This window comes from Vanellus vanellus, assembly GCF_965231255.1.
Source record: "Vanellus vanellus genome assembly, chromosome: 12".
NCBI lineage: Eukaryota > Metazoa > Chordata > Aves > Charadriiformes > Charadriidae > Vanellus > Vanellus vanellus.
This window is the reverse complement of record NC_138917.1, coordinates 8,080,413-8,152,501: the sequence shown is the minus strand read 5'-3', so window position 1 is coordinate 8,152,501 and position 72,089 is coordinate 8,080,413. Positions and strand designations below refer to the sequence as shown.

Genomic DNA, 72,089 nt, shown 5'->3' with positions numbered 1-72,089 from the left:
AATATTCTTAAAGTTAGTCCTACCCTAATGTATCTGCTTTTCAAACTAATGCTCCTCTGCTTCTCGCAGGTTCCTTCATCACCCTACACAGCCAGCACAGGGGGTCTGCCTGTGACCTTCATCTCTGAGTACAACATGGGAGCAGCTGATAGGGACACATTGAAACAGGCATACAAAAAACCAACAAAGGTGGCAAACACGCTGTGGTGCCATGAAGAGTCCTAATTATGTCCTTTTTCATCTGCAATTAACCTTAGAGATGAAACAAGAAGGTGGCTAGTCCAAAACTGCTGATGAAAGAGAAAGTTGAAACACAGCTAGAAAAATCTCCTTCGTTGCAGTGCTACCGTGAGCAAAGTGGAAAATCAAGAAACCAAATTTGATACGCACTGTATCTGCCCTGTTAGCCCGACACATCATGCGAGTTGTCACTAATGGAAAACTCAGCCTATACCCACAGGCAGGCATTTGGGCACACATTTGTTAACCCACACTGCAGTTTCAAAGCAAAGTTTAGCAGCTTAGGGCAGAGAAATGAGAAGTGGAAAATATGTTGCTTTAGAAAGTGAGCACTTAGAGAACTTCTGTTTGCAACAAAGTGCAGAAATAAACAACTTCTTGTAGATACTGCCCTCATGCTGCCTTTTAATTGAACTACATAGATCAAGGAGTGCTACAGGGAAGAGAAAAACAAACCAGTGAGGAATCTAAATGAGTTTTAGGAAGGAATTAGGAAAGTTGCAATCAAGCCAGGACGCAGTTTTAAATATCACAGATCTGAGCACAACAATATAATGGATTTTCACATATATTGCTTGCAGCAGCTCTTAGAGATGCCTGCGCAGATCATCCCCCTCAAGCCAGACCCCACATTCATTATTCCTTTCTTGTATGTGTTATGGATGTCATTACAGATCCCTCTTGTGCGAGCCCTCATTCCTGTCGCAACATCCGTATGTGTGGATAACACCTACAGATGTAACTCCAGCCCGGATTGCCCAGGATGTCTGGCTCTTATAGGAACCACTGAGCCCTTCTTATTTGGGACTGATAATTCTCCTCGTTAGACCCAAACATACGTTCTTAAAAAACTCTGTTTTCAAAGAGGGCTGGCTGGCTGGCCCCAGGAATAAATAATTTGGTTACAAGCAGGCACTTCTGAATGTTTTACCCACTACCTTATGTTTTCTAATAAAGCATTCACTGTTATGACAACTTTGTTAGTCTCAAGGTCTGCTCCCTCTCCCCCCCTCTTTCCACCTTGCCCAGCTGTTTCATTCAACAGTGTAATGATCTGAAAAACAAATAGTCACTTTACCTGCTCAGAGCCACAAGGTCTGAGCTTTAGCTGGAGATCCCAGACGCTACCAGATAATAAATACTTATAAAGATCATCTTCAGAAGAGTCCAAAACCCAAAAAGCAAAATTTGAGTTCCACTGAAATCAGTGGGAGTTTTGCCAGAAACTTCAACGCTGGCAGGATTTCATCCAACATTTCTTTCACATTAGATTTAATTAGTGGTCGGTAATGAGGCCCTCTTAAAATTCTCCACATCTGGGCAAAGAGAAACATGATTAGATTAGAGTGTACAGTTATAATTCACAAATTGGATTGTTAGAACTAGTTTTCCTATGCTTTTTTTCCCCTTCTTTGCCAGGAATAACACAATTAAACTCAGCGTCTCCACACATAATTCAGTCAGGAATGACTAAAGTACGGTGGTGTTGAAGAAACCTGCTGCAGACTACTGAAATGGAGGCCTGATTTAGGGTCCTCATTTCAGATTTCAGATTTCATGAAAGTCAGATTACTTCCCATATGGTGCTTTACCGAAGATTACAAATTAACCACAAATCATCCAAGAACGTGCCTTCAGATGGGAAACACGTCAAGAAGAAATTAGTCAAAAAAGTAAACACTTTTTTTCTTCCATCAGGTTAATGAACACAGACGATTTTTCTCACCAACAGTGTCCTCAACTGAATCAAATGAGGTTGTGCTCCCGGGAAATGAACGTCCCTCAGAAAATCTGAGCTGTGAGTACGCCTGAAATGTGTCTCTGGTCTTAAGACAGGACCCATAGAAGCCAAGGGGGCGACACACACTCTGCAATGCCACGCCACTGCCTGCCCAGTCCAACTCATGGACTGGTTCAGCCCTAACAGCAAGGCTAGTTGAGCCTTATATTCAGTTCTCACAACACTGAATTCCCACTTGATTTACTGAGTCTGCCAGACCTCTCCTCTGAGGACCTCCGGGTATTAGAAATGGAGTAGAAGACAGCATCGCACTTATTTTCTGACACTGAGCTGCAATAAAAATGTATAAATACACACCCAGAAGTAGATGTTGCACTGGAGTTACAGCAGTGGTTGTTCCAGAAAAGGCCTTCTGGTGAGAATCCACCTAGTGGCCTCACAGGTCCATGCAGGATGTCCACGCACCGGGGAAGGAATAAATAATAGCAGAGTGGGGTGGCATGGCTGGTACAAAAGATGCTCATGGGATAAGCCCGACAAGAAGGTTGCACACAGTCGAAGTCGTCGAAGAAGAGGAAAAATGGGGTGATAAACAGAGGGATTTTAGAAACCTGGCACGTAATTTTCCTCTTTCTTGGAAAGAAAATACAAATAAAGCAAGTTTGTTTATATTTGAGGAAGCTGTTTCTTTGATTTTCTAAGCAAAATTTTTCTTGGTCAGAAAAGGACAAATCCTGGAAGCTGAGCTTGACATAATACTGCAACATAAACCCAAAGTCAGACACTAGCTGTAATAATGGCTGGAAATGTGGATTTTATTTCCATTTGCTTTCCCGAGTAAGTGCTCCCTGGTTTTCATTAACATTCAGAAGAAAGCATGCCGACTCCAAACCGATTAGAAGGGGAAGCTAGTAAATGTAACATGGATTATGGGATCACTGTCCGGATTAAGCTGACCAGAGAATGGCTACAACCTTCACTTTCACCAAATACAATAGTTTCCATTTGTGAATGCAAACGAGTGAACAGCATAGTTACAGCTATATTATTTTATCTAGGACTATGTTTTCTTTCACTTCCCAGAGGATTACAACTTTTGCTTAGAATAATAAGCAATAAAAATGAGTAGGCTGTAAACCCAGTGATCTGGATGGAGTTACCCCCAACCTGCTTCAAAACAGCTAATATTCATGATCCCTGGTCAAGAATGACAGAGATAACGGACCACGACCAGAAGTCTGCTGCGGTCCCAGGAAAGATAGGCACTCGCAGACTTCCGCACTCACAGGATGCAGAAGGATGACAGTATAGGCAGTCTTCCTCAGAGAAAATGCACATATTAAGAGTGTTACTGCCCTTCAAATATCCTTTGCTATATCTGGGGGTGTGTGGAAAGACGGCATTCATTTCACTATACAGCCCAGAACAAGAAGTATTGAGTTTCTAACCTGCTTTTGCTCAGTTAAAACCAAAATGAGCAATGACACTCAGCATAACTGTAAGATCAAATGTCATAAATAGCCTGGTGCCTTAATTCTGCCCTGAAGCTATCATATTTCCCTCCTCATCAAGGTATAATTGTGCATACCTACCAATGTCACATCCAGGGGGGAAAAAGTCAACTTTGCATTGTACACACAATCTGAGATGCTGTCAGTGATGCTAAAGAAAACTGTGTAGGCTGTTTAACACAACCAGCTCCCACACAATTTACACGAGCCTGTTACTGGCATCAGCTGCCATCTCCCTACAACCACAGAACAGGGGTTGACCTTGCATAAGCCTTTTTCTGCTTAAGAAGTACTTATCAAGAATAAGTTGGAAAAGGCTCATCCCACTTCTCTAAAATGCTTCTGGAAATATGGAACCTTCAGAAAACAAGGTGATACTTTATGGTCTGAGACTGATGAGCAGCCAAGCAAATGTTACTCTAATATTTCATGTTGTTAGTAGAAAGAGGCATTCTGGTACATAGACTTCCTTGAATTCTTGACTGCCATGGTAAATCTGGGGATTTGATCCTTAGATACACCACAAATCACATCAAACTGTTCAGGACAAATAGAAACATACTTCTGAGAAAGTTCCCCTATGTATATACGTAAAGTTTCTCCCTGTATAAAATGGATACATATTCATAAACCTTAATCCGTTCACTCTGGAATGTTGAATATACAGCCTGTATTTGTTACAGCCTTTCTCTTTCCCAGAACCTGGAGCACCCTAAGGAGCTGTATATATAATTTTACTGATTCGTTAATATTATATTATGGAATTGTACTCTGTCACTGTCTGGCCAGGCTGTATGATCCAGAGGGAGTGAATCTCTGCAGAGCCTATTTCTGTTCCAAGCAGAGGAACAGAGCTGTTAAAAATTAAGTGCTGTCGGTGTACCACTCTTTTCTCAGGATCCAGGTCTGAGAACAAAGATGTTTCCCTCCAGCAGAAGGGCAGGGAGTCTGAAACTTGAACAATTGCTTTTTTTTTTTCCGCAGGACTTTTTCACTGCAGTGTAAGAGCATGCCTCTCTTTCCAATTCTTTTTAACTCCTCGGAGAGCAATCACCTCTTCTAATGGAAGTGATGCCAAAACTCCTGGGAGCACAAGCATGGCCCAAAAGAATATAAATCCTTCTCCCACTTTCTCTCTTGATCTCCACTAAATCCCCTTACATTATGCTGAATTAGATAACAGGGAGGGCATTAATATTTCTGCAGATAAGAAATAAGCTGTCCTCAGTTAAACAGCCCCTATTATTTATATCCATGTGAGCAACGATCATGGTTTCGAAGATGCTGACTTCCCTGGCTTTTTTTCTTTTCTGTTCTTTTTTTTTTTTTTTAATCCATTTGCATATTGCAAATAAACTTGTGAGGCTGGGGACAGAAGTTATTAGAGTAATGGGAAAAGCCTGATGGAACAAAGCTGATCCAGAACGTGGATTGAGGAATATTATATAACTGTAAAATGTTTCCCAAAAGCAAGTGAACAGTGCCCTGAATCTGCGGAGATGACATCATCGCCTCCTAAGAACTTAATTCCCACAGATCCATTGTATCTTATTATTATTTACAGGGAGAGCACTGAGTGAGATTGTCTCCCAATCGCATGCTGCATGCAGCCGTTAGGCTTAGGAAGTGCTGTTGCCTGTAATGGCTTCGATAGCTGGGTTGGAGGGCTTCTCTTTCATTATCGGTGCCGCTGAGATGTGGGTCCCCTTCGCATCACCTGCTTCTGCGATGGGGGAATCGAGTGTTGTTGATGGCTAGGGCTTTTTAAGCAACACTCGCCTGTCAGGAATGAGTATCTGAATGAAGGTAGAAAAGGATCTTTAAATATTTTGTCCAAGACGCAGATGGGAGCATTAAAAACCCAATTATAAAAGTACATTTTTTTATATTCACTTGAGCTGAGAGGTTAGTCTGAACTGTAAGTATGGATGACACAACCCCAGGTAAAACACAACTCATGTAGCAATTCAGCAGGAACTGTTGATGAAACAATTACCAAACAAACCGCCTGAATCTGCATTTCTCAGGCACAGGTCTGATTGTCTGGCAGTTAAATTAATGGCCAGTTGAAAGCTCAGGGCTCAAATGATTCAACAGAATATTCATTTGCCATCTGTTAACACATACAACAGAAAATTCATTCGCCATCAGTTAACACAAACAAGAGTTAGATGAGAAATTCCTTGTACCTCTTGAAATCAGCAAGATCTGGGCAAACTACCTGTAATAATTTCTTTGATGAATGAAACTTTTCCCCCTTGGCAGAGAGCACATGTTGTCATTTTTCTGAATGTGCTTATTATTTTAAGTTTTTTGTTCTATCATTCTCCCAGCAAATTAAGGGAAATGGACTCACAGGACATAAATACCTGTGGTTATTCAATCTGTATGTTTAGTCACAAAAAGTGCATCATTTTCTGCCCCTGAGTGGAAAACTATTCTTCTCCCGCAATATTTGCTAAGTGTATTCTTGTAAAACAAAACTTTTGCAAATGAGCATAAAGAAGAAACAGAAACAAACACAACAAGGGTTTCCCAGCCAGATTATTGCATACTTCTATTTCTGCTCAGTTAGCCACTACGCTAGGTGGTCCTGCTGCCACGTTTCATTTCAAGCTATGACTTTCATCCCTACTCTCAGTCTGTCTCATGTATCCAGATCGTTCTTCCCCTCAGCCATCCTCATTGCCCAAGAAACAAACCTGCAAATTTCCTCTTACACCTGTAATTTCAATAAACTCAATATAAATCCAGCTGCAAACATTTCACAGCATCAGGCAGGGAGATCATGTTAATAATTTACATCTACGGTGTTTAAGCCATACAAATCTCTGCAGGACTGATTACGCGCTCAGCTCTGGCCTCAAACGTTGCTATGCGAGGGAGCGCACGGTCCGACGAGCAGAGGGAAGGTGTCTTTCTTTGCCTCCTCCCAGACGCTGCCCTCTCCCCTCCCTAGAGAAGTCTGGCCATAGAATCGATTTCTCTCCAAGCCCCGGAGAAGCTTTTTTTGTAGTCAAGCGAAGAAATAGCCTGACAGACTGCTCCCTGTGTCTAATCCTGCAAATCAGGACCAATAATCGTCTTAACTCTTCAGCAGATCTATTTTTAATGAGCGCCACCCACTATCTGACTTTCGGCCCCTGATTCCAGATGTGAAGCTATTGGCTGGTGGCTAATACTGGACTTTCACTGGGACTGTATAATCCATTGGGATTATTCAGTGAGATGCTTCCCTCTTCTTCTTACATAACCAAGGGGACCTTTCTTATTTATCATCAGAATCGAGTGTTTTCTAAATTCAGGCCAGAAAAGCTGTTCTCTAAACTCACCCTCTTTACGCTGATGTTTATCCATTTATAAACACGATATACTGAACTCAGATAACTAGGCTCCTGATTTTAGGGCTTTCAGATTTTCAGTAATTGTTGCGATTAAATCTCAAATAATAATATATTTAACTTTTCACTAGAATCAAATTTTCCTTGGAAAACCCCCCAAATTTTAATAACTTATATAACTTCAGAATATGATTCACGGTACAATCGCATCGGATGACAACTGCATTTTGAAAGATACAGACATAGACATTAATGTTGTCTGCCAGAATATCAATTTTCTTTGAAACATATAAACTCACACTGCCTTCCTTTGACTGAAGGAAGAAATCTGTCAATGTTTTTAAAGTTTAGTATGAAATACCTCCATTGCGACAAGAACTGAGTGGGAAGATTTTTCCTGTTCCCTGAAGAACTGTAAGATTTTGGAAACGTTTCATGTTGCGCATCAGGACAATCTATCAACACTTTGAAAATCTTCAAGGAACAGAAATCAGATTTCTTGTCATTGGTTCTGTGCAGCCGAAAAATTTCATTCCTGTAATTTGAAAACATTTTGTTCCTATTTGAAGTATTTACATTTTTTGAGCAGGAGATACTACCTAAAATATTGAAATGAAAAGTTAATGCCTTCTAGAAAATCATTAGTTTTCTTATTTGGAAAATGATTTTTAAAATCGTTAAAAATTAAGCCAAGAAATTCCATTACAAATTTGTCATTTACCAAATGAAAAATTCTATTAATTTCGGGTAAGGCTTTCTCAGGGTGGCTATTTCTTTAGGAATCAATAGTTCTGTGGACTCAGTTACCTGTATTATAGTGTCCGAATTAAAATAATCAACTTGAGTAAGATCGAGAGAGAACTACTACACCTTGGCATTGTATTACCAGCATAATATCCAGGGGAAGACAGGGAACCGTGGAGGGCAGGAATCTTAAAAATATTAAATATTCCTTACGGTTTATTTTAAGGAAATACTGCTACATGATTTTACTTTATGGAAATTGGAAATTTACAGAGACAAAAGCTGTCCCCATTTTCACTGTAATGTTTTTGGCTTTTCCTGTTACTCTCTAAAATGTTTATCTAAGAAAAAAGTGGGACATTTTCTATACAACCTTTCTAAAAGAAAATATTTTTCTACAACACCCACTCAATAGAGAGTCAGAAGCATAAGAACCAAGGCATTTCACAAACAAAAGCATTAGTGAAATATACGTGTCTGGGTTTGACTTTTGTAATTGAAAACAGAAAGCATTTCTGTGATTTCTTGTCTACACCTATGCCATGTCTTTCCTTCACACCTCCCCTCCCATTCTGTCCTACTGAGTATTTTGGCAGGGACAGGCACACTGCTGGTGCCAGCCACAGACAAGAGCCTGCAGAAGTTTGACACGTGCCCTGCCCATCCAGAGCTGCTGTGAAAGCTTCGTAACTCAGTCCGTGGGTCCACCCTGCCAGCCGGGGGACATGGACAGACTGGGTGATTGCAAAAATGGGTTTCCTAGGAAACCAGAAAATTCTGAAAATGCAGTATTGCTTTCAGTGATTTAACTACTTCCTTTAGATTTAATTTGGTCTCAATGTCAATTTTTTTTTCATTTTGACTATTTAAGTAGAAAAACAAACCCTCATTCTGCTTTTATCTACACTTTTAAAACGGCATCACAGATACTTCATAGGACTTGGGCAAAGATACAACAAATGTTGCCAACAGGACTGGAGATTGACCTTTGATGTCCTGAACTTCTAGACCAGTGCTTCAACCTTTCTACAGATGATTAATTTGAGATATTTTTCATAAATCCCACGGTTCTGGTTGAAAGTTCAGCCTTTGTCATTATCATGTTTCAATGACTGCAAGGGATTTCAAACCTATGGCATGTATGTACCAGCAAATCCATCACACAGCTAAATGCAATAAGATTGCTGTGTGTGCTTTCTCCTTGATTGACACTGCATTACAGAGTTGGAGATTTTTTTAACTCATGCATTTTTTAAAATATTTGGTTAATTTTGAAAGGTGAAGTAAAACGTTCTCCTGTGCTTTGCATTTAATGTCATTTGAACAAAGGCTAGAACTAACAATTATGAGATGCAGCAAGAGATTACGGGTGTGCTTAGCAAGTCTGTGTCTGCTTAGCAAGTCTGGCTTGGGAAGAGTTGGAAGCAGACGCCACGACTCTTGTTGTTAGGGTGCTGTCTGAACGAGCTATCACATACAATATCCTTTGTTACTTTATGACAATCCCTAATGGACTGAATCACTACATCACTGTAATCTGATTTAAAATGAGAAATAGCCATAAACATCTGCTGCATCACCGTCCAGTTTGGCTGTACTAAACTCCGGGGTGTATTGCAACGAAGAAGTCACCATCTGTTGCTGAGGTCTTGCCCTTTCCGTCTTCTGTGCCTCTACTAACAACCTCTAAGAACGGGAAAATCCATAGAATGACTCAGAGGTAGAGCAGGACTGAGACCAGAGCTCCGTGGAAGTGTCACGTTGCATGGTTGGTCAAAACATTCATGCAGTCACTCACAACTACTCACATACTCCCACATAAATACAAGAGAGTACTCGGAGAAGCTCTGGCTGCGGAGTCATTCCACAAACATCTGCGCTATTTGCTACACTTCCTCCTCCAAAGGATCATGGTGATATGGGTCATATTTGGAGGAAGCTAATTGACTTTCCCGACCTAAGAGGGGGATGAGAGCACACTGACTGTGAAGCCATACTATGAAATAGAAATAAAGAAACCCCAGCTGCTATATATATCAGTATTTCATGTCATCTTCTTGCTTATTTTTCTACTGTGAAAGAAAACAAACTATAGAAGATCCGTCAGAATCTTTTCCTGGCTGCTTCCAGCTATGTTGTTATAAATGTTATGGATTTGGAGAACGCATAATATTTCCTGACTTTCCCCGTCAGGCTCCAACCCCAGTGAAACTTGTAGGCAAGAGCACAAGTAGCACGACTTTTGGGGTTATGGAAGACCCTTTGCCCTGACTGGTCAAAGATTTTCTCCAGCATTTTAATTCAGCCTTAAACATTCATTCTGTATCCCAGTGTTTTCATTTTCCAGTGACTTTTGCCAATAATAGACATAAAAAAGTAATCATGGGCATTACACTGTAAAGAGAAAAACAACCCAGAGAAACTCCTTGGCAAATTGTCTTCTAAAAATCCCCTTGTTATCTATACAGTGAGTTAAAAATAAAACACATGCATGATAGGAAACGAGAGAAAGGAACGAGTCACTTGCCTTCACTGTTTGGCTTCTTGTGTATTGTCTGTGTTGTGCAGATTATTCAACCCCCCCAACAAAATTTCACTTTCATGGACCTAAGGGCATTAGGATTTCAGCAGACAGTTCTCACACAGTTGTTTCACTCTTAAAATCTCTCTGCTAAGTAAATTTACATAATCCAGTGACAGATTGGACTCTTACTGTGTAGACAGAAGAAATAATCAAGTGCAGGATAGAAAATCCCAGACACCCCTATGACTTTACTGTCAGAGAAACCCGTCGGTTTCTTAAATTACACAGAACACGTCAACAAATAGCAATAATGTCGTGAACTATGGCACAGAACGGTTTGATCTCTATTATAACACAGTGCTTGGCTTGTCCAGCTCAGGTCTAATCTTTCATCTTTGTGGTCGGAGATAAAGGAAATGCAAAGTTGGCACGAGTCTAGCAGAAAGATTTGGGGGGCAACAGAGGTGTGTTTCTTCTCTCTTTCATCTCTCATTGTATATTGCTTTCATAATTAAGTGGGATCAGTTGTGGAAGGAAGGCATTTTTCCTTCTATTTTTTCAGAGGCTGATTCTTTTTAAATTAAGGTCTGTTTATGTATGTTACAGCTCTCTGACCTGTGGCACACTCGTTAGCACATCCATAGCACAGGCAAGGCCAGCAGCTCCATGGTGGGAAAGGCTGCTGCAGCATCTTGATACCAAACTCACTCTCCCTTTCCCGCAAGGAAGTCATGGAGATGGGACTCTGCTCCCTGCTATATACTTACTCTTAATTACACTGAAACTCACATCACAATGTTTATATGTTTTCAAATGTCACCTTACAGAAACCTTCCCTGTGCTAGCACAGGCTCCCGAACGCTGTGGAAGACACCTGTCTTGTGTAGATAATTAAATACAGGAATGGTAACATTGTGCTGTTCAGCCGCCTTCTCCACAGAAGTCAGGGGCCACCCCCAGAGAAGCTGCCTCTCTTCCCGATCGTGCGTACAAGAAGAGAATAGAAGCTGATCTGAGCAGACTGATCCATGCTGAGCATTTCAGCCCAGGACTCTGAAGTCTCGACTTTGCTGAAACAGGTAACAAAGCTCTCAAAAGCTTAATGAAGACAAATCTCATCCCAGTTCACTGTTTTCCAAGTCAAGGGCAATTACGTTTGTCCATGATACCTGTAAGCAAGAGACAGTTTCCCGCAGATAAAACACTCTGCCAACAGGGCCAACAGATTGGGCTGACATAGGAAACGTCCTTTCTCCTCTAGATAAGCATGTGAAATAATAGATGAGCAGATACTGCTGCTGTTCACATTTACAAACAAACTGGCATTCGTCACGTTGTCCGCCCCTGCCTTATAGTCACTGCTCTAAGTGAGAAAAGCACATTCATCTGTCCAAAGTCCCCAGCATGTTTGGATGGAAGGAAAATAAATAATAATAAAAAAACAACGGATCTTCAGTTTAAGGGCTTGGGACATGCTGATACAGGTGTGACCTTAATATCTTGTGAAAAATCACCAGCTCCAGGTGGCCTCCAGGAAAAAAAGAGGTCAGTGCCTGTGCAGCAGATACTTGGCACTGATAGACACTGTTCCCTAAAGAAACCAATTGAAAATGTTTTCTTCTGGCCACCGCTGACTTTGAATTAACATCCACCTTCCCCCCCATGTCCTGCCTGCTTTTTGGCCTTTATTTTGGAATGTTGCCTTGTGAAACCTCGATGGCTGTAGGCTTTTGCAGCCTTAGGCAAACATTAGCAGATCTCTCCCCTGTTTCTATCCAAACTATTTTTTTTAATACTTTTTAATTGGGTTATTTAGCATAATGTCACAAAATTACATTCTCATCTAAGAAATAACAAATATTTTAATAGGTTTTGTCTCCCTTGTCTTGTTTTTCAATCCCTGATCAGTAGTCCCTTACTCAGTGCCTTATGGAAAAGATGTAGCAGAAAGGTTACTACATCCCTCAGGCACTTTCAATGTTAATTTTTTTCCCCCTCATTTTTCTCTATCCCATGGGATTTTTTCCGTCCTCTTCTAATTTTACTCTGTTTCCTTTGATTTTATCTTTTGAAAGATAAAGATCTTTCTCCTTTGTTTTCAGCCGCTGGTGCCCTGCAACACCCCCGCTCCTTCCAGCTGCTTTTGTTTTTCAAATCCCCGCGGCTGCAGCCAGGCAGAAAGCAGGAGGGATGGGAGTCCTGCGGTCCTGTGCTGGGAAGCAAGAGGGAAGCCAGGAGCCAGGGGTGGGCAAGCCGACCAAGGACCGTGAGGCACAACAGCCTTGAGAAACTAACCCAGTGGGAACGTAATTTGAAAACCTAGCTACGAATTATAACCAGAGAAACTGAGTGGGCCGAGAGTGAAAAGTTCCATTTAATTTCAGCGCCTCCTGGACTCCTCACTCCCTTAAGGTCCTTTCAAATTGAGTTAAATCTCGTGGTCCTCAGACAGGCACCTTTGCCACTGACTGTTATTAAGGCTCGCACACCTCCTGAAGGATGCATCGGGCCCTGTTTCCACAATGAAGAAATTATTTATTCCAAACGGATGCACCAGATGGACATACAGATCTCCAAAGATGTTAATTCCAACACCCGTCCTCTAGTTTGTTTGAGGCAACCACAGTAATGAAAATAAATGCCTTGGGCCTGACAGGAAGCAGGCGTTTGATTACATTAACAGCTAGTTTTCCAGCCAAAAGTGCTAACAAATTAAATAGCCATCTGAGATGTTAAATAATAAACCCATGTATTCTGGCACAAATTCTCATCCGTGGCTTGCTCACTGAGGGTTCAGTCTTCAAAGGCACTGAGCGCCTTAGGCTGGATCCAGCAAAGAATGTGAGCGAGCCGTTAGTTTTATACATGTGTAGTAGCAGCAAAGCCCAAGGAACAACTCAGATAATGAACATTAAGCCTGTACTTAACTACTTTGCTACAATAAAGCAAGAAAACTGAACTGAACACTTAATATATATATACACGAACATTTAATATATATGTGAACAAGCACCTCCTTAAGTAAAGCAAGTGATGAGTCACTTCAAATTTGCACTATTAGGAAGAATATCCTGCAGTACATACAGATAACCTCTATTACTTTACAACAGTTAATATTTAAACCTGAAGCAATAAAATTATGGTAATTCAAAGAATACATTGGACGTGAACTTCTAATATGATTATTTTAGCAAACCCCACAAGCCACGTTTCTCATAAAGGGTGATTTCATGTTTCTGAGGTTCACAAGCTCCCATGTAAATGTTTGCTCTGCACAGCAATGCAGTTGAAGAAGTGTCAGTTCTGAAACATAAAGTCCCACTTCTTGAGGTCTCCCATGTGTTCAAGTTCTCCCCATGGGAGGTAACTTTGTGTGAAAATGTTTCAGCTAAAGCCATTGCTGCTTGTCACGGTCTCAGCTGGGATAGAGTTGACTTTCTTACTAGCAGCTGGCATAGTGCTATGTTTTGGATTTGGGACGAAAATAGTGTTGGTAAAACACTGATGTTTCTGGTTGTTGCTCAGCAGTCAAGGCCTTTTCTGTTCCTGGCGGCACGCTGCCAGCGAGGAGGCCGGGGAGAGAAGGGGGCAAAAGAAGTTGGGAAGGGACACAACTGGGACAGCTGACTCCACTTGAGCAAAGGAATATTCCATACCATGCGACATCATGCTTGGTATATAAAGCTGGGGGTAGAAGGAAGGGGTGGATGTTCGGAGTGATGGCATTTGTCTTCCCAAGTAACCTTTAAGCATGATGGAGCCCTGTTTTCCTGGAGACGACTGAATATCCGCCTGCTGATGGGAAGCAGTGAATGAATTCCTTGCTTTGCTTTGCTTTGCTTGTGTGCACAGCTTCTGCCTTACTTATTAAACTGTCTTTATCTCAATCCATGAGTTTTCTCACTTTTTCTTCTGAGTCTCTTCACTATCCCACGAGGGGAGTGAAAGAGTGAGCAGATATGTGGTCATAGCTGCCAGCTGCGGTTACACCATGACACTACTAAATAAAGGAAAAAGCCAGAAATTGCCAGCTCCACGGGTGTAAACTACCTGCCCAGCCTGCAAGTAGCATTTTCATTGAACTGCCACTGCATACAATAGAAGCTTTAAGGTTTCACAGCAGCAATACGCAAGATTAAGCCACGTAGTCAGTATTTTCAATTTTATTTTCTACTTTTTGGTGCTTTCCCCTCTTTCTTTAAGTTTCAGGTCCAGCAAGTTAGAGGTTCTGAGAGTTTTAGCCCATAATTAACAAAAATAATAATAATAAAAATAGAAATTAAACACTAAGACTTCATGGTTGCAATGAAAAGATTAAAAATGTAGCCTAAATATGCCTTTCAGAACCAAACAGGAGGCACAAACAAGAGAATATCTTCATTATTTTATAAAACAGTAATAACTTAGGAAGCTTAATTTGTGATTTAATGGCAGGTGTTGGCAATACTATTGTTAAGCCCCTGCTCCATCCATATGAAATCCTGTTGGCTCATTTGACTTGCTGACTTAAATTTAAGTATGTGAACAAGTGCATTCCTAAACCAGAGCTGCTGGCAGGAAATATCCCAGCAAGACTGAATTTTAAGTTAATTGACCTCTGAACTTCTCCAACAAAATTCCCTGCTCTACTTGTCTACACAGTCGAACTGAAACAAATTCTGTATTAGAAAGAAAAGCAACTGTAGATGATTTTGATCATTGTTTCAAGCACTGAAGATGGAATTGCAAACAACTTCTAATAGTTTCAATACTGGAAAAATGTACTTGTTCTTTATATTGGCAGTGTGTTCATTCCATATTTAAAATCAAGTGGTGTCTAGTGTGAATGCCTTGTGAGAGTGCAAACATGACATTGCACAGACACGCAAGTTGATAATAATTTTGTCCAGTGAGTGCCACGGCAGATGCTCGATTCCCCAGGAAACCGTGACATCAAGCGAGATGGGACAAGGGACTGCAGCGATTGCTTATTGCGTGAGTGTCCATGTGTGCTCCTGCAACACTGTGTTTACTGAAGCTGCAATTAATGAAGTTATTAGTAATTTTACTGCTGTACCCACTTCTGCCATCCTGATTTTGCACTTGCACCTTATTCTGAGGGCCCTCTTTCTGCCATATTTCCAAATGAAGCACTGACTCAATGACTGTTGAGGAGTGTCTTTCGTGGTAAGTCCACACCGGTTGTCTGCTCCTTCACTCCTCACCAAAGATAATCTGCTTCTAGGCTCCGCAAGCAGAGATTTCTGTATTTGCAAACATCTGTTTCTGTTCCAGCTCAGGGACATGCAACACATTAAATATTCTTTTGGCTACTGGGACAGGCCAAAGCCCCCTTCGCTCACTAATCCACATGAAATACAGAACTGTCTTATGGGTCAGAACATCTTTGGGGTTCCTTTGTACCAATTAATACTATAATCCTAAAATATATTTATAGTGCTTTCATTTTAAAGGCTTTGACAACCTGACCCGTTTGTCTGTATATAACTTGAGTCACTCAGTTTGATTTTACGAACTTTCTGCACTCATCAGTCTCCTGATTGTCTTCTGCTACTTCATCATGTGCTTTATGGTAACATTTAGAAAACAAACTAGTAAGACCTGCTAACTTTGATGTCATCCCCTCCAGCTTTATATTCAATTTCCCTAGAACTAAATATAATGTTTAATTTCTTTGAAATGTTGAGAAGATGTCTTGAGGCAGACTAGTGGACAAAAATTTTCTTTGTTATAAAAAAACACCACAGTGATTATGCTGCATGTTTATATCAGCAGGCAGATAGATGACACCAGGAAATGCTGGTCCTGCAATTTCTCCTGATCCCACGGGGAGGGCACTCAGCAAAATTTCATTTTTTTCTGTGCTGTTGCATCTTTTTTAATAGATGGCCAAGAGTTCCAGATGTCTACAAAAATTAGAGCATCTGAGTAATTCAGTACTCCCAAGTACTAGCACTGTGTAAGCAGAACAGATGGCCAGTCCTACAGCCTTGGACGTACATTCTCCTGACGTGTGAGATGGAAACTGCAGCGCAGGAAAAGTGAGGTATTGGGCTTTTTATTAGCTTTATCGGGTGACTGACATTTTGCTGGAAGATAGTCAGGCTATTTCTAGTTGCCATGTGTGCTGCTGATCATACCTAAAATGGAGATAAAATTGTGGAAAGATGTGAAAAATGTCATGATGCAGCAGACAACAGAAGGATGAAAGTCGCCGGTCTAGACAGATTACGATAGAATCACAAAATTTTAATTTAATATTGAAGGACTTTTCTATCAGCATTGGCAATGAGTGGACACGTTCTGCTCCGTGACAAAATAACCAATTGGCTCTATACAAAGAATTGGTATTATACAAGTAGCAACAAATGATAGTAAATATATAAAGAGATATTATGGGCTTCTTCCATCTAAACGTCTAGATGAAAAGCTGTAGATAGGTATACATATAAAGAAATGATATCTAAACAGGCAATCAGCTGTCAAGGCTTTAGTGCCTTGGCACCTCTCATTAAACAGAGGCCTAGAGCCAAATTTTCTCCTAACTTTCATATTATTGAAATAAAAAAGACAGAAAAGTAAGTTCAGCCCTGCCTTAGCTTTGTGATTTAGCATCTCTGATTGGTAACAGGTTTTTCACAAAACCTTTCAACATCTCTGCAGAAAGAAAACCTAAAATCGTGGCTGAATTTGTTTATTCCACAATTAAGTAAAAATGTCTCTATGTCCAATACAGTTATATTACAAGAATAACCTATTCTCTGATGTATTACTAGAAGCACACACATTTGGATAATTTTCACATCCTAAACAAGAATCAGATAAAAAGCTGCTGCCTTGATATTTGTATCTTTCTGTCCACATAGCAGGGGTCAGCTGGAATCTTTGCAAAGATGCTGAGCACCCATCTCCTGAAGTGGCTCAACTCTGCAAGGCAGGACTGTGTGTGTTGTTGATGCTCCTTATCGCTGCCTTTCGCCTTGCACTTAACTTACATCTTCAGCTCACTGAAGTACTTGCTTTCTCTGGGAAACCATGTCATATTCTATATGCGAACTGGTCATACCACGTACTGCTGGAGGCAGTACAAGGTTTACATGTGGAAAGAATATTTTTTTTTTCCTCCAGATAACAAAGGTATGATGAGATTTATCTTATTCCTCAAAAATACGTTGCATTGATAATATAAAATACTGCTGTAGGGTGACATAGTAACAGTAACTCCATGACACTAAGATTCGTATCTGGCATGTTAGTCCGATTTCTTTTAATAATCTGATGGGACGAAAATGTGTGTTAATAATGCAGAGTGACATCTACACAAGATATTTACATGAAACTCCGGTTTCTAATTTCTGAAGTCCTCTCCTGGTTTTAACTCATATTCACTCTAAAAATTGTACACTTTAAATTAAAAGCTTTAGAAGTTAAATTCCTCTGCTATATTTCCAGAGAGGATGACTCTAAATCTTGTTCCAGTGTTCACATTAAAGTGGTGTTGACATACAAAATGAACGAATGATGCTTTGTCTTCCATATACGATACTTGGCAACGACGTTCAGGTTAATGTCTTTGAGGCTGGGAAAGGGAGAAGTAAGAGCACCCCTGAGAGTGCTTCCAGATACAGTCACAACATACATTCTCAATTGGACCGGAGTTAGTTAATTTTATAAAGATCATTTACAATCCAGGCATTTTCCTGGCAGTTATTCTGTGTTCAAAAATTACAACATCTATTCCTAACCACAATAATACATTATGCAAACCAGTCTCTGCTTTGCAGACTCAGCATATTACTGGGTTGCCTGAACTGTTGCAAACACTATGCAAACATCCTCAAGGGTTTGAGCCTTTCCTAAGTTGGTACCAAAATTTCCATTATTTCCAAAAGTGCAGGATAAAGCTGTTGTTTGCTGGCTGTGGGCCCCCATTCAGACTGGTACGCAAGGTGCTGCACACCACCACAAGCTCCCATCTTTACAATCTGAACTCTTTTGGTATCTGTGGAAAAAAAGAATACACTGTAGCCCCAAGGGTGTAAAGAATATTCTAGCCTATCTCTTGAAATAAGAGCAGAGCAATAAAGCTGATAGGAGAGCTGGAAAACATCACTTACAAGGAAAGAGTGAAACTCGGAATGTTCAGTTCAGACACTAAAGAAGTTATAACGACCTTAAGCTATGCGTGCCAATTTTGCTGACTGCTCTTCTCTTTGCAGTTTTCCATATCCACCGGCGATGGGCAAGAAAGAGCGGGCTTGAACTGCAGAAGGGAGTCTGAAAACTAGCAAAAAGCCATCAACTGTCTTTCTGCTGTTAGAGAGCGTTCAGGACCAGCAGCACAGGAAGGGACCAACACGGGATGTTCTCAATTTGCCATTATGGCAAGAAAGGGGGAATGGACAGCAAGGGGATCAACTTAGGCAAGTATCTGTTAGAAATGGGACAGAAATAGAGTTTAAGCCTGCTTTTGGATCAGGCTTCTGTGGCCTCTAGAAATTCTTTCCCTCCCTATTTTTTATTACTTTGTGTTAAGTATAGCTGGAAGATTTCTGCAGTCCCTCTGGGCAAAGCTAATTCTGCGACTGCTCAAAGGCAACAGTATTTCTCCCAAGGAGAGTCTCACCCAGCAACAGGGGATATACGGGTTGTGTTAACTATTCCTGTCTTCCTCAAGGAAGGAATTATTGCAAAGTGCAGCACTAAGTACCTCTTCCCTCAGTTTCTTTAAAAAAAATGGTTGCAGTAAAACCAAACTCTTAGATACTCAGAGGTCTGTGGGACAGTCTAAAACGAAAATGCTTTACAACGAGACTTATCTCTTACTTACTCCAATCCACAAATAATTTTCAGTCCCACCTGATGTTTATAAACCTCCACAGTCACTGTCCTCCATGCTAATGAAAACGACTACAGTACATGCACATTTTCCTGCAGCATGTATATTTTTTTCCCAGTGTGTAGCTTATGAGCTGGGGACTTGCCCGACTGCTGGTGCTTCAAAATATATCACATTCCACTTGTTCTGTCCCTCTGAGGTACTCACGTTAGGCTGAAATTATAATCTAGGCATTTTGTTTTGCTCCATTATGTCACTTATTTTAGAAAGTCATCCAAAGAAGGAGGGAAAAAAAAGAAACAATTATCTTTTTTTATTTGAAGAACATCACTGGAGCAGACCACGTACTCTAGATTTACCTGCTTCTTTCATTCTGTTTTACAATTTCATTATTTAGTTTTTATATAATACACGGATAGACACAACAAAATCCAATGGGAGTTTTATAGCAGTGAGAAAACTATCCACTGAGCAAACTCACAGCGAGAGGAGCGAATGCTTTGGGCGGCCACCAGCTAGTGGGATTGACACAAGACCAATGGAATCAGGGTTTTGACCCTGTTACACAGATCAGAATAGGTGCTATAAATCGCTTCGGTTATAAAACTCTCTCTGGTACTCATGTGCACACAGGGGTATAGAGACACACATGTCAGTTCCGATAATGGAGCAAGCTGAAGTTGCTCATAATGGAAAGTTATTAACGACAGAGTAGTATGGATGCTTGAAATAGTACTAATGCTCAGAGACTGTCACACACACTGTATTTTAAGGACTTAAATTCTAGTATGCTGCAAGAATACCGCGTATTTGAGATGAAATGTGTTGGCTGAATGATTCTGCAGAGTCTGTTGACGGGTAAGAGAGCGGCACAATCAGGTATCAGATGTAATTCTACGTCTTAGAGTAAGCTGTAGTCACACAACCCCTTCATTCAAAAACTTCAGTTAAGTGTTTGCCTGTGGACATACTGAACTGCAAATGAATGTCTGGACACCCTCATTATTCCTCCTCATTGAAACAAATGCTTTTATATTTAATTATGGCAAAGAACTGTCAGAAGAACATGTGAGACACAGAGAAAGCTAAGGATTAGTTTCTTTTTGCTTAATGAGCACTCTGTTGCCAGTGTCAGGTATACAGAAAACCAATCTAGACATCAGCCTCACATACAATACCGGGCAGCAGAAGTTAGCAAGTAACCTGAAGACAGCTCGCTGCCCTTTGAAGACAGGCTATCACTGAGCAGTTCTAGTACTTAACAGTGCCGTCACAGGTTGTCCTGTTCCCTGCTTATATAGCTGGAGTTTGCTTGTACATCTGCTTTTTCTTTTTCCTTTACAGATCTTTTCTTAAGCGGACAATAATGATTAAAAATATAACCCCTTCCCCCAACTTCAAACAAAAATTAGTACCAAGAGACAAAACATATTCTTAAGTTACCCCAGAGGCTGAGTGTTACAGCGACCACATAAATGGACTGCAATGCTGCTCAGAACTCTGAATTCAAACCAGAAACCGTGTTTCATTATGTCATTTATTGCAAGGTATGACAGTTGTAGAGTTTGCTGAACTTGTCAAACACAGTAATTTAATTAACTTCCGCCTTGCTCATTATTCTCCTGTTCCCGAGATTGCTAGCATCATTAGAAATCTCTGAGCACTATAAATCAGAATAAACACACCAGTGAAGTTTGCTTCTCCTCTGAAAACTTAGAAAACCCCACGTAAGAGGATGGCAGCTTGACTAATATCCATGCTTGGAGCAACAACCTGTCTCTGAAGTGTCTCATTATTGCAGTCCTTCTTGGGTTGTACAACAGCTTTAGACGAGCAGAGATTTTCTGGTGGACTACACAGCAATTAACTTGCTCCTAGCCCTCAAAATGGTAATATAGCAGATGACACCTTTTTTTAATGAAGAAGTTATTGAATTTGTTTTAAAATTTAAAACCTGTGACCACAGAGACAGCTACAAAAGCTACACAATAAAAAAACACTGGGAATGTTTTAAAATTCCTCAAAATATTTTTTGTTTTAATCAGTGCTGGATAATGTGGGTGCAGCGCAGGGTGCTGGAGGTGCTGGCTCACACCTGCGGTGACCACAACGTGCTCGAAGCTTCTCCACAGAGGTCCCTGGTAGGGACAGAGCAAGAGGTCCACACCAGTAAGCACATCTTCAACCTAGCAAAGCCCTAGGCTTCTGCTAACTGTGGTGGGAAGGAGGCCTGGAAGGTGAAATATCTTCTTCCACACATTTCGGGCAACAGAGTGAGACGTGGCAGGAACACAAGTATAAAGTGAGACCATGCCCTGGTCAAGAAAACCCATCTGAGAAGCACCACTAAGTCACCTTCAGTTTCTCAGTAGGCCTGAAGTCAATAAAAGTTTTCTATTGGCTTTACTGGGCTTACGTTTTAAAAAATACACATATACATAACACACGTATGTGACATACACATTGTCACATCATCTTAAACACTAAGGCTCGCATGACAAAAACTCCTTACAGTTAAACAAACATCACCTAACAGTATAATCTCTAAAATGTTGGGATTATTTTGCTAAGCAAGTCTGTAGCTGCTGAACCCAGGCTCATGACAGTCTGAGAGATGGGCAGAAGTGCATGTTCCTTTTCATTCTCTTCAGACTCAAATATAATCCTGAAGATATTAAAATATTCATGATACTAAATATTTAAATTCTTCCACCCTGCCGGCCTGGATACTTCTATATTCACAAAAAAAGAGAGAAAAACGAGTTCTAACATATGCAAAAAACGTATATAAAAAGCTAAATAGAAAAAATGTGTGTTCAGCAAACACAGGTGAGTATTTGGGAAATAACAGCTTTAGTCTAAGGGTGATAAAGCATTCCCTATGAAATTGCGATGAATATATTACAAAGGCATGACAATAAGCAGTTACCTTTCTCACTGTACAGTGGCACACAGAGAACTAAAGGTCAGGGTCAGCTCACTTTACAGACCTTAAGGGTTAGATCTAAAGTTTAGACCCAGATTTGATTCTAGAGCTTTTCAAACTTCAGGGTCACACAGTCATATGCCAGAGGCCTGCTGTATTTTATTAACAACACATACTTTTCTTTCCTGGACTATCCAAACATGGGGATGGAAGGCATTAGTTAACCTCACAAATAGGCAACGGGCCAGTCCCATTTGGGTTTGACTACAGGGCAGACCTATTGAAAACATAAAGCTACAGATCCTCAGGTGAGATACTTTTCCCTTTTTTTTAACAACTTATTCACATAAAGTAGAGAGGGGGGAGAGAGGTGTGAGACAAGGCATTAAAACCAGATAATACTGGAGAACCCAGATACAGAAAGCCCTCTTGATAGGAATTTCCAAGCCAGGCATTGGTGATTGCCATGTCCCAGAAGCAGGCTTCAAACCAGACTTCACATAACTTGGAGGGGCTCAGATGAAGGAGTACTTGCTTATGAAGGGAACTGCCCCTCTCTCAACAAAGACGGATATTCTCAAGTCTTGATGGGCTGGCCTTTTAACAGGAAACACTAACTTTATGAAATACATTTTAAGCACCACTAGATTGAGTCCAAGATCACCTCTTTAGATACCTATTAACTGAGACATCCAGATCCCCTCTCACACTTGTTTTTTACTGGTCAGCCTTTATGTTTTCCAGAAACACGTGAGCCAGAATTATCCACAAACCCATGAAAAAATGTTGATGTTGGTATGCCGAATATAGAAAACACATGAGCAAACATCTTCCAGATATGTTATTAAAACTAAAGTAATAAAGTTTATCCGACTCTGAAAACATAAAGACACAAAAAAGCCAAGCCAATAAAAGGCTAGTTTAATCTTGGCAGTTTGACTTTCAAATGCAAACCCAAAGCATTCAAAACAAATGGAGCATTTCTTTCATTTCCAGCCACGTGAGTGATGCTGAATGAATATATAGGTCGCATTTGAAAGGCTTTGCTCCAACATTAGGTCTTTGAATACAATCTTTTGTTCCTTATTTCTTTCTCCCATTCTCTTTTCTATAATCCTGGGATATATGAGGTACTTCAATCCTTTAGATCTTCAAGGTTTTATTCACCTTGATACAGCTGCAATCGCAGCACCAGGTCACCTTATTGCAATAGTGAAAAATCGTACTATTACTTGTTATGCTGTGATCAGCAGCAAGAATTCAGAGCTCAAGAATTAATCAAGAGTAAGACTTTTTCCAGAATGGTTTGGAAATACAATTCTTAGAATTTGAAGTCACTGAAGGCAAATTGCCCCAAGTTATGAAATTTCAGAGATCATTTTATTTTTAAGATTTTATATGGATATGATATTGGAAATTTCATTACAAACTCTTAAATCTCAACATTTAGCAATTTTAAAACCCATGTATTTTAAGAAATGTTTAGAGTACAACATTTATACAACATTCTAAAATGTATAAAATATGTATAAAGACACAGTTACAAAATGTATAAAATATGTATAAAGACACAGTTACTTTGAATATGGTTGGGTTTTTTCTGTGCGCAGCCCTGTGGTGCCATGTGCACCCACACTGCATGAGAGCACCCAGTGTGAGCAAAGAGCTGTGGCGAGGAGGGTGCACCGCCCTTTGCACTGGAGTGAACGCTATTTATGCCTACACGAAGCTTTTTGTTCTTTTGCTTAATTTGGTCTGCTGGAACTGATTTGCTCTGACCAGTAGGGTGTAAGCAGGAAATCAGCTTTTGCCAAACAACAGACTGATCTTTGAAAAGCTGATGGGCTAAGTAGTATCCTGAAAAGCACCTCTGCTTGTGGCAAGCAGCCACACATTCAGCTCTGACCCTACTGAAACATGACAGCAGGAACCTGAACTATTGGACATGGCTTTGTTTCTCAACACAGCTAGTTAGCATAAACACCACCACCAAAAAAACTCCCAAACAAAATAACAGGGGAAAAAAACCTGATTCCCACCCTTACACCTTGTGATGGGTTTGAACTGGATGGGTCATGTGCATGATTTGAACCCAGAAATGCTTTGCAGAGAAGCATGTGGAAGGTGCAGCTCATTTCTGGGTCCCTGTTGGACTTTGGCACAGGGTGAAGAAGCAGAAGGAAAGTACTGGGCTCCTTGGGAGACTTAACGACTCAGGTAACTACAGAGGGTAGCTGCCTCCAAATGGGGATGGAAACTGAGTGCAGGTTTTTAGGATTGTAATTCCATCATCCACCATCCACCACCCCCCACCCTCAGTCTCATTTTCAGTATCCGTATCAATCATTCTTTCTCACCCTGGCTCTGCCTATCGCACAGACCGCAGGAGCAATTCCACACGCCTTGATCCAGGTGTTGCCTCTGGCTGCACTGCAGCAAGAGCTGGCAGCGTGGTGGACTCCTCCTCACACCATGGCTCCCAAGGAAGCAAACCTCCACGTACAGGAGGTACGACATGTTCTGCACAGGGTTTGTGGCCTGGTTAGTGAGGGGATGAGGATCCTGGAGCACACCATAGGTCACTCCAGTAGGCAAGGAAAGGTGCAACCTCTGCATCTCTATCCTCTATAGAAAATATGGGGATAAGAGTTCCTTACCCCTCCTGAGATTGCAAAGGTACTTGCATTAAAGCTGGTGAGATACTCAGATCCTGTGACAACGGACCTGTACGAGCAACTGGAAGAATGTCATTTCTAGACAGCAATCTCTCTTTACTTCCTTTGCTATCAAAGATAAGCTTTAGCTTTTACACAGTCAGTTCGTTCACTAAAGCTTTCTATGCAATTTCCAAAACCTTTCCACACTCTGCCCCAGAGATACTTAACACAGGAAAGCAAAAGGGGTGAGGAGCCACGTTACACTACTCTCTTTCCTCACCTTTCCTTCGACATATTGCTTAATATGAGCACAATCTGCCAGTGTCACCCACGTGACAGTGCTCTGCATCTGTGTGGCCATATGATTGCTTAATCTGCCTGTTTCATAAGATAATTACTGAATGAGACATTAATATTAGCATAGCACGCCACAGCCTCACCAAATGCAGAGGCTGGTGTTTTGCGAGCGTGTCTCAACTAGTCAAGTTCAGATGTAATTTTGCAAGGACCTCTGAACTCTTCACTGAACATGGAAGTTGAAAGGAGAAAATTAGGACTGAGCCTGAAATCTGCTGCTTGTGAGCTCCAAGTCCACAGTCAGTACAACCCTTTTTGATTGTTAGCACCAGACAAGCCAGTGTGAATAATCCATCAGCCATTTAAATAACTTCCCCCTGATTTCTCTAGCTAATAAAAGAACCTTAACTCTCTCAAAATAATTGTGTTGAAATAGAAAATGTTGTGAAGTATGTTAAATCTCTTTACAGGAAATTATAACACTGGAATGTTATGCAGAAAATGATTCCTTCATTTTGCAAATCAGTCCTGCAGAAATGTTAAAGAGAAAACTCCCCATTCCTGCCTAGTGAGAGCCCGAAGGTTTCTTAAAGGAGATGGAGCAGTGATTGTGCCTCTTGCATTTCTCAAAATCAGGCATGATATATCAATCATCGTTTGTGACATGGCTATATCCTACAGTGGGTGCGCATATGTATATTTATTTACACACACATACAAATATGTTCAACACAAGCAATAAGAATTAAGGAAATAAAGCCGTGCAGCATTACACAGTAGAGGTAAACAACAATTCTTATAAAACATGCATGAAAGTGATCCATATAAAGATGGCTGTGAGGAAATGTTCTTTATACATCACATTCTGCATATCCACTGCATGAAAATAAAATGCTTTTGAAATTACATAAAAATGAGTATTTGTCATATCCCTCTCTCAGTAAATAATTGATCCTTGCCAATGCAGGAAAAATACTTTCATTCCTAACAAAATGCTCCTTTAGATGTTTTCTCTGGATATATTTCGTGACTGTTACCAAAACCCAGTGCTACTTTCCTGCAAACCAAGCGGCCGTGATCCGACACCTGGCGACGCTGTCGTTCTGACAGGGTGCGAAGGAAGCCCCAGCCTCAGGTTTCAGCATTGTTAGGGGGCATAAAGGCAGGCAGGAGGGATGCAAGGGCGAGGCAGAAGAGCAAGATCATCTGCTAGGAAAACAACACCAAACGGGCCGATTTCAAAACAAACACGATACCACTGAAGAGATGGGCTCTTTGACAACAGACTTCTAAACTCTGCTCCTGGAATGACTCTTTCCACGACTGAGTCACTAGTTTTAATGATGATCTCTCGCTGCTTATAACCCAAGAGAAGACAATCAAACCACTGCTGTTTGATTAAACCATTAATAATATATTTGACAGCAGGAGGACTGTATCTTAAAAGGAGGATAAACAGCCTTTGGGAAGAGAGGTATTTTCCTTCATTAAATGTCAGAGGAGAACAGTTCCAAAAGCTGAGCAAAACCAAGACCCACCAATGAAGAAAATTATTCCTGTCACGTAGCTCTACTGATTCCAAACAAAAATGGCAAATTCACAGAATAGGATTTTTTTAACAGGTGTTCGAGGTGACTTCAAATTTCTGACCTCTCCTCCAGTTGTTCCCCAAAGGGACGAGAGCGAACTCTTGCCCGAGAAGGTACCTACCCATCACTGCATAACCCCAGTGTGGATAGCTGGTGCGGCTCAGCGGCTGATTGACTCCCAAATGCTTTGGAATCATTCCCACTTGGTTTCTGCTTGACTTTCCCCCTCTGAAAGAGTAGGGTGTCTGTCATGGGTCAAATGATGCAGAATCAACTTAAATGACAGATAAGTAAGAAACAACTTCTCCTTAAAAACAGTAAGATTAGCAACAGTGGAACCAAAATACAAAAGGATGAATCAATGAAACATATTAAGATTGACAGTAGCATCCTCTTTAGATGCTATCAATGACAGCATTAAAGGCAGAAATGCAGATGAAAAAGGTTCATTCACAAACGTGATGACTCCATTCGTTTGGCAATAATATTATTTTGCAGAAGTGAACAATATGAAAAAATATAAATGTACGGTTTAATCAAAATGTGTCAATGCAGTAAATACATTTCAGCGTCCCTGGCCTGATTTTCTACTCACTTAAATCTCTCTTAGCTGGTGTAATCCCCTGGAATATAATAGCTGTGCTCTTGAGGGGATAAAATCAGATGCAGAAATGAAGTTACAACTGGAAATGATTCCAAAAAGTCACAACATAACTTGCTCCCCTGTGCAAGGTGTCAGATAAAGTCAGAAACTGGCAGAAATCATGTGTCTATATTTTTGTCTAGGTAAGAAGACAAATGAATAGCAAAAATTAAAGGTCATGTTAATTAGCATTAGACAACAGCATTTGAAATACTCCCAGAGAGAAGTGACCAAGGAATTAATATCTAAAATCCAGAAATACCCAAGCAAAAAGTCATGGTTCACTATTCTTCAGTATGGCATACAAGTATCTAAAGGGTGGGTTGAAGAAGGATGGAGCCAGGCTCTTTTCATTGGTTCCAAGTGACAGGACGAGGGGCAATGGGCACAAGTTAGAACACAGGAAGTTCCGTTCAAATACACGGAAACAGTTCTTTATGGTGAGGGTGACAGAGCACTGGCACAGGCTGCCCAGGGAGGGTGTGGAGTCCCCTTCTCTGGAGATTTTCAAGACCCGCCTGGATGCAGTCCTGAGTAATGTGCTCTGGGCAATCCTGCTTTAGCAGGGGAGTTGGACTAGATGATCTCTAGAGGTCCCTTCCAACTCTGAAAATTCTGTGATTCTGTGTAATATGTGCCTTCAATTTATCTCCAGCGTAGGCCAGACACTCCAGACTCTATAACTTCAAATACACGAGTGGACTTATTTGTTACTTATATAGGTACTAAAGCATTTACAAGGCTTAAAAAACCTACATTCTAACTGCCAAGATATAAAAGGCACTGCAAGTTTATTCCTTGAAGCAGGCTGAGAAAAAAGAAAATATTTTTAATCCCTATCATTTCCATATCCAGCATTAGTACAACACAAATGTTGATCTGGGAGAACAATATGGTATATAATTGCAAGGAAGAGATCCCAGAACCCCCGAAAAATCACCCCTTTACAAGATCCATGAAATTGGCTTTCTTAAACAAAGAATGTTAACTGTCATTCTGCGGCTAGTTTGCGTGAGAGTTCAGTCTCTGATCAAACTGCAGTTCATCAATTCATGCAGCATGAATTCCTTAAAATGAGCATGCTACCTACCAGCACAGAGAAGGGAAAGATTCAGCAGTGAACACTAGCGTAAAAAACAAATACTGGTGTCACTAGTGTCAACCCAGTATTTCCTGCTCCACTATGGAGAGAGTTTGATGTGGGAGAAGTCAAGTGCAACTTACACAATAAAATAACGTTGGATTGCAGGGTGAGTGCTTCTGCACCAAATATTATCATGCATTTTTCTGTATATATCAAAAGCAAACCTTCCTAATACCTGATTGCTTAAGGCCGTTTGAATCAAAGTCACTGTATGTTGCTTTAAGTGGGTTGTTGTACTGCTGTCTTGGACAAGTTCAGAGGTACTGAGTCTCCCTCTTTTCATAAATATTACAGAGTTTCCTTCAAAACTTATTTTCTTATTATTTCTTTGCTGAGGAGCTCCTAGAGCTTCCTAGTAGAACAAGGTCCTTATGTGCTAGCTTTTGTGTAGACACATACTGAGCGACAGATATCTCCCAAAGACTTTAAATCTACAGAGGGAAGAAACATCATCAGTCCACAGATGGGAAACCAAAGCACAAAGGGTCAGATCTTCATTTAAGTGCATGCCTGGGGGAGCAGAAGCCTCGGGAAGCAAAAATGAGGTTAAGCCTAAACAGGTTATCCTCAAAAAAACCTATGGCATAGATTAAGCACAGAAGGATTAAAATTAGGTTTCCTTGCACCCACCCAACAGGACAAATAAACAGCATAGCATGTAGCTGCTTTAAGAAGACGAAACTATGGGAATAGTCTCATGTATTCTCAAAGCAAATCTATCCACAACTGAATTCGGCTTTTTTTTTCTCTTGTCTTTATTTGAAACAAACGCTACAAGGAATAGCAATAAAATCACTTTCCTGTCAATTACGTATTGAACTGTGAGGCAACTAACTGAGGTTTCTGCATAAAAATGATCAAACATAATAATAAAAAACCTGCTTTTTATGAGTAATGTAATGAAAATGTTAATAATAAGCCAAACAGCACTTTTGGGGGCTTTCTCATGAATATAGCGTCTTAAACGAGTTAGTCATGAGACTGTATTTTTGAAGAGTCCACATTCATACTAAAAGATGATACAACTCTTGGTAAAAACAAAAGGATGGATAGGTTCTACTTTTGTCTTTAAATCAGCCTAAACAAACTTAACTGTAGCAGAGTGTATCTGGAGAAAAGAAGGAAAACATTTGCTGATACTGTGACATGTCCCCCACAACCTCATCCTATGAAGGTCATGATAAAGGACAATCTTGAATTCAGGAACATGCAGGGCAGTGGGGCTGAGTGAGATGGTCACAAGCACTTTGCTATGCCAACAACACTAAAAGGACCATTAGTAAATCAGCATTCTGTATGCTGGTCATGTTTGGGATCAGTAATTAAAAATTGATTTTTAAAACCTTGAATTTAATGGAAATACAAGGATATGGGAATGCTTGTATCTCCCGATTGCATCTCCAACCAGAAGAGTTTGCCCCTTATAATAAATTCACTCCAGCTTCCATACACTGGGCACATAAAATCAAAACACTTATCGAACAAACACCAAGTGTTGCACATAACTTTGTGTTAGAGTTGTAAATGCAATGAAATTAAAATTTTTTTAAACAAGGTATTTTGAAGACTACTGAATCTTTTATTAAGGTGTGTATTAAGGTGTGACTACATAACTGCAATCTGCTCTTCCTATAAAGACACCCTAGGAGAGATACAGGGTGGGAATCTAACAGACCAAAGCTTCAGAAAAGCAAAGAGTTATCAGTGGAATTTATTATTAAAGCATGAAGTTCAAACAGATAACCATTAGCCAGTTAAGTCCATTGAAAATAGTTTCTGGAAGGGCCTACAATTCAAAGGACTCATTAGTTTAAGATGTGCTAATATCAGCCAAAGACTCTTTTAACTGCCTGAAGTGAATTTAAAGTTGAAGATATGAATGATACTAATGCTTCTTCTCTAAAGACTTCTCTGTGTATGATTTACAGCTCAGCATTACTTTACTGTAGTCTAAAACATTCAGCTTTGGCCTTGCCCTGAAAACATACGGTCCTTCTTTTTCTCGAACAAGTGCTGACAGATTTTGCTTGTCATGTCCATATGAGCATTTTCTACGCACGATTAACAAACAGGACAGCATCCAGTATGACTGAAATGAACAGAACAATCCTGAGACAGAGGCGAACAGGATTTGGCCCTTAAACTATACGTATCAGGCAATTAGCCAGTTAATGACAATTATGGGAACTCACTCAAGAGTCAGTGAAACCAGAGACCTAGTTTTGCCTTGAAAATGGTAAATGTTTTCACACGATACTGAAGTCCAAACAAACCCACAGTGCCTGGCGTAGTCAGTTGTATGTACTTCAAGGGTGAGCTTTCTGAGAAAACAACCATCTGTTTGTCCTGCGTTTTTACCAAATGAGGGTGTTAAAGTCTTTTTCTTGGATTCTTAAGCTCTGCTGCAACACCACTAATGACCAAGTAATAGCAAAAACAATCTTGTCTCAGATACCAGAGAGCCAGCACTGATTTCTAGACAATATTCATGTAACAGAACATTGGGATTTGCTGGAAATCAGAGCCATAATATAGCAAAAACATCACAGAAACTACATGGCAAGGTGGACACACTGCAGGGGTGGTTGTATTCCGATACCCTGAAACACTTCTTGCTTTGAGTTGGAATATAAATTATGAGATAATATCAGTTTAATGAAAATAATAACACTTCTGTAACAGTAAATTAATTATCATCCCTACCAGCACGTGAATCTGGAATCTACTAGTCCTTCCAAAGCCCTGCAGCCAGCCAAAATATGTTGGAATATGAAGCTTCACAAAGCTGTTTCTTAAAATTAAGATCTCATCCTAAACCTAGGAAAACATGATACCACTTTCGATTTTTCCAATCAGCTTTAGTTCTTTCCTTCTCGTATCATCGGTAATGAAGAACTTGTAGTCCAAGCTATGCCCTCGGTGCCCTTGGGTCCCTTTTAGCTCTCATTCATCACTGAACTCTGCCTGAACTTGGTGACCAATTCTGTTGACAATGCACAAAAAGGAAGATGATTTAGCTGCTTTTCTGCTAGCAGGATTGCTTCCCCAAAGCTGGAGGAGAGCAGCAACGTCGGTGCCAGCAGCAGCTCTGCCTCCGAGTTCAAGTAGGGAGTCGGAGGTGCTGAGTAAAGCAGTACAATGTTTTCCTTAGTCACTGTTCAGAGCAGACTGTGCTTTCAACTGATGCCCTCTGCTAATCTTGTGTTTAGATCACATCACCTCAAGTAGTCACCTTGTTTTTATCTGCTGATGCATTTACAGATGAAAGGAGTAAGTATCTGCATTGATTTTACAAGCTTTTGCAGTAGCATATGATCGGTAGGGCTCAGAGGAGAATACGAGCAATACTACACTCCACTGTCACCTAATGAATAAAAAGATGCACTATATTCCCTGGTTCCAACATGGACTGATACACTGAGATGACCCCAAGAGGAAGACATGCTGGTGAAAGTTCCTCTGAAAAGGTCAATTACTGCAGTAGTAGTACAAAACAGCAGCACCAACAAACCACAGCAGCAATCAGAGTGTGGAGGGTTATGAAAACTCCTTAGGTACATGATTAGGAACCAGGGAGTTGAAAGAACCCATCAAGAGCGATACTAGAGAAAGCTTCTGGATACTTCTGCTGCCTGTATTACTTTACAAGCTTATGACAATTTGGGTTATTTCATTCTAATCAAAATCTTTTCATATTTCTAATCCCTTCAGCAGATTAAATATCACTAGAAGGAAAATCGACACCCACGCACAAAGCCTGGACTCATCCATTGAATTTAGTTATCTAATTGAGGTCGTTAAGGTTGAAAGACAGTCCCTTTTGGCCAGCTATATACCCAGTAGAGAAAGACAAGCAACAGGAGCAGGTCAGCCTCTCTGAGATCTCTATCACCTTCTAAGCAGTTTCTTGTTTTCTGCTATCCAAATGAATACTCTGGAGTGAATACATTTCAAATTAGTCTCCTTTGCTAGGTGAGATGGATCTAGCTAAGTGCTGCCATTTATTTAAGTCCTTCTACAACACTGTTAAAAAGGGAAGTTCTAAACAGCGACATCTTGGAGACAGAATTTGTCCTGGGCACAGCGAACAAAATGTATGCACTAATGTAAAATTACCGGGGACTTAAAGTTTCTGCAGCCCGTGTCTAAACCAAGGAATTTTTACTGAGGGTAAAACTTCAGCTAAATATGACGATAATTTCTGCTTACCTCAAGAAAAGGGGTGCGTGGAGACACGTTTATTGTGTTTTTCTGTGTGAAATGGCTAAAATGAACTACAGGAATTCTGACTTGAATACATGAAGAAATATTACATCCACAACAAGCCTTCAAATTCTCTTTTCACTCTTGCTCGCTGCCATACATTTATACGTAACACAACTGCCTGGTTATTTCCCAAGCAAGCAATAAGAGACCAAGTAGTAATTAAGTTACCTCACTCTAACGTCAGGTGTATTTTGAGCCATGGTAATATCTCGGCATCTCACATACCTTTCATGTCCTGTTGTTTAATTATCAAAGGAGCAATGAAAAGGAGCACAGGAATGAGGTGTAGGTGAATATGAATTATTGAAAGGGACCAGGAAGAAAGCGCTGCAGAAACAGGAGTATCTGTCATTTAAGCTCCACGTAAGAGGTTTTAAAGCACAAATGAGAGCAGTGAAGGTGAAAATGCTCTGACTGGTGTTTGCACTGCTTAACAGAGAGTAGGGGGTGTTTGAGTTCCCACACAACTTACCTCTCCGCAGCATGGGGAGGTCCAATACTGGGGGAATACCCAACAGTACTCAACACGTGCAGCCAGCTTCTACATGGCTACCTCCTGTCATCACAGCTTCAGGAGGCACCTCAGCGAAGGACTGGGGGATACTGGCATTTTCCAGCGCCTCCTCCCTGCCTGACCAGCCCTTCAGGACCATTACTTTTACAGTTTACAGCAGCGTATCTTGCCCTTACTTGACCCAAGGGTAGAAATCATTCTCTCAATCAACATTCCCTCCTGCGTACACCAAGGGCTTGCACTCAGCCAGACCAGCCACTGGCTGCTAGCAAGTCCTGGCAGGACAAAAACTCTGGGTAGAAGAGCAGCTTCACTGGAAAAGCTCCCCTCCCTTTAGGAGCCTAAGTGACCTTTTTATTTAAGACATTTTCTACAGTCTAGCCCAAGCATTCAGCCTGGAATTTGGTCTTTACCTGAATCATTCAAAGCAGTATTTCCTTTTGCTTCATGTTAGCCCTCATTCAACAGCTGTGGATGGTTGTAATGTCACTGAAAATCTTTTAAATTCTTATTTTCTTTTTTTTTTTTCCTTTTCCTCATAAGACAAATCCTTTGTGTGATTAAATGACTTCGCCAACCCCTCTCATTTGAAATTCTGCAAATCATTTTCAAACAATGAAATCCAAAGCTACAGGAACTGAAAACTTAACAGTACTTCCATTTAATCCATGATCCATAGCATCATCTTTTAAATATCTCTACAGGCATTTTTTTATTAGCTTGGTAGATGGACTACATGAATGGAGTAATTTTATGTTTTGCTTTACGCTACCCTATCATATTATAAAACCAAACAGCATTTCTGCTTTCCAGACACTTGCTTTTCACTGCATTCATCTCTCTTCCTACTTTATGGCTGTTTTCCTTTAGATTAGTCCCCCATAGTGGACATATTAGTCTGTTTTTCCTCAGGTTCAGCCTAATTTTATTAATGCCTACCATTTTCTCTAATCTCTCTAGCTCTGTCTCTGTCTCTCTATCTATCCTGCCAGACACTTCCCTTGATTTTATCACTAATTAATGCATCTTTGTAGTGTTTACAACAAAAGTGAATCACATATCCATTCGTTGCCCAGCCGCTCAGAGTCACACCTTTTCCGAATCAGTATGCTGATATTTTTAAGATTAAAGTGAATGAAACACTTTCTGATTATTTTCCTTCTCCAGTACTTCAGCACTCACAGCTGATATGTCCTCCTGGCTTTGGAAGCTCGGAGGAGGCAGGGAATACAGATAGAGAAGGGAGTGATCAGTTTGCAAAAGGTAAGGGCCCAGAATGTCAGCTTCAGGCAGGGAAGCTCACAAGGGGCACGTGTACCTTCCTAATCCTTGTGCCTTTGCATGCCAAGCCAGCTCTCTAGCGTACCTTAAAGCAATCCAAAAGTTCCTCTACACGAAGGGCTGACGAAGCAGCCAGAGATCAGAGAAAAGTGGACAACGCTTACCTATTGACAGCAGGACAGGAACTTGAGCGATCTTTCAGGTTTTGCAGTACTGAAGCTTTTCCCTGCTGAAGCCTTGCAGCCCTGTACGCTGAGAGGGGTCTGTCCCAGGGTTGCTCATGGGCATTTCCAAACAAACGGGGAAAGAGTCTGTAGGAAAGAAAGTGCAAACCAAGGGCTTACTTTTGAAAATGGCTCTGCAGCTCTTAATTCACTTGTGAAATATGAACCTGCAAAGAGTAGGTGTTGTCACACAGATTGAAAGATGGGTCTGATGAGGGGGGTTGAGGGAAGAGCTTGGTTTCTCACCTGATGGTGGGCTTTTAAAAAATATTCATTGTCAGCCTAATAAAGCTGTCCCCAAAGCAGATGGTGGAATTCCCAGAACCAGCACAAGGAGGAAAAATTCTCTTCCTTCCTCTCAAAGGGAAAAGTGAAACAGCTCTTCACAGCCCAGTGGAGGGGGATCTGCCCACAGGTTTGCGGAGTCCGCAATGCAAGCACATAGTCTCTTTCTACTGGTTTCATACTAGTATGACCAAATCATAGTATATTTGTATTTTAGCCTGAATGAGGCTAACATTTCATTGATTAAAATAGATACAGATCTCAATGGGGAACTAGCTAAGTTATTAAGAAGAGCTTAAGCGTACTTTTTAACAACTGGGTGGTACTATATGCACAGCAATGACTTTTATGTATATTGCTTTTTAACACAAGGTCTCAAGACTTGGGAAGAACTATAATTGGAATGATTCTTTTTTTTGACATTTAATGCATCATAAGCGGAGAACTGGATTTGTATGGTAATTCATTTGAACAGTACGGTATTAGAAAAAACAAGATGAAGTAATCAATCTCACCAGTAACAACTATAAAAAATTCTTAGACCTTCCTTCACTAGTTTTAAATGATTCAAGAAATAAATCCTAACAGGAGAGAGAAAAAATATCAACAACATCCAGTATTCAAACCCACCTTAGCTGCTTAGCAATTCACATTTTAATCTGGCTGTTCGTCACAGTAGCTAATGTAATTTTAACACTGTTTCTGCTTTCAATTTGAAAACTGAAAGTGTTGCCGTATTTTATTCTTGAGCTATGCAACTTTAGATAATCAGTCTTACTAGTAACTTATCCCCCTATTAAAAACTGTCTTCTCCAGCATAGTTAGTTGAAGATCAACTTCTTAATTCCTCCCATTCTTCTCCCCAAACAGGAGCTTGCTGCCGTATCTGAGTATCATAAATAGGGTTCTCCTTACAAGACCACAGTAGCTATATGTATTTGATTTATGACTAGGAAACCAAGGCACAGAGATATTAAGTGATATGCCTGGGATGACAAAGAAAGATTTTTACAATGGTAAGAGATAAACAAAGAGCTTCTGGATTGTAACCACAATATTACCTTTTCTCTTTCAACATTGCATCACGCAATGGCAGACATTTTAGCGCGCACAGTGAGTCAGGTGTGTGTCTATGTGTAGAAATAGAAACCCACTACTCTGTGATCTCCAAAATCAACGGTACTTATAGACATACATATTCCCTGAGTGAGCATTCTCCTCAGCACATAACAACACTGTTCATGTTACTTGAAACATCTGGTTTAGCGTTTCTTCAGTTTTTCTTCCTAGCAAATTTGCAACACCTTTTTCTGCCCATTTCACTCTTCAGTTTCTGAAATGGGTGTTATTTTTTCCTAACAGACGGTGGCACAGATACAATTGCTCTGTTACCTATCCCTGTGCAGAAACCCTTCAGATAGCTTCTCTTTGAAGCAAAGTTTTCTCTTTCTTACTCATGTCTCTTGTTACTGACTGCAGAAAGGCATGAAAATGGTTAAAAAAAAAACAATCCAACCTCAGCACACAAATGGCAGTCAAATATCGGGTTTTAGAGGGTTTTCAGAAATAGTAGAAGTTATATCTGTATAGTTGTATCCAGTACTATATATTGGGTATTTGTGGTATTTCAGTGATCCTGAGGTGGATCACTGAAATGACTCCTTTAATACTGGACATGAAAATGGTGTTATTTGTAAATGCTTTGGAATTTTGAAATGAAAAGCACTTGGTAAGAAAAATATTTACAGCATTTCCAATTTTTATCTCACCAAAGGTTTTATATTTCCAAGATATTTTCAACTTTGATAGAAACATCAAAATGCACAGTCCAAACCTGCGCAAAGAGTAAGAGAGAAAATTGAGAGAAGATTGTACTGTTGAAGAAAACTGCCATTTATCAGCAACAGCCTCATGCTGATTATCACCGGGGCTTCTGTTTTAATCCCCTCAGTTGCTAGGCTTGCAGTGAGGTCAAAAACGCTCACCAAATTTTTTCCTGATATGCATGCAGTTAGACAGATGTGCCTTTTGGTTTGGACTCAAAGAAGGGAAGGTTGCATGTGTTTCCCATAGAAAGTTTTGGCACCTCTGAATGGACCAGCGCTCAGAGATGGTAGGAAAACTTCTTCCTCAAATGCTCACCTTGTGTGTGGTGCTCAGGGTGAGACTGTTCACCAAAGCTGCAATCAGGAGGGAATTATTCTCCAGATTAGGTTATGAAAGATTTGAGATTGTCTCCTCTACAGCATCACTCTCACATTACCTGGGCATATCTCACTTAATCAGTCTCTTGCTACGTGGAGAGATAATAGCACTCAGCTCTAAGCCGTGCCACTCAGCTCTCCGTTTCCTCTGCCCATGCCACACAACATTTTAATCCCCTAAAAACTTTTAAACCCAAGTGATTCGGCCCTTATGCAAAATTCATTTGGATCAATATAGGAATGATTATCCATTTGAAATTTGGATACTGTCCTTGGGTACTGTCCATTAACAGGTATAATTTTCTAGACAGTCCAGAGGAAATGAGCAGAGAAAACTTTGGGAAACTTATCTGAAGTTAATTCCAAGGTTCAGTCTTCATGCATGGAGAAGAGTGAAAGGACACAGAAATCTCTGTGTAACATATCATGAACCTTATTTACATTTACATAGCAAAGAAGTGCTCTGAATAGTTCATTTGCTTTAGTGGTATTTTGCCTAATGAGAAGTGTCCCCTTTTGGCTTTCATTAAACTCAACAGAGAAAAAAAGAAACAACTTTTACAAAGACAAGGATGGAAATAAGGAATAAAACACTGCCACCAATATGTGACTCAGTCTTCCAAGACAATTTGTGGCACAACAGGAGCATGGATCACAGCTGGGGTTTCTAAGGGCTGGGATGAACAAGCAATATATTATAAAAGTGCTTAAAAAATCAAGGGTACCTGTTGCCTGATTTACCACATATTCCTGGGCGATTGCAGCATTATTCTACTGGAATCAATAATGCTGCAACTCGGTAAGACTTGAATAATGAAGAGGTGAATCTAGCCCTTTACTGTCAATTTAATTATCCATACAAACTAGGCATTTGGCAAGAAAGGGTATTTCTATTGCTCCATAAAGACAAATTATGAGGAAATAAACAGGAACATGAAGCTAACATTGCTGGACTGAATAAAATGTTGGTATAAATCCTGAAAGTTTACCTTGCAATGTTTAATGTCATAATTAAACCCAGAAAAAGAAGGCTAAGCTATTCTTTATGCCCAATGAGTAATATAAGGATCTGAAAAGATGCTGAATTTCCATTTAACAAGGCTATCTAAATCCAATTACTTCCAGAAGTGTTAACCACCTGCGAACACAATGGAAGCATTTAAACTAATTTTTGAGTGTTAAAATGCTCTTTTCAATGTCATGTCAATTATTTTGCAAATAAATTAAAAAATATTTTATTTACCATAGCAGTTCACATGGCACAAACATAAAGAACCTGGGAAAGCCCAGGTCCATACATTGGCTGAGGCTTAGAGAAGAACTAGCCCGCACAGACAAAAGGCTGTATACTCAGCTGATAAAAGAAACAACATCCAATAACTTTGTGATGAAACTGCACCAACTGAAGATTCAGCACTGGGCTAATTTCTAAGCCAATGAATGAAGACAGTACATGTTTTCAGTATGAATTTCTTTCATTCTTATTTTTTCTTTTCTTTTTCAATGCATTCATATTTCCTTAAATAATTATTTTGATTTACATTTTTGTTTTCTCTCTGACGTTAAAAGCTTGAAATGTATCTTCTGTTATAGATACCAGGGAAAGTAATTATCTTTGTTTTATACTTAAGCATTACAAAACACCCAGTTGGGAAGGAAGGAAGATTGACAACAGTGCCTTTATTAAAGTACATGCCTGCTCCCTGCAGAATGATTGGAAGACCTGCAAGCCCATGCAATTTCAGCGTGTACAGTCTACCCCTTTGTGAGGTTGCCCATTATATATAGACATCATTAGTCTTGAATATATATACATGCACATACACATATAATCAGAGTTTTTTCTTCAGCTCTTTTTTGCTTTTCTGACAAATACTGTCAGGTAAGTAGTGAATGATCAACCCAGAAATGCATGACCAAACTAGTAGAGCCTAGGCCACCCTCCTCAGGTTTCTCAGCATAAGAACATCTCCATAGGGTCACACCAGGGGCTGTGCAGCCCCCATGTACGTCAACTATCAAAAATCTAGGAATAAAACAGAACAGGGCAAGCATATACATTGTGGTAAAATATCTCCCTGCTGCCCAGCAATATGCGGGTTTCTTACTTTCTGTGCCAGACGTTGGATCTTCCTGGTGGACCTTTCTTGCATAAATTTGCTCAGTCCTTTTCTGAATACTTTACACTTTTGGCCACCTCAACATCATTTGCCAATAAATTCTGCAGTTTTATTATGTGCTTCGTGAAAAAAAGTGCTTGCTTCTATATATCTATATTCTGTATGTGTCTGATGCTTGATACAGGATTCTGGCATAATTACAGAGAACAAAATACAGGAGATAAAATCACAGGTAAGCAAGCTATTAAAGCCAGTGACATTCACTGCGTTTCCCATTTTCTACAGCATTTAACTATTATCAATATCTAAATACTAGCTCTGCAAATGATTTCATTATTGAACTATCTAAGAAAAATCTGCACACTGTAACAGATGCCTCTTATCAGATTCTCCTCTGCATGTCACAGGAATGTGATGATAACTGCACCATCATACCAACAAGGTTTCAAGCCAGCCTAGTAGACCTCTGCTGTGTGTGTTTGAATTGGACTTGAGTAAGAGTTTCACCATCAATTACCATACAGCCTAGATTTAAGCTTTAACCTTGGTTTACATAGGGCTAGACTTAGTCCAGCTGAGAGATCTGTACAACAGTGTGCACTTGCTTTGTTCTTGGAACCATCTGGGTAAGAACTACCTCTTCTGCTCAGCTTTCTTCTCAGCAATAGCCTGTTGTCCTTGTACAAAGGGGATGCCAGAGGCAGGTCTAAACCAAATTATAGTAGAATGGCAAAACGGGGGAACCAACAGGGAGGAGACAGGAATGTCATTCATGTCAACAAATAAATGAAGCATATAGAAACTGCATTTAAGGCATAAAGGGCATGTAGAAGAAGGTGATATGACCAGATGGTTAAGGAGCAAGGAGAGAGCAATTCCAGAAACTGTAAGGGAAATAGAGAACAGGAAAAGAGAACAAAGATTACGAACTTCAGAATCCAAAGAGAATTTAACAGGAAGACTACAGCACTAGTCACGAACAACAACAACAAAGTGAAAGGTCAAGTCAGCAGAAGTTAGAATTGAGCCAGGAATATGCCTTTCCCACCTGGGGAGAGATTTCAGTTTTGTGGTGTCAGCATTAATAGTTTTAGATACTCCACTATTAAGGAGGATCTCATCCAGACATGGTAGTAGGTTCCAGGAGAGCAGAAGACAAGAGATTGGCCAGGGTGGGAGCACAGCTTTGGGGTTAAGTTACATGGTTAAGACCTTCAGAGCTGGGTTCAGGGCCTGGCTTCCTCATACACAAAAGCATTTCTTTTCTGTGCCTTCAACTCCACTTCAACTTAACAATTAAGATAAAAATATTTCTATCCTTTCTCTGTCTCATGACAGATGACTCTCAAGGACTACCTGACAGATACTTGTATGGTTCTAGCTGGCAATGAGGTCCTGATCTAGCTACAGACACAGCTGCAGATGCCAATAAAGTACATAGTAGCGTGCCTAGTATTGGAATTGAAGTCCTAAACATTAGAACATATATATTTCTTCATAAATAAGTATAACACTCAAATTACTCAATTACATACAATATTTACTCATTGTTTTGGATTTATTTGCCTTCTTGTCAGCTGGTTTCAGAAAGATAACCTTTAACAACACCACACAAGGGCATTGCAAGGTAAGAAGGAAATGCTAATTGATTTTATCCTTTTGTGAAACAATCCACCCAAAGTTAATTAGAATAGGTTTGCTTTTGCTTTGCAAAAATAATCCATAATGAAGACTGATAGGCAGAGCAAACTGCATCTTGCACAAAGGTGGTAGGATTTAAGTGATTTTGAGCTATGCTCCCAGAACTCAGTTGCCTTCAGGCATCTATCTGGTCTTTCTCTGTGGATGGCATAATTAGGACTTGAGTGAAAACCCCAGTGGTGAAGCCTGATAAGAAGTTAATCTTCTGGGTACCACGTGGGCCAAGAGAGATGTGCCAAAAAGTCCAATTAGCAAAGGCTTCCCGTCCTAGGTTGTGCCACAGCATTGCTCAGCACTGATAAACAGCTGCTGCATCTGCTTCCGAGGTGCGTCAGTTCAGCAGTGCACAAGTTCACGTACATTACAAGGGTAAGCAGCACAGAGCAAGCAAAGGGCACCACCTGCACCGTGTACTCACTGTGCAAACGACAGAAAAGCAGCTCTGCGATCTAAACTCTTACCACTTCTCCACGTGACCTTCATACTCACAGTGGGAAATGTAAATCCTACAGATTCACACCCCTCTCTTGCAAAAGGATTCAGCTTCAGTCCTTTCAGCCATAAGGTAAGGCATTTCTTACTGCATTTGGGAGCACCACTAAGGGTACTTGTCAATAGGATCTGATTGTAGGTTTATTGAACCCTCTGACTGAGGCCAAGCAACCAGAATATGGGTCAAATTCACATCATCCCAATTTTAGACTGAGGCAGCCCAAGACCTACTGGTAGTACAGAACCCAAAAGCATTACAGCAAGCTCACCCCTCCTACAGCCATGTATGAGAAAAATAAGAAGAGAATTACATTGATTTCCCACCATCTGTAAAGAAGAGGGGAAAAAGTTCTTGGCTGTTGGAAAAGCACTGCAGATCTGGAAAAGAGAGTGCACAGCACCGATTCTTTGCAAGCCAGTGACCCTTTCTTTTATGGGAGGCAAGTGCTCCCCTAGTAGCCAAAGAAATGCTAAGGTCCAGCATCCATGGACCCAACAAACTTCCCTCTCCATCCAGGGATATTTAACAGCAAATCCCAGTTTCAAGAGGGATGCAGGATGTGGAAACTGCTCCTGAGGAATTTGACTGGTGTCTCCAGAGCAAGCAACTGTGGTATGACTACAATGGAAGGAGTTAATAGACATTGAAATTGTTTTATTAAGTGGGTTTGCCAGAATTTACTTATTATTAAACCTCATTAGTTGGAGACTGTCCTTGTACTCCATGTTCTTACCCAGTTGCTGCCTGCTGCCTGCTGAATAGACAGAGGGATGCTGGAGAGATTATTTCTAAGCCCTTCCCCCTTTCCTCTCCCCTCCTCTTCCAGGACCACACTGACAGTCCCAAGGGAAACAAAGGAGAGACAGGGAGAGGGCAGGATCCACTAGCTTTCACTCAGCAGATTTCACCAGGAAGCCCCAGGAGTCCAGAAGAGGAGCTGCCACTTAGGACACTGTCTCCTTTGCAAAGGATCTATTAGTACAACATATATTACATGAACACATATGAATATTTTCCCCTTCCCAGAAAGGAGAGAAAGAGACTGCAATCTCCGGAGTGCTATAGTGATTTTTCATGTAATCAATACTGTAAAATATCCCCAGGTCTTTCTGCTGGATGGTAACTCAGAGGACAGCTGATCAATTTGCAGCATGTGTACTTCACCTGCGGGGAAGCCAGGCACCGGGCAGCAGCCCGTGGCACGGTGGTAAGTAACTTCGGGGAAGTTTCCTTGCAATTTTTGCAGTTCACTGACTTGGGGTGATAAATGCCTTTGAGTCTTTAGAGATTATGAACAAAAACAGGGGTTTGATCCTGAAAGGGGGGGGGGGGGGGGGGGGAGGGGGGGGCAGAGGCGCCTTTCAATTGCTTTCTCCCCCTGAGCTGATAAAATACTTTGCTTTCTGTCTGTGTAACAAAGTTTTCTCTAGGGTGGGCAAATGTTCCCTATATCTTTTCAGTAATTTGTAGTGACATGAGACCGGGTTGATAAGAGTAGTCATCATTTATACAGCACTTTACCTCTTAAGGCATTTTACAAACATCTACTAGCTAATCCTTGCAATACCCGAGAGGCAGGCAAAACAGGAGTGCAGTGAAAGGAGGAGGAATTGCAATCTGAGCCTTCAACTTAAAGCAATTAGGAACTTTGCATCCAGCCGATGGCAGGTAATTGACCACTCTAATAACTATGAAGCAGCTTAGTTGAGTTAGTGTGTATTTAAGGGTTTATAGAAATAAGCAAAGCAACAATCACCGGAAAATGCAATGATCTAACCATCACCAAGATATGTTTGGAGAAGAGACCGATCTGTTCGCGTTTGGATTTGCAGGCACCCGACCCTTCGCGATAATTATGAATGAGGCTTTAGCTCTCCTCTGTGTCTGTGTGTTGCCAGACAACCAATGAGGCTGCAAAGCAAATCGCATTCACAGGCTGCAGATTTCAGGAAGAAGCACGGAGGTAACTTCTACTTACAAAACACGCACTCATTAATTTTGTGATTTAGGAAAGTAGCCTGTAACACCTCTTCTCTTGCAATAACCTTAACTATGTTTTCTCCTCCCTTCCATATCTTGGCTGACAGATAACCCTGCTCTGATGCCATTTCGGATGTCCCAGTGAGAACTCCTAGAGATGCCTATTCTCTCCGGAGGCAGTGACCAAGACTATAGTAACATTAGCTACACTTCTTGTAATTCCTTGAGCCACTTATTTCCTGTCTCCGTTGAAACCCCTTCTGTCAAAGGTGTCCATTACCAAAGAGCCAGGAGGATCTACCATCCCGATCAAGTCTCTGCAGTTGATCTAAAGAGAGAGATCATGATAAACGTTGGAGGCATCAAGTACCTGCTACCTTGGAGTACTTTAGATGAATTTCCCCTGACCAGACTGAGCAAACTGAAGTGTTGCAGCAGCTATGAAGAAATAATTCAGCTGTGTGATGATTACGATGAAGACACCCATGAGTTCTTCTTTGACAGGAACCCCAATGCTTTTGGGATGATTGTCAGCTTTCTAGCAGCAGGGAAGCTGATGCTCTTAAGAGACATGTGTGCCTTGTCTTTTCAGGAGGAGCTGAGGTACTGGGGAATTGAGGAATCCAACCTGGAGAACTGCTGCTTTCGAAAACTATTTCAAAAACTGCAGGAGTTGGCCGAGGTACGCAAAGAAGAGGAACTTCGCAGGAGCAAAGAAGCTACGTGTGTCTTGGATGAGAAAACCAAATTTGGACAGTTTATGAACAGACTCAGAGATATGGTAGAAAATCCCCAGTCGGGACTCCCAGGCAAAGTCTTTGCTTGTCTCTCCATTCTCTTTGTGGCCACCACAGCTATAAGCCTTTGTGTTAGCACAATGCCAGACTTAAGAGCTGAAGAAGACAGGGTAAGTCAGTCCTTTTTAACTGGTCTAACTGCAGAATTAAAAGAAATGTGTCTGTCTTTCTCGGCATACATCATTAAAAAGATAAAAAAGATACAGAAAATATGTAGTGATGATGTTCAAAACTGTCGCTGGTAATGAAACGGTCTATAACAGAAAATGCAACAATGGCTTAAATTAGTTCTATCGTTTTCAAAGTGCTATTCAATTAAGAGTAATCTGAACAAAGTATTTTACTAATTGTCAACTAAAATAACAGGGAAGAGCTTCTGCACAGAACAGATACTGCAGCTCTCTAATACAGCATTGTTTTTCCTTCTTAAGAAGCAGTTGCTAGTGTAAGTTATATTAACTTCTTAGCACTGAGACTCTCAAACTGGCATTGTGGAGTTTTCTCTTCAACGTACTTTATTCTCTAGTTACAAGCAATCTCTCATTTGGACACATCAGCTGAAGAAATATTTTCCTCTGACATCTTTACTTTTAAAATAGCCAGGTATCTTCCCTTGTGATAATACAGTCAAATCTTTAAAGAGGAAGAAATATTCATTAGCTTTCATAACATTATAGTGTTGCATTTCAATAGTTGCAGAAAGATTAAAGGATGAGAGACAGATGAAGTGTTTTCGCAGATACTGATACTTAAAAGCTGCACCTCCAAAAATCGTAATTCCATGCTAACAGAATTCTGTATTTGCTCAGGTATATATGTACATATTGTAGGAGTAATGCCAAACACTAGCTCAACTGCTAACTGCATTTAAAACCTTTTCAAGTAAGTCATTCACATCAACTCAGGGCAAATAAATCAAGCCTGTATCATATGTGCAGGATCTTCTCTATAGCATTGTTGTGACTATTTCAGCATTTTAAAGATTTATTTTTCTAATAATAAAACGGAGGAAAGTAACAATCCAAAGTTATTTCAGATGTAGTAACATCCAGATTCATCAAATAACCTTGACTAATCTCTTTAATGAATCCTGCACTTTGTTTGCAAACTGCCCTTCAAAAAGTGTTGAGGAAATGCAGGTCAAATAAACTTCCTGCCCCAACCACTGCTATAACACAAGACACTCCTCAGAGTATTGTATATTGATGAGTAAAGGCATATTTACATTTGTAGCACAGAATGGCATGCACAATACAAAAATCTTTACATATTTTATTGCTCAAGCAGTAAGTCAAAGCAGCACAGTCATGGTGGAGATACGTCACGATACTTGATGTCTTTGAATAAAACTAAGGACTGCACAGAAGGCTGAAATTTAAGATCATTCCCTGTTCCATTTAATCCTTGAATATTAATTTACATTTGCATAGGAAGACCATTACCTTTCAGTAACAAGTCTGGTGCTCTTGCAGCCTTCCACAGCTATTACTTTTGGCAGGAAAAACTGTAACACTGTTCCAATGCTTCTTCCAAGGAAGTGCTTTAAATATAGAACATCCTTCTTACAGCTAGATGTGAAAACATTACAAACTCTGCTCTAGCAAGTGCTTCCTACTAACTTTGTTAATGGAAGTAGCCCGATGCATTTTATCTTAATTTCCCAACCACTGCAGAAGAAGCTTTTATGAATACTTTTCATGCAAAAGAACAAGCACATAATGTTTCTGAGCTCAGCTAGATGTAACATGTTGTGTGTTTTTAACATACGGTTAATTATTTTTAAAAGGGAAGCATGTGGAGGGTTATAAGTCTATCTGGTAGCTGCAGTGTCGCTGCTGTTCCTGGATTTCCTATAAAACACAGACGACATTACTACTTAGAGATTTGCATATATATCACTACTTTATAAACAAGCAAATGGCATTGAAACAAGCTCAAAAGATGGAATGTTTAAAGTGCAGAGGAGAGGATGAAGAATGAACTTGAGCAAAGGACCACGTTTGTCCAAATATTTGGAAACATTACACAATTTACACTTATAGCACCAGTCTAATGCACTTTGTCATTGTGTCCCAGAAGCACAGAACAGAGTATTAAAATTCCTATTATTTGAATAATTTAAAATTATGCCTTAGAAAATATAGGGAAATATACGAGACAAAATAGTCATACCTTGTGGAAAAGCAGGGAATATGAACTACTACTAGTAGTTTTCCATCCCCAGGGATGGAAAAGTCCCTCAATTTCCATCCCTAAATTCTTAGCCTGCAACACCTAAGATTTTCTTGCTGGGATCTCAAAAGAACATTTTAGCTAGAACCGGACAAATAACTCAGAGAATTTAATTGATTAAAAATACTACTTTTTGGTTGCAGCTGAGTCATACCCAGGCAAACTGCAACTCTACATTGATTTGTAACTCAAAATTTTTCTCTGTTGACCTCTGAAAGTGATTCCAAGATGGGACCACATTTACCAGCAACCTGGGACAGGCATGCAGACTCTGAAATTTTGGCTCTTTGGGCTAAACATAAAGATCACATGATATCTGTTTGCTCAGTGACAAAAAAAAATCAAATTCCTTGAACAAAGTTTCTGAAAAAGCTGTAATTCCACACCTGAATTAAAAGATGCCCTGTCCTGAGGTTTATTAATTTCTGAGTTAAAGCTTGGCAAAACCTCTATGTGTAAATGTGCTTACAAGTACTGCAAGGATTCGTTTTCCAATGTCGCTAACACTGGAAATTGAATTTATCCATTCTGAAATAGAAATAAAAAAGGCTTTACCTCTGCTGCATATGTACCACTCTAGGGTCCTTTTTCTCATCATCACAGCCACATTGAGAGAGTGAGAACTGGCTGGACTCCAGCTCAAGGAGAAGAATCAGAGTCAAAAAAAAAAAAGAAAAGGAAAAATAATACAAGGTGACATCCACTTCAGTCAGAGGCTTGGCTGATACCACCCTGCAGGCACATGAAATCACTTGTCCTTTCAGCAGTTGCTAAACCAGGTCTGCTTTGAAAGGAGAATAGCTGCCTGGGCAGGCAGAAGAGCAAACGGGAGTCCTCACCATCCGAGAGAAAGTGAAAACTCCAGTCTCAGGGAGAGGGATGGCAAGGAGCCAAGGCAAGAGCATCCGCATCAGGGAAGCCCAGTCACCCTGGCAACCAGAGGGGAGGGAAGGAGCCATCTCTGGGCAGCACAAGAAGGAGGGGAGGGTTAGCTTAAATATAGGAATACAGCTGAAAGTAAAAGAAAGAACAACTATTAGAATCGACACCATGCACACACTCCAGAATATGTGAAATGACATTTAGGAACTTCCTGATTAGAGATATGAAAGAAAAACAGAGATAGATGGGCAAACAATTCTGTAACTATATATCACATAAGCACCTGCTGTGAATCTCAACTCAGAGGGAATAGCCCCAGGCGCAGGAAGCCAAAAGTTCAGGAAAACTCTAGAGCAGTAAATGTATAGCTCTAGTGATCTCAAGTTTAAGTCTGACTGTGAAACAGATATATAAAAGGATTTATGATACACAATGCTAAGGAAAGAGGAATCATTAGTAACAAATTATGTTATTTGGGCATAAAAAACGTGAAGTGTCACATCCTCCAATGGCAATACTCCCTTATCTAGAATATTTGCATCTGTTCTTTATGGAGACCAAACTGTCTTCAGGAAGGAAGCAAATGTAGTACCACCAAAATGTAGTAATCAAGGCATGTGTGTATGTAGACATAGAAAAAAAGGCATATTTGGAGGTGAGGAACACTGTTTATTATTGATCTGAACCGATAGCCTGAGAGAACTACAAGAGACCACCCATATAGGATAAGGAAGCTGAAGCAGCAAAAAAAATCTACCAGTATTTTCCCAAAATGAAGGATTTAAGATTATCCCACTAGACACAAGGCAAAAGTCCCATCAAAGTCTCCCGAAAGTCCCAGTCCCACGTAAGAATTACAATCAGGATCCAAGAGGTGTAACTGAAATAGTCACTGCTCAGCACATCTAACCCAAAGGAAAAAACAACATTACACAAGAGAACTGGGGAATAAAACCACCTCAGAAGAGCTTGGACAGGGAGAATGCTTTGAAGCACTCTTGGGATTTTCTTTAGGAAGAGATATTTCATTTAATGAGTCCCTAAAATTGGTGTCCTCTAGAGAAATGACTCAGCAGAAAGGATACCGCAAGGTCTTTCCTTCAGGAAAGCAAGCAAATTAAGGGTGTGGAGGGGGGAGAAGAAAAAGAAACCCCAGACACTTCCATTCCCTGTCCCTCAGCACCGGTAACAACCAAATCCTTTTCTCCCACTGTAGACAGCTCCCAACAAACCACATGTAAATATGGTTTAAGAGAGAAGGAAATCCCTATTCTCTGGTCTCCCTCTCCTCTCCAGTGATCAGTGAGTGGTCAGACCTTGTTATTACTGATCTTTGTATTTGCTCTTAACTGATCTTGAGAAGCTTGTAAGTGCTTTATGTATTGTATATAACCTAATGAAACATAACAGATATAAGCTGCAACCAGTGTTGTCATATCTAATGATTTTATCTTGAAATGTAGAATATTCATTTTTTTTAAAGCTCCCATTCCTGGGGTCATTTGATTATGTGTAAATCTAATTCTTTTTAAAAGAGTACGTTTTTAGTCTCTGGTTGCACTGAGAATCCAGAAAACATGATGAGAGGAAAAGAACCCAGTACCTAACATATAGAATCATTTTTAAATTATTTTTTTCATTCTACACCATTATTCTAGAGGCCCTGACTTACGTTTTTCAATGTTTGATGTTGCTGATGTTGCCTGTATGATACTAAAACCAGCCTATTTGGCTTGCACACTAGAGGAAACTGCCAAGAAACACATTCCCTTTAAAAGTGGGGTAATTTTACTTTATAGGGGAAAAAACAATTTATTGATCTTACTGTGAAGAGAAGAAAATCAAACAAGCTATTTGTTTCATCAGGGTTACCGTTGCCACAGCTAAACACGTTAATTATAAAAATTCACATTGACTTGTATCTAGCCAGTTCAGCTTGTGAAGATATGCTTGCAAGAGGTATATCCTCAGTATTCAACCTAAATCCATTACAAAGGCATTCAAAGCTCCAACACTGCCCATAACCTGCAGATAACATTAAGTATCTCTGTATCTCTAGTGCACTTGTTACAGGGAAACCTGAAGAACTTGGGAGTGTCTGGAGGAGATAATAATCCATATGGAGAGTGTCAGTGAGAGGAACATAAATCTAGTTCTGCTGCTCATGTAGTTTGCAAAGATAAGACTCTTCATCAAAGTGTAATTTGGCCAACTGTTAGATGCAATCACCTTTGGCAAGCGGAACATGACAGCCAGATTTTGACAGATACTGCTGGCTACCATTTTTATTGCTTTTAAATAAGGGGGTCTAAATGTTGATCAGAAAAGAATTTTCTAGCTGATTGTCCAGGGCAAAATGATTCCCGCCGAAAAAACCCTTTTTCAATGACTAGTTCAGAGTACTACTAATGAAGTGGGGCACTATTCAGAATGTACCTGAAAAGTGGAGATATTTCACAGTAACTTGGTGTTCAAACTCACCTTCTAACACAAGCATACAACACACAAAGCATGGCCCAGAATGACTTGCTCTAATGCAAAGAGATTAATGAAATCCTGACTTTCAGAAACACTTGTAATGCTCATTTAAAAGCATAAGACTATAAAGGCGTATGTATACATGCCTATCTATAAATATATTGGTATATACACAAGACTTGAAATTACTTGGAACAAAATAAAGCTGGATGTGCGTTGGTTTTATTGCATCTGCTCAGTACCTTTTTCTGTGTTCTTATCAGAACACTTACGGCAGACACACTCTGTCCTAAATTATCTAGTCATCCAGTACAATTCTGATTTCTTCTAACCATTTGGATCAGCAATGAAAGTACTGCAGCATTTTAAAGTAGAAAAATGTGCTTCACCAAAGCATCAAAACACTCCCAGTCTACTAGCTGTACTTGGCACGGTAGAATCCAGCTAATTTATTTGCTTTGTGGATTGAATTAGTTAAATTAATAGCAATTTAAGAAAGATGTAAGAAACAAGAAACCATGAAACAACAGAAATTAGAATATTCAAGCCTGGGACTTTGATATATATATAAATGGGATCTGCTTTTTTTTGAGGTTTGCATATCTGTTCAGTAATGTCAAAAGCCTTGATCTCGAAACTGCAGCATTATGTTAAGACTCTGATTTCATAGTTCCGCATCATAAGCAACTGCTTTCCAAGCATCCACAAACAGAATTACATATTTCAGCATTAAATCTAATACGTACAACATTGATGAAGTTCACATTACTTAAGCCCTGTTCCACACAACCAAAGAGGGGCACCAGTGGGGGTTAGATGCTGCTGAACATCTGTGTCTCAGCTTACCCTCACTGCCACAGAAAACAATTTTCTTTAGAAAGCCTGGACACTCCAGAAAGTAAATGGATTCTGCATGGTTTCAAAAGCTGGCTTTGCCAGTACAAGGTCCAGTGTTCAGAAAGCACAATTAGACATTATTAGTTTGCCTTATGTTCATCCAGTTTTGGCTGTATCCCAACAGCACTAAGTCTCCTGGCTTTGCACGCTACCCTGGGGGGACACCCAGCTGTTCTAGCTGCTTGGCAGTGGGCAGTCCATCAGCTGCTATTCAATGTGCCAGCACATGTGCTCCTCACTGGGAATCACGCTTTCTTTTCCCTTTTGCTGCTTTCAAGTTTGTAATACCTACAATGGGAAAAAATCCTGTTCCTTTTCCTCACTTCACTCATCTCAAGGGGTTCAGCACAGATGATTATTTAATAAACGCCTTCTCTGGGAAGATGGGTATTTCCTCGGAGGGAGGCACTCTGTCTTTGGAAAATGCTATTTGAAATCAATTCATCCTCAAAGTTTGTAGTAATAATGCAACAAGTATTAAAAATAAGCAACCACCCAAGTTTGCATGTGTTTCAGAAAGTGCTCTTTGAATATTATGGAAAACTCTGAGGACTCTTCAGTCTACTGCTGCAGTCAAATCCACAATCTGGTATTTTAATTCTGAGCAAATCTAATTGCTAATTTCATTGTAGCATCAGGGCTATGAACTGCATATGCTGTGTTTATCCCCACAGTGTCAGCACCTCCTGTTAGCACAAGTATTTTCCCTTATAACAGATTCAACCATATTTGGGACCCCACGGTACGCCCTGTACAACACAGGTACAATAACAAGTAGTTTCTGCTCCAAAGAACTTGAAATGCAGTGAGGAAAGAAGCAGAGAAGAAACAGGGCAAATTATTTGACCAGCAGCAGAACTGGAAATCGAAGGTCGTCCTCCTGAGTCCCAGATAAATACCTCGTCATTTTGACTATACTGTTCTTCACAGTTACCAAATGAAGTGTGTTAAATTTCTTCCTAGAAAAAACAAGGAAAAGATAATACTTCCACATCTTTCTCCTAACACAAACACTCTGGGGTCACCAATTGGTTTAAATCAAACTCAAATTCTTCAGACTGATTCTCACAGTGTTTGCAGAATAACGACCCAAGCTTAGAAGTTAATGGAAATATTTCCTTTTAGTTACACTTCTGCCCCAGAGGAGATAATTATGTGTTGGATACAGAGACAATAATTTCTTTCTATGTTCTTTCTAATGTCCACATTAATATAATCCCAATATTAGTTTAGTTTCCTCAAATGTACTAGTTGTGGTAATTGTTTTTATAAGTCCAGGCTTCTTTCCCATAAAGTGAAGTGAGTGGCAAATCGTTCTGTGATCAGAATACGCAGCACTCCTTTAACAAGCTCATCATTCTGTAAATCAGGTTACAGTCTCTTTCTCAGCAGGCTGTAAACCTTTTGATTTTATTGCATCGGTCTGTAACCATAAATCCAAGTACTGAAGTGATCCATAGCATAGGGTTTTCAAGTTCTCCCTAACCATCATTTGATTCAGCAGGGCACGGTTTAATTATTCAAATAATAGCGGCAATGCGGTCGCAGTGATTCAGCAGTACCTGCAGCACTGCAGCTGGATCCCACAGCTCCAGGTACGCAGGGAACAGAGATTGGCACAACACTTACTAACTGAATCATCATTTTACAGCCAAAAGGGACTTCTCCCCTGCATCGGTTCATTTCCTGCTGTGAAGAGGGATAAGAACAGCCAGGAGCTGGTTAGGTATCTCTGTTCCCTACACCGAGGTCTTGATCTGCCTCACTATTCTCTAGAACCTCACCACTCTCTAGACTTGTAGCCTCACCCTGTAGACCCACTACCTTGGATTTGTGGGCAGGCAAGAGCAAGAACTGAAGGTTGTTTATTCACTATTACGTTAGCTCGTCTTTTTTTCCACAGAGGGAATTGCCTGGGGAGAAGCTGTAGACCAGGATGCAGTGCCCATGTATAACCTTAAGAAGTGCAAAAGGCTGGAAAACAGCACCCTGCCCAGGACATGTCAACCTTGGGCTTAGAGAGGAAAAATCCTACCAGTTTTCCTTCTAAATCCTCCACATAGAGGACTGAATGTTTTTCCTCTGAGTGGGCCAAAAGGCCCGACTGCAAGAAGAGCAGTCTTGCTGAGATAAGCCTCTCTACTCAGTGTTGGATAGCACAAGCAGGCAGAAGGCAGGTCGACAGCCACAATGCAGACTGCTCCCATCTGCCACCACTTCAGTGGACACTGGCCTCTGTCCACAAAACAGCGTGTGGATCAGAAAGAAGGATCTGAGCAGTAACCGGCTGCACTTGAACGTGCCAAATCAAATCTGGACGTGCCAGAGTAAATTTAGCAGATGCGGATTGTGACCTTGCATTAGCCACGCTGCCAGGCACGCGTCTGCTGTGAAGGATGATGTTGTGGCAGCCCAGCGTTCGACTGCCGAGTGCTAAGCAGGTCCAGATCGTATGTTTAAGGAAATTCCCCTTCAGGACTCCAATAGGAGTCTGAATCAAGAACAGGCAAGCACATTGCTTTGAGAATTCCGTCCCTGCTTTGTTTTGAGACTGTTTAGTATTGGTGACCGAACACCAAAAAAGCCTTTATTCGGAAGCACTCACTACTGTATCTAGGGTGGATCTAGCTGGGAAGAGGTTTCAGATCCTTTCTGTCCATTGCTCATTTGTTTTATGATGATGAGCCAGCTGGGTTGCACAAATGTACCCCGGGAATAACAGTGTTTGCATACAGTGGCTCAATCGTGACTTCTACCTGCGTTCAAGGACTTTTATCAACTTGGCTTCATAAATAATATTGCTTGCTTTTCTCGTAAGTATGCTGTATAAGCAACATACATAGATATTGCTGATGTAGATGTTGATTTCCACTCTAAAGCTTTGAAAATATTAATCTCTGTAGGGATGATGTGATTCTGAAATAATCCATACGCTGATCTAGCAGTACTTACTAGCAAAGTGTTCTAAAAGCATTGGTGCAACTTTCACCATTTAAATAGGAAATAGATTATTTGACACCAAAACCACTTAAAATCACTAATGTCATCGTGAACAGGCCAGCATGGGAAGGAGATCATGAGAAAGGCTGCAGGTTTGCCTGTCTTACATCTCAGACTCCACCCTATTTAGATATTGTGTGAAATCCCAAATTATACAATATCTAAACCCATGGAAAACAGGTTCAGATTGCTGCCAGTGACTTCCGCAGAAGTCCAGTCAAACCAAGGGCAGAAAGGTGGTACCTGTTCTATTCCCATCCTAATACAGCTGGAGCACTGCACTTCCAATATAATGGGATAACAGGATTTTTCCCCTCTTTTTCCTCAGCTTAAGAGAAACTTCACATGCCCCCCTCTGACATTTTTCAGATCATTTAAGTCCCCATTTTACACTCCAAAAACTGCTTAAAAAGTATTAGTTTGGGGTAGTTTTTTGTTACGAATCAGCAACAAAACATGAAGAGTCCATGGCCACAATATAGAGCAGGCAGGGGTGTAATATCCCTTTTCAGAAACACGCCAAACTTTGAGAGTCTGCTGGGAGGTGGTCAGCCACTGCCTTGCCATCAAAATTGTGCCACTGATTTCCATGGTGCTCTGCAGAGGATTAGAGAACAGATCCGCTCCAGTTGATACTGGTGAGGGGACCAGAGGTAAAACCTGACACGCTTTCCACCAAGGTGCAACACAGCCTCCAGCTGCTAGGAGGCCAGACAGACTCAGGTTCACATGCTCAGAATCCTCAAACAATTTTATAAGAGGATCATACTGAGATGCGCAATGTGCAAAATGTATGTTCTCACTCTGTTTGGTGTTTGCTTCAGCTTTTATTAAAAAGCACCTTACAATGGACTGAAGGGTAAATAGCCACTGCAAAAGGTATTTGGGTAAATCTTTGGCAGTACAAAGTTAATTGGTAGATCAGGTAATGATTCAGAACAAGTTTTCCATAGTATAATTAAGAAGTGTCTTAGAGTACAGCCAAGTGGGACAGAAATGGTCAACACAGAGCAGATCCTGAAGGCATAAGAATAGTTCCTTGGTGTTCTCATCCAGTCATCTATAAATAATAATTTTTTTCCTTGTCTAGAAAATGTAACATAGTGAGCTGCATCTGAAAAACAAGGTGGATAGACAAGATATATAATTCCCCAGGGGAAATTCTGATTCAGTCTCCCTGGGCATTGCTACAATTATTGATGCATGTAAAGATATTATTTGCACTAGATGAGATTTATATCTCTTGTAAGGTAGGTTAGTGCAGCATAACTCCGAGATCTGGTTTTGTTTATTATCCTGGATGTCATTAAGCCTTAACTAATGTTTCCTGGTAAACTAAGAGGGCACTTTGCCAGGAAATTTATCTTATTTATCTTGTGAGTGGCAGGTATCTCAAGTTCATCTAGCTTGAATTCACAGTTAGTGAATACATTACTCTTCTGTAAACTCATGTGTGCAACTGAGGACAGCGATTTAGCTGCCACACGTTACCCTGGCCAGTCCTGGCCTCGGAGGTGCTGAATTCCTGAACCTCGGATCCTTTTGAAAAAGTCACTGCAAGAAAGCTGCAGTAACACTTTAGAGTCACACATTTTCTCACTATTAGAAATATTACATTCCAAACATTGTCCCTACATAGATCTAACATGCTTAAACTTTTGTAAGGCGTGCACAATAAAAAGCAAAATTTATTGAATTCTTGATTATAGAATTATATAGAATTATATAGATTTGACTATATAAACCTACAGTTCACCCACACTTTAAAACTGCAGCCTCAGTCCCTTCCACGTCATACAGGAAAAGGGCCAGAGAATGACTTCACACAAGGACTAAGGATTCCTCAGGATGGGAACAAGCTACCACAGAGGCTGCGACAGAAGTCTACAAAATTGCAAATGGCGGGAAACGAGTAAATGTCAATCAAGTAGCCAGAGTCCCTTCCAGTGACGGAGCTTAGGGGCATCAGGTGAAACCAACGGGAACCTAGTTCAAAGCAAAGAGGGGAGTCTCCACGCAACAGGCAGCAGCCAAATGATTGAGTTTGCTTACACGAACGCCATCTTCAGCTCAGGAAGCTCTGAAGTGGAAAAATAGAAGTTGGGAGATTTGCCTTGGGCATCTGTTTTCTCAGGCTGACGGTATAGAGCACTGGCCTAACTGGACTCAGTACTGCCATTCTTATATTTTATTATGACCCTATTTTTTCATATCTAAAAAGAAGTTAATAGAAATATCCTAAACCGAGCAATTTTACTGTAACACTATAAACATTCCAACGCATAAAAGAACCCAGAAAATAATTGCCTTATGCAGCGGAAGGCAATAATGAAAAGGAAGCATGAATTGCTTATCATCTCTGGTGGTACAGAAGTTTGAAACAGCCACTTTGCTTCTTTGAGGTGGTTTATAAATTTAAGAAATCACTCAATATTTCAGGTATCAGACTCAGTGTATATCTTTTTACATACAAAATATTGTTTCCTTCATTGCTGAGCCAAATGCTCTTTTCATACATACGATCAATACCAGGCACTCGTTTTATTACATTTATATCATACATTGTAGAATTTAAGCTAGAGACAAGTTCCATAAATCCTGATAAACTCTTGCATTGTTCAAAAGTAAATCTGCAGGATGAAAAAAGTATAGAGAGTTAGATACTCACTCACCACTGGCTTTTTGATAACTGTTCTCCAGTCAGAGTCGATGACAGTTTGAGTACTGATTGACACTAGAGTAATGTAAAACAGGGTTTTGTTGAAAAAGCCCACCCAAAATGTTGCAGTCAGTTCTAAATAAAACCTCATCTTCCCCTCATGTTCACAGTCAACACCATACTGGCTTGGAGCTTTTCTATGTTCTACTACACCGTGGTATTTTGAATGTGAAAATGCAGGCAGGAGGAGAATAAAGTCAGTGACAAATTTGACTCAAAGATCTCAAAATAAAAGCACAGAATTCTGCTCTAGTTAATGGTGAGGTCAAGAGAGGGAGTTGTTTGTTGTGTTTTGTGTTGTCAGGCACTGATCACTAGTATTTCCCAAATGTGTTTGCTTTGTTCAGAAATACATAGAAGTCCTTGTGGCATGGAGAATCCTTTATTGGACATTTATGCAAAAAAACCTCTCATGGATCAGAGTATTTGGCTCATAATTTGCCAGTTCACCAAAAGTAAATAAGATCTAAAGGGAATTTGGTGACAACAGCAAATCTGAAATCTACCACTGACATAGAGGCATCCATATTTTGGTAAGAACGCAGTGTTTCAAGTCAGTGTGTTATTCTGCCTGCTCTTTGGACAACAGTTTTAAGTGGAACATAAAGCACTCTGAGGCCTAAAATCATCAAAAATACTGGAAGAAACAGAAAATGGTGTTTAATATTTCCTCTTTTCCCTCTTATGTTTTGCTGCTTTTGAACAGGATGTTCAAAATGATCAAGAATCTTCAAAAAGCCTGACATTAGAGAGGGATATTCTGTATAAACCATGTCACATATAGTACATAATATATATAAATATTTATAATATCTAAAAAATTCACATACCAACTCACTAGATGAAATTTATCTCCCAATGTGAAATCAAGGAGCATGTTCTCATTAAATCCCATAGAGACAGTCTTCCAGTCTCTTTCAAGACACTGGTGACAGAGAAATAAGCAGGCAGGCAGAGAAAGAGGCTTGGAAGTTTCTGGCAGACGTTGTACACGGATTGACTAAATCACAGTACCTCTACACTATGTAATGGAGTGAAATTGCCCTGCTGCGAGATGGTAGCCCGGCTGCATTATTTCTAGGGCTTGAGTTAGTCACCTCCATACAGAACTACTGTGCTGAATGGATGAATCAGTTCCCTCTGAGAGACACAGGGCTGGTTTTGCTGCATGCCTTCACATAGTGTAGGCGTGTCTGAAGCAAACGCATCCTTCTTTTCCTGTCTCTTCCGAAAAAATGAAGCATGGAATTCTCTGCATTAATCACAGTGTTGGGGATTGTGATATTGTCATTGTTTTGTTTGCTGCAGCAGAAAAAGGGACTGTGGTTTGAACCACATGCAAAAATTTCTGAAATGTCTTTTGCAAAGTACATAAAAAAGACGAAGTGTGCTAACAGGGGAGAACTCACCGTCCTTTACATCCACAACTATGCACAAAGGAAAAATAAAATACACAGTAACGTGCCTGAAGAGTTTGATTTGAAGGATGCTCTTCTGAAAAATGAAATACACGTTTAAGAAGCTGACTGCACAAATGACTTTCTCTAAATATATATAACTTTCCACAGGGAATACCGAGGCAACTGAGGATGGCGAGAAGAAAAAAAATCTCACAACCAGTCCTTACAATGCTACACCTTGAAACATCACACTCAATTCAAAAGACACCCTAGGTCTTAATGGTTAAAACTTCCAGTAAATAAAATTTCTTTTCTTGTATTTTCCAAGGAATGAATAGTGAAAGCTACATGATGATCTGAGAGCAATGTCACCGGTAAATGTATAAAGGCAAATAAGTAGCAGATGTACTGGAAATTCAGCCCAGTTAACAAAAAATAAAATAAATCTTGATGGGAACAATGAATAATTCACAGGCCACATCACTAGAGTGACCACAGACAGGTCTGTGCCGAGTCTAGGCTGCACTGTACAAATAATTTACAACTCAAAAGTGAACACTGCATAACACAACTGCTGATTGCAAGCAATCTCATCAAGCCAAGTCAGCAGCTCTGCAAACATCAATGCACTCTAGGCACTGCCATGGCAATGACTTCAAATGGAGCTATAACCTGATCCTGTATGCGTAACTCTAGCAGAGCCAAGTCTTCATTAGCTTTTGCAATCTTTAAGAGAAAAATTATGATCTTGACAGTCTACCGAAAGAAGAAAAATCCCTAGACAGTGCTACACAGCTAAATTGTTCTGAGGGTTAGATAGAGTAAAACATGTACATAAGGGATACGTTACCATTTTACCTGAGAAACCTCAGACAGCAAATTATATAAACACTGCCTGAACAGAAAGACTTGTTACTCCCGAGAATAGCAGTACTTCTATCACAAGGGACACTCTAAAAAACAAACTTCACATTGCAATGTGGAGGGTAACTGAACATTAGTAGTAAGTTCAATTAGTAGTAAGGGTACGTAGGCTATCAGGAAAGATGCATACAGCAGCCTTGGCTTCATTCTACAGAGCTTACAAAAGAGCCTTTCACGAACTAAGGGTCTACAGTTACTCCTGAATAATGCACGGCCACCCTGCTCTCCCCAAAGGAGGTTCTTTCTCTGCACAGATCCCCCTTCATTGTCCCTAATTCTGCTTGATCGTTTGCAGTTGTGAACATCTCAGAGATGCAAGTCAATGTTCAGCAAGAATACAAGGAGCAGACTCTTTAACCTTGCTAAGCCTTCATGTACCAACATCGTAGCTGGAAAGAGCTATTTGCTAAATATTAATTTTCAAGCAGCTTAAAAACCTGAAATGACATTACTGCCTTCTACATTTGGGTTTTCTGGAACATGCAGTGACAACTCACATTCTGAGTCCAGTCTGGAATCTCAAAGGGTTGTGATACCAGTCAATCCCTTTCTCTGGTTCCCAGTTATAACTGAGATTTCTCATCTTTACCAAAAATTCAAACCCCCCGCACTTCATATGCCAGTGTTTTGATAATGTGCTCAGCAAAGAAAAGAACACAAGGCTGCTTCAAAGCTAACCAAAGTCCACGAAAGACTGCAGTTCACTCTAACTGGTTTTAGATTAGAACTGTAATCCACATATTTGCACTGATTCAAGAACTTAATGTGAATAGCAGCATGCCACTGTGGAAATACCATACAAGTACCTGTTAGGTGCCATTCTTCAATAGACTTATTCACAATGCTTAAAAGCAAAAAAAAAAAAAACAAAACAGCGTTAGTCTGATCACAAGACTGGGTTTATTCAGAACATATTAGTTCTCCGTACAGGTACAAGAATGTATTTATCGATAGGATGGGTAGGGTGTGTAAGAAAGCAGTGACATCAGTATTTAAAAACAGTATGTTCCTTTCAGGGGGAGGCGTCCAGCTGCTAAGCAGTACATGCTGCTTTCACTGCTATTTCCTATCTTTTATGAGGCAAACAAAAAACAGTGTCAGCACCTGGCTTGTTTTCTCCCAGTTGAAATACAGTAAGCAGACACTCTGTATGTGAAGGAGGCAGTAGATACAGCTCAGTCCCTGTACCCGATGTGTCCACCTGTTAGCTTCGTCTTTGGACGGCTATAGCCTAGTGGCTGCCCATCGCTAAAGGGCAAAGCTCAATGGAGTCTCTTGCTCACCCAAATCACATTTCGTATTAATTCACATTTGCCTCCTTTTTTCACTGGAATAGGCCAAAATAAGTTTCATTTTTTAAGCTTAGCTCAGGAAAACAAATCTGAATCCAAAGTAGTTCAACTAAAGCAATGCCTTTGATAAGAAAACTGAGAAAGTATTGCTTGTAGCATGGGGTCTCAATACTGGGAGAGGATTCTTCAAGGTAAGTTCCACTACTGAGCGGGTATTTATTTTCCTTTAGATTAAAACATTTGCACGTACAGAAAGAAACAATATTTGTATATGGCATAACTGTGCTAAGGATCCAGATGACTTAATGAATATCTCTGAATCACTTTTAATTACACCAGAGTACACAGCATTTGTGAAAGCACCATACATTGAACAGCACCAGTTTACAGAGACATTCAAACGTTAATCTTCCTTTTGAAGAGAAACTGATTTTTGTACAGGCTTATAAACCAGTCAAGCTTAAATTAATTTCTCTTTGAGAGCAGAAAGTGGGACTTATTTGGGACGTACAGGCTGCATGCCAAGGCTTTATACAGAGATGAGTTTCATTCATTTGGACTGGAAGAAGCAACATAATAAAAATAAGCAGGTAGATATATCTGTTCATTCAGATATTTCACATGCTTATTATCAGCTATACACCACTGAAAGACGGCTGCCATACAACTACTTGCTAGCTGGGATTTGTTCATTTCCAATACCAGTGACTCAAGCAGATGCATACTGCTTCTTCCCTAGTGTTTTTGGATGCTGTTTCACAGACTGTTCTTTTATTTAATTCTCTTTTTGTTTTGTGTCAGGGTGAGTGTTCCCAGAAGTGCTATTACATCTTTGTCATAGAGACCATCTGTGTGGCTTGGTTCTCCCTGGAGTTCTGCCTCCGATTCATTCAGGCAAGGAGCAAGTGTCAGTTCTTCAAAGGACCCCTAAATATTATTGACTTCTTGGCTATTTCACCCTATTATGTTTCCCTCATCTTCTCGGAGGATGACTCAAATGAGGAGGACGACAGGCCAAGCAGCAACACATATTTGGAGAAGGTTGGTTTGGTGCTACGGGTTTTACGTGCCTTGAGGATCTTGTATGTAATGCGCCTTGCCCGACATTCCTTGGGCTTGCAGACTTTGGGCCTCACAGTTCGGAAATGCACACGGGAATTTGGCCTGCTTTTACTCTTCTTATGCGTGGCTGTCACTCTGTTTTCTCCTTTGGTCTATCTCGCCGAGAATGAATCTGGGAAGGTGCTTGAATTTACAAGCATACCTGCTTCTTACTGGTGGGCTATCATTTCAATGACCACTGTGGGGTATGGAGATATGGTACCACGGAGCGTCCCAGGCCAGATGGTGGCTCTGAGCAGCATCCTCAGTGGGATTCTCATCATGTCTTTTCCTGCAACTTCAATATTCCACACTTTCTCCCATTCCTACTCAGAGTTGAGAAAGGAACATGAACGATTGCAATCTCGGCTAAACACAGTAAAAAATGCCAATCATTCTGGTGAAAGTGACACCTTCAATGAGACAGACAGCTTGATCCTGGAGGATCAGGCATCACCAATCAAATACATTTACACAGGGAACTAAGCCTGGTTGTAAAATGTTCCCATGGACAAGAACAGAAATATACACATACGTATGTCAACATAACACGCAAAGCAAAGTAACAACATCGGTTACGACGCTATTTTTCTCTGCCAGCATAGGTATAATAAGCAGTAAGGCCAACGCAGCTATCTCCAACACATCATTATGGAGCTGGAGGTTTTGAGAATGTCAAAAGTCAGAGTTTATTCAATAATAAATATTCATTCTTCTCTATGGCCAGTAAGAATAAACTTTGTCTCTGCCATTCACGTATCTTGCTGAATACCTAATATTGAATGAGCAACAAACAAAACAGCTTCTGTTGGCACAAATACACTTGTTATTTTATTTGCCTTTGAGTTTCCAATGTTCTTGCAATTAACATCTTGAGCCAAGCATTAGAATGGATTCTTTCAGGGCTACGCACCAGTGTTGTTTATACAATGCTCATCCACCAGGCATACAGAAGAAGCCTCGATACAAATCTGAATTCTGTATCTGAAGCCACTAATAAGCTTAAAATAAAAGCAATGTATGTGAAAGCTTTCAAAGTTCGCCTGTAGCCAGATGATCAATCTATAAATAACAATTTGCACTGTTATTGTATAAAATACATAGTGTTTGCAAGAGAATTTGCTTGAAATGCAGTTGCGTTCTGCAAACTGTAAACATTTCATACTAGACAGCAAAAGTTTTGAAATTTCTTTTTCATATACCTATTTAAAATAATGAGGAATAAAAAAACCCAAGCTTATCGACCATATTAAAAAGAGTTGGTGTTATCTTTTTTACTGAATGGTGATAGCTTCTCTGGAAGAAAGATAAAAAATACAGTTACTGAGAATGAGATGACAGCTCAGAAGTATCCAAACGTAAAAATAGTAAAGAACAAGGTGAATGATTGCCAGAGAGGCAGTGGAACTGATTTCCTAATGCAAATGGAAGATGTCCCTTTTGGGATATCAAAGTACAGCAGGAGGAAAGCAAAAGGACTACACAGAAGTAAACAATGGTACTTCATGGGATAGTCTAGATGATCTTTCACAACAGTGAAAACTGACACCAAGACACGAAGACTGGGTCTGTGCTGTGTGTTTAGGGCCTGCGTCAGCTCACGCATCCTCAGTTTGTAAGCAGTCCAATTGATACCCGCAGAACTTTGACACGCTGAATGTATTTAAGTACTGAGATGAATCAAGGCCTAAATTATTTTTTAATCAGATTTGCAGCTTTCAGTATTCCATTTCTTAAATCCTACCAAGGTCCCCATGACCTTGCGATGGAGCAACGCTCAGTGAAGTGACCGTTCAGTTCCAGCTTTCAGCAGGCACCATTCCTGCACAGTATGGGGTACTTTGGAGCCCCGGGGGGTACTTCCAGGCACTGTGACCCGCCTCCCACGTGGACACACAAACACAGTCACTTGCAGAGTTATGCAACTTCATGCAGGCATTTGGGAGTTTTGGTTTTTAGATCCTATCCCCACTGCGCTGCACAGCTTAAGTACAGAAAAACACAGTTGTTGGCACAATTTAGATCACGTAACTCAAATTAATCTCTTGGATTTATCTTGCTATCGACCCTATGATTTCAGCCAGAGAAACTGTAGCAGATTATAGACGGGATGTTCCAGCACAATTGGAACAAGTCGACACTAGATAACAGGCATTTATATTTGCCACCATAAAGGGCAGAACTTCTGCTGGCTTATGCATAGGTCCATCTGATTTTTTATTATTCGCAATTAGCTTTTCTTTTTTTTTTTGCCAGCAATTCTCTACAGTAGGACTACTTAGATGGTAAACCAGACAAAATCCAACCCTAATCTGGACCATGACCCAGACCTCTCCAGCGTCCTACGCATGACGATGCCACCTTCATTTCTCTGGGAGGGTCTGTATTTCTTTACAGTTATTCCAGTTTCTTAGTAAAAACACAATACCCAGCACAGTCCCCTTCTGCCCCCTCTGGTCTGGCAGAGCGAAAGACAGTGCTTGCTCCATGCCGACTGATGCCTGCTAGAACATGTATTGTGATGCACATAAGCCACACCTTTAAAAAAGACATTTCTGCCCACTGACATACTCTTTGGAAATAAAAACAATTAGGTTGTGCAACTGATTTGCTTTTTCTGATTAACGGTTTTCTTGCTAGTTCAGGAGTAACAAGCAATAGGACAAGAGGAAATGCCCTCAAGTTGCATCAGGGAAGGTTTAGGATGGCTATTAGGAAAAAATTCTTCACTGAAAGGGTTGTCAAGCATTGGCACAGGCTGCCCAGGGAAGTGGTTGAATCACTACCCCTGGAGGTATTTAAAAGAGGTGTAGATGTGGTGCTTAGGGATGTGGTTTAGCGGTGGACTTGGCAGTGCTAGGTTAACGGTTGGACGTGATAATTTTTAAGGTCTTTTTCAACCTAAATGATTCTATGATTCTAATATGGTCCCACAGAAAATTAGCCCAGCCACATTGCTCTAAAGATGTACATAGCTGGAAAAACATCAGAGCTTTTACTGCCCAAGTACTTATAACAGCTTAAGGTCCAACAGGTTCTGTGATGTAGGTGGGGTTGTGGACATAACAGGCCTCCAAATTCACAGCAATCCAAACCTTGACTCAGCCAAGCAATTAAGCTTGTGTAAATTCTTCCAAAACACAATGTAAGAATGTGCTGAAACATGGAGGTCAAACAAAAAAAACAAACAAAAATCACCAGTGTCTAACAGTGAAGTAAGTGCTCGTACTTTCAGCAGAATCAGGACCATAACTTATATTTCTGTTTCTAACAATCTCTTCCTATAGCTGGGTCTGGGCTGCACCAGCTTTCATAGAAAATGTCCTTCGTGATTCATTGTGTTACTAGGGAGGGAAAAATATGTTGAGAGGAACATTTAGTTCCTGTGTAACAAATTCAGAACAAGCAGTTACAATTAGCAGATATTGTTGTTGCCAAGATCATATCATTTCATAACCAGACTTAATTAAAAGAGCAGTTTAGGTGCATGGCATCCAGCTTCTTAGTTCAAAGCCTTTCCCTGAATCTAAATCCTAGAAGAAGCAGAGGAACAGCACCCATTATCCAGGGGAAGCCATGTTATTTAGCTCTCACCAATGCATTACATCTCTTTTTAAGCTTCTAATTGCTACTCCGTCATAGCCACAACTCTACTGTATAATGAAGGAATCCACAAAACTCCCCACCATGCTGCTTTGTTTGGGGAAGTCGATAGCTATCTCACTCTGCAAACCAGCTAGGGACACCAGACAGAAAGTGACAGTATCACACGAAAACGCAATACAGGACCCTTCCAATTACTGGTTTGACTTCAAACCGAATCATAGTGAATGGGTTTTGATCACAGACTAAATGCAAATTTTCTGTGAAGCTGAAATAGTACTGAGAGGCTAAGACCTTTGCTTTGACCCAACTCTTACTTCTTCAGGGACTCTGCAGATTGTTTCAAATTCTCACTGTAGCCCTCCTACCTCCTGGCTATTCTCCAGCTGTTTCTCCTCTTTGACTTTCATCAGTTCCTCCGGTAGAGAAGCATTACATAACACAGACGTATTATTATTTCAGTAATGAACTCCCATTAGCTTCATAGATTCAATATTTTATTATTTCAGCCTACTGTTAGATCTCCTGAAATTTGCTTTTCATCTGTCTTCGGCAATCTGAAGTTTGCATGCAGCCACTAGTATTCATAATATAATTAAAGTTACCAGGTTTATTATTTAAGTCACACAAATTCTTTTGAGGTACTAGTACGTTATTTTAGGGGTAGATTGCAAAAGAATTCACTAAGTGTACTGCATATCCTATGCATAAATTATAGCAGAACTATTTAAAACTTTTATTGGTCAATATTTTTATTTCAAACATACCCAAACAGTATTCTGCAGTTATTTTGAATAATTAAGCACATCCGCTGATATAAATTACACTCAGCATGCCCCCTCTGATTTTATTCCTAATGAAAGATTTTTTCCCCTTTTTTTGTTCAGAAAATTATTTTAATATATCATGGTAATCTATAAATAATGATGAAAACCTAAAAGGTCAAGGAAATGAAAAGTACAGCACATTCCCTGAAGGAGTGTTAGTAAGTTTTTACTGCTACAAGTAATAAATTATTAGCCACATGTTAAAGTTAAAACTAATAAAAGGTTGATATAATACTCACATTTCCTAAATGGAATCTGGTTTCTGCATGGTAAAAAGCTAGATATTCTAGGACATTTTACTGAAAGTATTAAATTCCTTCCTATGAACTATTTTGCTACCGTAGCAATGGCTTATCTGTGCTAAATGGGGCTTTCCCTGTTTCCTCGAGTCCTAGCTATGGCATAATATGTGACAAAGCCCTAAGAAATGGGACAAGGTTTCGAATATATCAGGTACTCAATAAACACACCGGATTCTCTGCTGGCCTCTGACATGGGGTGTTAAACCGCATTTTCCCAGCAGTCAAAGCACAGAGACTGAGATGAATAGTCCTCTCTCCTTACTCCCCGAATAATTTGGGAAAACCAACAGTTGCGTATGAGTGCAGATCTTGTTACAAAGCTAAAGTTCTTGACTTGCAATATTAGGATGAAACGTAATGCTCTAGGTTACTGTAATGTTTGTTGTTTGTTTTTTTTTTTTTTCTGGATGACTAAAATGATACTCACAAAGAAAAGATGATAAAGAGAAAGAACTAAGGTGCTTCCCTTCCCTCCGTGCTCCTGTATCTGCCATTTTACTTCCAATAGAAGCTCATTCTCAAAAACTTGTTTTCCCCAAAGCTTAGCGTTCCAGTTGTTCCCTTATGCCATTACCTGATCACCATGAAAAACTCACATAGAGGTGAAAAGAATCTACCCCAAAGTGACTTCACTGTAAGAAAGATCTGTATTCAGAATAGTACCAAGGAAAGAATTCATGTAAAAATTTCAGGCTTGGATCATCAGCACCAAGTGTTAAAGGAGCACTTTAACAGAATATTACAGCAGATGTGGCAAGAGGGATAAAAATCCAGCTTGGATTTCATGACTTCCATACTTGATTCCTGCCATAACTATACCAGTTGTAAAAATCAAGCATATTTCTAAACTATGAGGACTGCAGAAGACCCTTTGGGTGTTTCTCTTCTGAAAGTTATAGTGTGTTATATCACCAGTAATAAGTCCCATAACTAAGTAATAAAACTTAATCATCCTGAAACAACACTTAAAATTTTAAATCTTAAATAAAAAGGTCTGCTTCATACCTGAAAATTTTGTTTAAAAAAAATCCTTTAGGACTTAATGTATTAGCATAGAACTCCATACATGCATATAATAAAGTCATAATATCTTCCAAAATTTCCTGCTTGCCAGTTCTAGTGTTCAGCCAAATATTAGTCAGTAAGACACTAACTACGACTCAACACGCTTCTTCAAAATAATTTCTTTTTATCAGCTTTCAAGAAAATATGACTATTCTCAGTAAGAACAAATGGAGTGATACAGAATTTTTCTTCTGCTTAAAGTTAAAGCAGATGAGGTACAATTTATATTGACCTTGCAAGGCAATGAAGCCCTCACAACACCTCTATGAGAATCCAATGATGTTTCACTTTATTTCAGACAAACCGCATGATCATTTGCCGATGTTCCACCATTTGCCTTTAACTCCCATTCAGGTCCACATCACCTCCCACACAGACAGGACACAGACCAAGTACATTCCTTCTTTTGTTTTCACCCGATTACTTTGGAACCCCGCATCAAGAATTGTTCATTTCCTATACAAAAAGCCATCTTGTTAAAAATACAGCGTGACAAATACTAAAGATAATTGGATTGCACTCATAAACAGAGAATACTAATGAAACAAAGGAAGTGCTTTTATGTCCTTCAATCAACAGATCTTGTACTGTCCTTGAAGTGTATTACACTGTATTTTATGAAAATACTCGTTAAAATTTTCTAATTAAAATTTCACTTGCAAATCACTGTTCTTGAAATACCTTCACCAGAACAGCAAAGCAGGTAACAATCATAAAACTCTATGCCTTGAGGATTTACTTCTCCAAATTATGTAAATTTTCATTAATCTGATGTTTTACCTACCTATCCTGAAGCCTTCCTAACTGCCTAGTTCCACACCAAATTAGTTAAAGCTGTTTTATCTCCAAGAGATTTTTATATGAGAATTTCACAGAAATCATTTCAGCTTAAAGACAACAAACTCTGGGAAATGTCAAAGCTTCAGAGAGATGAAAGAGCTATGAGCTACTCATGATTAAAGAAAGAAAATATTATTACACAGTCCTGCAAAGATCCGTCACACCGCACAATTACTATGTTTTTTACAGTGTATTTTAAGGAAAGAGAGGGTGAAACCATATAGGTTGAAACCAGCTCTATCTGTAGTTCTAAGTCTGAGACATAGGTTCATACCTCGAATGGTGCTTGCAGTCAGTAGGATTTAGTATATTCATTTCCAGAGTTGATAAAGATAATGCTATCAGCTCATTAAGGTATAAGTATGCATGCTTAAACAAATTAAACTAATTTCATACTGATACAAAGATACCTAAGGGAAACTGAAGGTCAAATAGATTTATGCCATAAGTGACTGTGAAATATTCTAACAGAATTTAAAACTGCATTTTGTCTACAGAATTTTGCATTTCTGAATAAAACTGTAACCAAGGGTTCATTCCTCTGAGTTATTACACAAGTGGCATTAAATAAAATAAAATAAAATAAAATAAATCACAGAAATGCATTTCAAGAGCAAGAATACTGGAGGGAACACTACTCAGAACAAAAGATAAATCAGTTTCAAATTTTCTCCCAAAAGAGCAAAATATGTCAGCAGCACAGAATAACAGCTTTGCTGGTCTTTAATCACTGCTTGCTGAAACAACAGCAAATTATAGGCATGGTTTTGCAGGTTGTCAGATAATTCCTGCAAGCTGCTACGTACCTCTGGCTTTGTGAAAGTATAGAGTTTGAATCACCTAGTATACTGCAAACTCTAAGAAGTGCCACTAAATATTACAATAAGGTAGTTAAATTTTATACTTGACTATACTTTATTTCATTGAAGTAACACAGATTCTGACTGGTTTTAGAGAAGACCTGTGTTTCACAGAGATGCCTGCTTCTGTAGCTCAGCTTGGGATACCAAAAAAACCCAACAGCCTAGATGTGGTATGGATCAGTATCACTCTTAAAATCCATAGACTTAATCCAACTTACCACAGCTGAGAATAAGGCTGTAAGCACTTCTACATTGCTGCAATACGTTCACTGTCTTCCTTCATCAAATGATTCTGAAATGTAAAAAAGTCAAAAAGTCTTCCTCAGAAAGCTGAAAATCAACCTCCCTTTTAACACCGTGACCAACACTGCAGGCTTCACAAGTTTTGTTGGACTGTGATCCCTGCAACCTGTTGACAAGAACTGCAAACTCAGACACAAACCTTTTTATTTCCATTCTTATCTACACTCCTACCACTGCCTGCTGTAGTTTTATATATAGGCTATCTTCCCCAAAACACTGACCATGCACTCTCTGAAATGGCAACATCAAACGCTCCCAAACACCCGCATTTCCAAAAGGGAGGAAGTTTCATAAGACCTTCAAAGATTTCCAGTATGGCTGATTCTGGGTGGAAAACTGGAAGAACAGGGATGCAATTCTAGATTCATCCTGCTTCCAACAGAAGGAAGAGGGGCTACCAAAGGGTCTCTAATAGCAGGGAATATCCCAACCTGTAAACCACTATTAGACAACTGTTGCATTTCTGTGCATGGGAGAGAATATACTCCAATTATAACTACAAGGAAGTGCTGAACCTGCTCCTTAAGGGCATGCTCGTTTGAGAGAAGAGCTGGCATAGTCATAGCTGCTTGCTTGCTCGACTTTGGCTAAAAAGCAGCACTGAGGACTGCCAATCTTTATGTGATTCTCCCATTTTACTCAGAGAGCAAGAACAACCAGCCAAAAGCTCAACCATGAGCCAGCAATGTGCCCTTGTGGCCAAGAAGGCCAATGGCATCCTGGGGTGCATCAAGAAGAGTGTGGCCAGCAGGTCAAGGGAGGTCATCCTCCCCCTCTACTCTGCCTTGGTGAGGCCGCACTTGGAGTACTGTGTCCAGTTCTGGGCTCCCCAGCTCAAGGACAGGGAACTGCTGGAGAGGGTGCAGCATAGGGCTACCAAGATGATTAGGGGACTGGAACACCTCTCTTATGAAGAAAGACTGAGGGAATTGGATCTCTTTAGTCTGGAAAAAAGACAGTTGAGGGGGCACCTGATCCATGCTTATAAATACTTAAAGGGTGGGTGCCAGGAGGATGGGGCCAGGCTCTTTTCGGTGGTGCCCAGTAACAGGACAAGAGGTAACAGGCACAAACTTGAGTATAGGAAGTTCCACCTAAACATGAGGAGGAACTTCTTTACCTTGAGGGTGGTAGAGCACTGGAACAGGCTGCGCAGGGAGGTGGTGGAGTCTCCATCTCTGGAGACATTCAAAACCCGCCTGGACACGTTCCTGTGCAACCTGCTCTAAGGTGTCCCTGCTCTGGCAGGGGGGTTGGGGGATCTCCAGAGGTCCCTTCCAACCCTATGATTCTATGAAAAGTCTTGGAGCACCCTGAACATAACAAGATGGCGATAGCACTTATTTCTCCTAACTGCTTTTCTGTTGAATAATCAAGCTTATATTAGTTTTGGAAGTTTTCCTCTTCCAAGATGTGGTGGGTAAGTCCAGTGGCTTCTAAGCTGAAGACTCTGCACAGAGCTTAACCCTGCCAAAATTTATGCATGGGAATTGTCCCAAGGAACTGTATTTGTATGACTGGGCCTCACGAGATAGCAGGGTAGCAGGTCTAGAGGAACAAGTACTAACGGAGGTTTTTCCTCAGGAAACCTGTGGGTCTGCCCTTAAGAAATCACTTCAATTTCCACAGCTCACTGGTTGCTACAGATAGTTTCCTCTTTCTTTCCATTCATGCCTTTTGTGCTGCACAGGGGCAATCCATTTTTTATTCATAGGCTTTCGGAGGATCAGTAAATATGCTGTGCCATGGCAGACAGTTTTTAAGCTGAGATCTCCCCAGCTGTGACCCACAGTTGCACAACTGAGGAGTGAAGCGTATCTTTGTAACATTGCATTGGCCTCCCTCCCAATACAGTCACTCGGTGTACTTTTCCTGACTGAAGAAAATTATTGAAGAAGCATCTTATCAACATATGCACCAAATGTCCAGATGAGTGTAACTGAATCTGCAGGAACACCGCTTTGGTGTTGAGCCAGTATTAAGACAGCAGCGTTCAGGATTTTCTCCCACTCTTCCAGTCCATCAAGGAAGTGAAGCACACACGGAGAGATGATGTGCTCCCTCTTCAGTGGCTGCGTTCCAGCTCTCTTCCAGCCAGACCTGAGCCTAAGACTAGGGGCCAAACAGGACCCCCACAGTCAAGTCACTGTGCCGGTCCCCTTCTTATTTAACATCTCTATTTTGTTACTGCCTTCCAAGACAAACACTTTGTATTATCATAAGGCAGCTTTAAGATACACTTCTAACACTGTTACACAAGCTATAATACTAAGTTGAAAAAAGGAGAATGCTCCAACGACTCATCTTTTTTTGCCTCTGGGACCTTCTGTCTCCTGAACTACCAAGTCAGAGTTCACTTAACCTGACACATTAACACTCGTGGCTCATAGCAATGCCTCCAGCCTATGAAACCCCATAGCAGACCACAAGCAACCTGCCTCTGAATATGCTTTCCAAGCCAAAACATCAGTTCATTTAAAATTAACAGTGACAAACCACAGCATACAAGCACAAATCAGCACGATTAAGTCTCTCCCCACCTCCAAAACTCAAACCCACTTTGTAAAGGCCCTGCATTGAATCCCTCCCAGAAGTCCTCACGCCTTCTGTCTGACAGCCATCTAGTGGTACCTGCACTACTTAGCAAGGTAAAGGAGCAGCTAACTCAGTGCTCAGACGGATGGGTCCTCTCCTGTTAGAGCCAGAAGCTGTTCTGGGAGGATGGAATTTATAATCTATACCTATGTCAGTTTCTTTACTTTCTATTATCATATAAAAAATTACTATGTATTTCTATATGTTAGACACATCACCACAACGCCGTTTGTGGCTGTCAACTTTTTACATTTACCAACTGTACTCTCCAATGCATCATGCCTCTGAGGGGAGTCAAGACAATGGATAACAGGGCTAGCACTGCTTCTTCCTTCAAACAAAAGCTGGTGCAAGACCTCCCTCCTTCCTGCAGCCAGGCCTCTCTTCCTCCCTAGGGGGAAATTCAGCATAGGGTATCCCTGCCTTCTTCCGGCACTGCTGCCCAACTGATGATTGCTCCAGAACAAATATAAGCGGTTCACCCATGGACACAGACACTGAAGATACCACTCTAGCCTCTCTGAAAGTCTCGTTGGAAGGTTTTCATTACAAAATGAACACGGCAGTGATTCTTACGGTTGCTTCTAGCTGCTGCATGCTCCTCCTTGGTGCCCCTCTTATCCCTCCCCGGCTTTCATGCATGCATCTTGTGCAACTCAGAAGTTGTCAGATTCCTTCTGCAGCCCAAGCTCCTTGCTACACTAA

The 72,089-nt window shown here is 40.3% G+C and overlaps 1 protein-coding gene across 1 annotated transcript; it reads left to right on the top strand.

The window, feature by feature from the left end:
* Positions 1–43,421: 43,421 nt before the first annotated feature.
* KCNG4 (potassium voltage-gated channel modifier subfamily G member 4) lies at positions 43,422–61,472 on the top strand (the record flags this gene model as incomplete). Its single annotated transcript, XM_082489598.1, has 2 exons — positions 43,422–44,171; positions 60,687–61,472. 2 exons carry the CDS (start codon positions 43,422–43,424, stop codon positions 61,470–61,472), a joined length of 1,536 nt encoding a protein of 511 aa, XP_082345724.1.
* Between the last annotated feature and the right edge of the window lie 10,617 nt (positions 61,473–72,089).